At 34.8% G+C, this 72,089-nt stretch overlaps 3 protein-coding genes and 1 non-coding gene across 6 annotated transcripts; 3 read left to right on the forward strand and 1 right to left on the reverse strand.

Moving 5' to 3' along the window:
* The first annotated feature begins 7,779 nt into the window (after positions 1 to 7,779).
* LOC121211849 (small nucleolar RNA R71) lies at positions 7,780 to 7,886 on the forward strand. The gene has a single exon (XR_005907067.1). It is a non-coding gene; the product is annotated as a small nucleolar RNA R71 (small nucleolar RNA).
* A 14,179-nt stretch (positions 7,887 to 22,065) lies between these two features.
* Positions 22,066 to 24,917, forward strand: LOC107891577 (F-box protein At5g51370). The gene is made up of 2 exons (XM_016816425.2): positions 22,066 to 23,327; positions 23,790 to 24,917. Exons 1-2 carry the CDS (start codon positions 22,066 to 22,068, stop codon positions 24,061 to 24,063), a joined length of 1,536 nt encoding a protein of 511 aa, XP_016671914.1. The 3' UTR covers positions 24,064 to 24,917.
* LOC107924016 (CCR4-NOT transcription complex subunit 1) lies at positions 24,807 to 41,723 on the reverse strand. Its single transcript, XM_041082731.1, has 51 exons — positions 41,463 to 41,723; positions 40,532 to 40,829; positions 40,195 to 40,423; positions 39,711 to 40,050; positions 39,520 to 39,633; positions 39,281 to 39,409; positions 39,009 to 39,200; positions 38,714 to 38,908; positions 38,425 to 38,562; positions 38,216 to 38,338; positions 37,865 to 38,118; positions 37,498 to 37,601; positions 37,036 to 37,130; positions 36,678 to 36,914; positions 35,953 to 36,141; positions 35,797 to 35,878; positions 35,621 to 35,688; positions 35,373 to 35,518; positions 35,170 to 35,278; positions 34,939 to 35,085; positions 34,732 to 34,779; positions 34,526 to 34,654; positions 34,163 to 34,402; positions 33,937 to 34,077; positions 33,763 to 33,848; positions 33,569 to 33,674; positions 33,067 to 33,162; positions 32,818 to 32,970; positions 32,228 to 32,401; positions 31,905 to 32,119; positions 31,680 to 31,815; positions 31,473 to 31,598; positions 31,055 to 31,099; positions 30,755 to 30,832; positions 30,540 to 30,656; positions 30,337 to 30,463; positions 30,163 to 30,263; positions 29,947 to 30,084; positions 29,783 to 29,866; positions 28,914 to 29,060; positions 28,685 to 28,816; positions 28,541 to 28,588; positions 28,310 to 28,456; positions 28,175 to 28,236; positions 27,165 to 27,318; positions 26,884 to 27,075; positions 26,701 to 26,805; positions 26,418 to 26,555; positions 26,044 to 26,280; positions 25,847 to 25,948; positions 24,807 to 25,163 (listed from the first exon to the last, which is right to left on the reverse strand). Exons 1-51 carry the CDS (start codon positions 41,559 to 41,561, stop codon positions 25,014 to 25,016), a joined length of 7,242 nt encoding a protein of 2,413 aa, XP_040938665.1. The 5' UTR covers positions 41,562 to 41,723; the 3' UTR covers positions 24,807 to 25,013.
* A 19,506-nt stretch (positions 41,724 to 61,229) lies between these two features.
* LOC107938667 (uncharacterized) lies at positions 61,230 to 62,028 on the forward strand. 3 transcript variants are annotated; one of them, XM_016871898.2, is made up of 2 exons: positions 61,230 to 61,503; positions 61,589 to 62,028. In XM_016871898.2, exons 1-2 carry the CDS (start codon positions 61,406 to 61,408, stop codon positions 61,872 to 61,874), a joined length of 384 nt encoding a protein of 127 aa, XP_016727387.1. In that variant the 5' UTR covers positions 61,230 to 61,405; the 3' UTR covers positions 61,875 to 62,028. The 3 variants fall into 3 exon arrangements, with proteins under 3 accessions (XP_016727387.1, XP_016727393.1, XP_040938666.1); XM_016871904.2 differs by having other exon boundaries at positions 61,237 to 61,503; positions 61,598 to 62,028; XM_041082732.1 differs by having other exon boundaries at positions 61,258 to 61,533; positions 61,598 to 62,028.
* The last annotated feature ends 10,061 nt before the right edge of the window (positions 62,029 to 72,089 follow it).

The following is a 72,089-nucleotide window of genomic DNA, read 5'->3' on the forward strand; positions in this document are numbered from 1 at the left end:
CCCAGAATCAAATTGTATCCTGACCTCTTCTCTTATTTTTACTGCAACATCGGGTCTCATCGTTCAAAGTTTCTGCTGAACAGGCTTGCACTCTTCTCTTATAGGGACTCAATGTACAGCAATATCAGCGCTTAAACCAGGCATGTCTTGATACGACTATGCGAAGACATCTTTGAACTTCTGCAGTTGTTTAACGAGGTCTCACCTTGTTTCCTTGGCTATCCAAGTTCTGATTTTCACTTCTTTTCTTTCTTCCAAAGTCACATTTTCAGTTGTCTCCTTATGAGGTTGAATATGTTTCTCTTCCCGTTCTACCATCTTTAACAAATCCGAAGATATCTCACAATCTTCGTCATCTTCAAAATCCTGAGATCCCTCTAAACACATATCTCGCTCAAAAAGAGATTCTGGTTCGTAAAAATACTGCTCATGATGTTGATATCTAGGGACCTATTATAACACAAAAGAATTATCCAAAGAATGAATCGAAGGGTGGCTTATTTGTATGGCATGTGATCATGTGGTTTCGTGATAGGTTTTAGATATTTATAATTACTCGTTCTTGAACTAACTATTATTGCGATGTAGGCAAGTGTACCTATCGAACAGTAGTATAGTTTTAGCAAGACCGGATTGTCGAACCCAAATGAACTAAAAGTACTAGTAATGACTGTCTTTTTATTATCTAGCCTAAGAATAAAGAGGTTTTGTTTTAATTAACTAATTATCTAAACTAAGAACGCACAGAGAAAAGAATTGGGGAATTACTTTTGGGAAAAATTGATTGCCTTAAGACAATACCTAAGGAAAAATCCTCCTAGACTTTACTTGTTATTCTAGCTCCGAATCGAACGATTTATTCATTCAACTTGTTCCGTAGAGATCCCTAAGTTATGTTATTATCCCTATTCAAGACTAATAACATCTAATCCCTAGATTGATTAACCAAGACTTTTATCTAATTAACACTTTAGGGTTGCATTAACTCGATCTATGGATCCCCTTATTAGGTTTCACCCTAATCTGGCAAAATCTTGTCACCCTATGTCTAGGCGCGCAATCAAATCCGCTTAATAATGGCAAGTGTACTCTTAGGCAGGGTCTATTCCTCCTCTAAATAAGAGCATGTCTTGAATCAGTATCCTGGGATATCAAAACAAGAACTAAGAACACATAATTAAGAACAATTTAAATATTTATCATACGACTCAGAAAATAATAACAAGATTCATCTTAGGTTTCATTCCCCTTAGGTATTTAGGAGTTTTAGTTCATAACTAAATAAGAAAACATCTCAAAAGAATAAAGAATACAAAACATAAAGAAAACCCAAAACTCCTGAAGGGAAATTGAGAAGAGATCTTCAGTCTTGATGATGAATCCGGCTTCTGAGATGGATCAATTGGCTTCCTTGGAGTAATTCCTTACTCCCCCTTCTCCGTCTCTTTTTTCTTCCTCTTCTAGGGTGTACTTATAGGCTTTGGAATACCTAGAAGCCCTCAAAATTAGCCTTTTCTAAATTGGAATCAACTTGGGCTCGACCGGGACAAGCCCGTGGCACACGGCTATATGGTCTGTCCGTGAGGAGGTCCAGGCCGTGTTGATTTCGTACTTTGTCCTATTTTTTTCGTTTTTGGCCCGTTTCTCGTTCCTTTCGCTCTCCTATGCTCTCCTAAGTATAAAACATAAAATTAAAGCATTAGGAGCATCGAATTCACCAATTCTAATGAGAAATCATCCATAAAATGCATTAAACATGGGGTAAAAATATGTATAATTTACGGTTTATCAAATACCCCTACACTTAAGCATTTGCTTGTCCTCAAGCAAAATTCTCAACTCATAATCAAAATAATTTCTTCTCAACTTATAATTTCTATCGATAATATCTCAGAATATTCCATAGGTAATCATACATTGAGAATTCAACTACAAGAACATAAAAGTTTCAAACATTCCAAGTTGAGTATTTAATCATGCAAACATAGGTGTCTCTCCGCATCTAAGTAATTACCTTTGATTCAAATTATCACAGAGTTTTACATCCTTACTAAAGATTCACTCAAATCACTCGAGGTGTTTAAGGACAATAAATGAAGCACTCAATAGTCAATAATGAAAAGTCATTACCATAAGCTTGCATGAAAATCAAATCTCCACCACTATAATTTAAGATGATACATCAATCAAAAGGTCTTTAGAGGGTTGTAGTAAGGCTTGGTTAGGGGGTGTGATCACAAGCTGAAAGAAAGGGTTAGAATCGAAATTGAATTGAAAAATTGCCTAAATAGAAAAAGAGTTAATCCTCACTTGCGTACAATAGAGCTTCTTCTCAGAATATGAAATTACAGATATGTATACATAGTTTTTTTTAAGAACCAGTTAAATAATATAAATTAACTATTAAGAACAAAACATAGCTACACAATCCATTCAACTCAAATCTCGACAAAAATAGGGATTAATTTAGGGGATTTCTACAATAACGGGTTAAAGGTTAATATTAAGGGTAATACAAGAAATGGCTTGTTAGTCTCAAGAGGGTTAATCCTAAGTGCCTTAATCATTTTGACATATCAAATCAAATGGTGTGGTCTCGACATGCATAATCAAGCAAGTTCTAGAATAATAATTCAATACTGACGCACATAAAGCAATAATAAAAGTGAGCATGAAAGAATTAATAAATGCTCAAAAGCCTCAAAAATCTCACAAAAATTATGGCTTTTTTTATTTTTAAACCCGTGAATTCCAATTCAAAGTAATACCTAGACTTAGGGAAACAACCTATAATTTTAAATTCTTAAAAGTCAACTCATCATGCTTGATTCTCTAATGTCTTAAAGTTTAAACAATCAATGCATAAATCCCTATGTTTTAATTCAAGATATATCAATCAAAATCATAAAACAATTAAAATTTATCCTAAATATGATATGAAAGCTTTTCAAGAGAACAAGGTAATCATTTAGGGATTTTTCTGATAATGAAATAAATACCCTCCCACACTTAAGATGTACATTGCCCTCAATGTACAAAGATAGATATTAGAGTATATAAAATTAAGATAGGGAGAGAAGTGAAATTTCCTGTATGATGAATTCCTTGAACTGGAGTTCTGGAGAGGAATCGGTTCGAGAGTGGAGGAGGATACTCCGGCGGTCGTAGAGGTTCATTAGGCCATAAGTCCTGCACCAAAAGGATATTATCTCTAGTGGTAACTATGGTCGTGGGCGAGCAGGACATGACAGTCTTGGAGAACCTTTCCCGGTGGAGTTTTAGTTCCTATGTGACGATGAGCTTAAGGGCTCTATATAACTGTGATAAAATCATGAACTTTTTAGGAATATTAGGAAGGAGAATTACTCATAAAGAAAAACCAAAATTGATAATTAAAAATAAAATTCTAAAATATGCTAAAAAATAAAGATAAAAATAAAAATAAAAGTAGTTTTAATAAAAATTAAAAGAATAAAAATAAATAAATAAATGTTTTTACACATCTTCATAGGTGGGACTGGCGATGAGATGTGCAGGTGCTGACAAATCTGCTGTAGGGTAGCAGTAATGTTGTCAAATCGTTAAAAACAATGCTGCTAGAATCGGGTGAAGCGCTCAGAGATGTCAGCATATGAAGCTGTCGCATGAACTGGACGAGAGGGTGGTGGTGGCTGAGTCGGTGGGTCCTCGTGCTGTGGGGGGACATCATCAGGAATGTCTTCGTAGGCCTCCTCCTCAGTAGATTGGGCGAGACGATACTGAGGAGGGTAGGTTCCTTGGTGCCTCTCGATCATCCTCTTGCTAAGCATACTCGAGATGCCTTGTGGAGACAACTGGCCGATGAGGGTGAGGGATGATTCTTGGGCCGCGGTGTTGAGGAGCCCGAAGTGTCGCGCCAGTTGAGTCACGTAGGGGCCAATGGAGATAACCCCCTTCCGATGCCACTCAGTCTGGTGCTGAATCCCAAGGGCGATGAAATAGGCAAGGTCGATGACGTACCCTTGTGACATGCACCATAAGAAGTAGGCATCGTGGGTGTTGATGACGCCAGTGCTCTCTCGCCTCCCTGTAATCGTGTGAGCTAAAATAGCGTGTAAGTACCTCAGGGATGGTGGGAGAACTGATGCCTTGGAGCGACTAGGATTGTAGGAGGCCGTGCTAGGGGCCAAAGTGTGCCAACACTTCGAGGGAGAGAAATGTATGTGGCGACTAAGAGCATGTAGTTCATTCTCCTCCTTGAACTCCACCGTATATAAGCCTAGTGCCGCACTGAACTCTGGGAAGCTTAGCTGGCGGACTAACCCCCTAGTCGAAACTGCACCGTGCCGGGATCATCGTAGTTCATCATTACGGTCTGAAGATGGAACGTTGAGCATAATTCCATCGTGATCTCAAGGTATATTGGTTCGATGATCCCAAAAAATAGCTCCCAAGGGTCGGTGGTTAAGAGCGCTCGAATCGCATCAGCCATCTGAACTTGTTCTACGGAAGCCTAGTCGATGCAACGGCCCGCAATTAAGGGTTGGGCCCGAAGTATCTAGAAAAGTTCTTCCTGAGGCCCTTGAGGAAACTGTAAAAGAGGGTGACGAATTTCTGTGGTTAGACTTGCAGAAGAGAACGCTCCCTTCCTCTTCTTTGAAGCAGGTACGGCGGTTTTCTTTCCTCTTGAAGACGACATTGTACACCTGCAAGTGGAAACATCAATTCGTCTTTTGATGAGTGGACAATTTATAATATATAAAAGGAATGCGACTAAATTCGAAAAGGAAAATGCATAACTATATTCAGCTACAATTACTAAATTCAATTAAAACAATAAGTTCAATGACCCATTTCTTTGTGGCATGAGCATGGTAATATACGTAAAAATGGCAAGAAATGGAATGCAAAATACTATATGAATGAAAAGAGATGTCAACAAAATATGCATGATTATTTCAACTATCCTAGCCATGAATATTCACTTCTAACTAATTGAATGAAGTGTAGGAATCATGTAATGAGTAAGATTTTAAACATGAGAAAGATGATAACTTGTTTGATAAATGAAATTTATGTGATTATCAATATCGATATAACATAAAAAATATAGATTAATATGATAAATAGCATTATAAATCAATATAATAAAAGAAAAATGAGTTAACAAACGCTAAGGGAAAAGATTTTTCGTCGAGAATGGAGTTGTAGGCAACGCACGGGCGTGGCAGGGAGGCCATGTGGAGTTGCAGCGGCTAGGTTTAGGGTTTTTGAATGGGGAAGAAAATGAATAGTGCAGGGTATTTATAGATTTTAGGCCACACAGCCAGGGCACATGCTCGTGTCCCCCAATTTCATCCCGTGTGATTCGCGAATTTCAAATTTGGGCGCGTCTGACATTTAGTACACGCCCATGTTCCTCGGGCATGTGGGTTCACACAGCCGTGTCGCACGACCGTGTCTAGCTTTGTTCGCTTCTCACACGCCCGTGTGTGCAAGCCCCACGCCCGTGTTAATTTAACAGGTTCGACCACGAGTGTTCTGCACAGGCGTGTCGAACGCCGGTTCTATTTTAACAGGTCTATCCATGGTTCTTCCACACGGGCGTGTCGCACGCCCGTGTTGTTTTGGCAGGTTCCACCACGGCCATATTGCACTGCCGTGGTGTTTTATCGTAGGTCGTGTTGGGGAAATCCTTTCCCTATTTTCACACGGCCTTAAGCAAGCCCGTGTGCTTGGCCGTGTCTCTGTGAAAACACCTGTATTTAAGATTTCTATTAGTAAGTTAGGATTTAAATACCAAAATTTAAAGAAATTAATATTGTTAGTGCTCGGGTTGCCTCCCGAGAAGCGCTTATTTATAATCTAAGCTTGACTTACCTCTCTAGTGAATGGTCATGGTGGTTTGAGGAGTTTATACTCCTCATTCCTGCTATCAATCTCATCAAAATAAGGTTTTAATCGGGTGTTGTTTACCTTAAAAGTGCCGAACTTGGGATGACTCACCTCTATCGTACCGAATGGAAAAATACTGAGTACCGTAAGAGGGATTTCCTCATTCGGTGTAGTAGTGACAATGTGGGGATCTGCGGCATCTAATAAGACCTTATCGCCAACCTTAAATTGATTTGGAGAGGTATCAGGCTCGTTTTAGCGTAGTTTCTATTTGTCGGGTGTTATTAGTTTGTGTGTCTGCCATTCATCGAGTTCCTCGATTTGTAGTCTTCAATCTTCATGAACAGGTCCTCTACTATTGCTTGAGAATGACTCGTGTGCTTCTTTCAGATTCATTTTCTTCAAAGTAGGTTGCACTATATTGTTAGTTTTAGTAGAATGGTTGAAATGATCACCTTCAATTCCTGATGTGTTGCCAGAATTACGAACTTGAAGGGTGATTGTTTCGTCTCCCACCCGGATTGTGAGTTCACCTGTGCCAACATTAATGATGGTTTTAGCAGTTGCTAAAAAGGGTCTTCTTAGAATTAAGGGAGGATTGCTATCCTCTTCTATGTCTAGAACAATAAAGTCAATGGGAAATATAAATTTATCGATTTTAACTAGCACATCTTCAATAATACCTCCAGGGAATCTTATAGTTTTATCTGCTAATTGAATGTTCATCCTAGTCTGTTTGGGTTTCCCGAGACCTAGTTGCATAAACATTTTGTGTAAGGCATGACATTGATACTAGCCCCTAGATCAGCTAATGCATGATTAACACCTAAACTACCGATTAAGCAAGGAATAGTAAAGTTCCCTGGGTCTTTTAGTTTGTTGGGTAGTTTATTTTGGAGAATGGCCGATCAAACTGCGTTCAGCTCCACATGCGACGTCTTGTCCAACTTCCTCTTATTTGCTAAAAGCTCTTTTAAAAATTTCATTGCATTTGGCATCTGCGATATAGCTTCAATAAACGATAAGTTAATATGTAATTTTTTTAAGAGTTTAAGGAATTTACCGAATTGTTCATCTGAGCGGTCTTTTCTTGTCGCGTTGGGGTATGGCACACGAGGTTTATATTCGACAGTCACTGGTTTGTTTGTATTTTGATCTACCTCACCTTGACTTTGCTTACCATAGTTTCTTGCCTCGGTTCTGGTTCAGGCTCAACGACTCTTTTGTCATCTTGAATATTAATTGCGTTGAGTTGTTCCCTTGGGCTACGTTAGGTATTACTTGGCAAACTACCCTGTGGTTGTTTGGAGATTAGTTTGGAAAGTTGGCCTATCTGAGTTTCAAGGCTTTAGATCGACGCTTGTTGATTTTTAAGTGCTGTCCCGGTGTTCTGAAAATGGGTTTCTGACATTGATATAAACTTTGAGAGGATGTTGTTGGTAGCCCCATGAGAAATTGGGGTGGTTCCTCCAACTTGCATTATAAGTGTTACTATATGGATTGTTTTGAGGTCGAGAATTATTACCCATGTAGTTTAATTGCTTGTTATCCATGCTATGGCCATAAGGTTGGTATTTTGAATGGTTTGTTCCACCGCTATTTGCTTCGCACTGCATTACTAGGTGAACCTATGAAGAACTAAGAAAACCATCAATCTTTTTATTCAAGAGTTCGACCTGATTAGAGAGCATGGTGACCGAATTGACGTTATAAACGCCGACTATTTTTGTTGGCTTTGTCCTCATGACTTGCCACTGATATTTATTCAGTGACATCTCCTCTATAAACTCATAGGCATCTTCCGGTATTTTATTGTTAATGGTTCCGCCCACTGCTGCATCAACCATTTGCCGAGTCGAAGGATTCAGACCATTGTTAAATGTTTGTACTTGGAGCCAAAGTGGTAACCCATGGTGAGGGTACCTTCTCAGTAAGCCCTTGTATCTCTCTCATGCATCGTAGAGGGTTTTTAAATCCATCTGCACAAAAGAAGAGATATCATTACGTAATTTAGCCGTTTTAGCCGGTGAAAAATATTTTAGTAAAAATTTTTCAGTCATTTGTTCCCAAGTAGTAATTAACCCTCGTGGTAACGAGTTCAATCACTGTTTAGCTTTGTTCCTCAATGAAAAGGGAAACAACCGAAAAAGTATGGCATCATCAGAAACGTCATTAATTTTAAATGTATCGAATAGTTCTAAGAAGTTGGCTAAATGAGCGTTGGGATCCTCATCCTGCAAACCATCAAACTAAACAAATTGTTGTATCATTTGAATATTATTAGGTTTTAATTGAAAAGAATTTGTAGCTACAGTAGGTCTAACTATACTTGATTCAGTTCCTGTTAAAGAAGGTTTAGCATAATCATACATAGTGCGTGGAGCAGGATTTTGATTAACCGCAATTGTAGGAGGTAGCTGATTGCCTTGGTTTTCAGCTATCTTTTCGGTTAGGGGTTGAGTGTCGTCTTCTTGCTCATTCTTCGTGTATCTTAAGCTTCGCCTTATTTCTCTTTGATTTCTGCGAACTGTACGATCATTTTCTTCGTCAAAAAGTAATGGTCCCGACGGGTTTCTTCTAGTCATAAACAAAAAAAACCTTCCAAGAGAAGGAAAAAGTAAATAAGTAAATAATAATAATAATATAAAATTAAGTTGTAAGAAAAATAAATGGCTAAAGTAATTAAAATTGAGCGTTCCTAATATCTTAGTTCTCCGGCAACGGCGCCAAAAACTTGATCGCGTGGTTTCGTGATAGGTTTTAAATATTTATAATTACTCGTTCTTGAACTAACTATTATCGCGATGTAGGCAAGTGTACCTATCGAACAGTAGTATAGTTTTAGCAAGACCGGATTGTCGAACCCAAAGGAACTAAAAGTACTAGTAATGACTGTCTTTTTATTATCTAGCCTAAGAATAAAGAGGTTTTGTTGTAATTAACTAATTATCTAAACTAAGAATGCACAGAGAAAAGAATTGGGGAATTTGCTTTTGGGAAAAATCGATTGACTTAAGACAATACCTAAGGAAAAATCCACCTAGACTTTACTTGTTATTCTGGCTCCGAGTCGGACGATTTATTCTTTCAACTTGTTCCGTAGAGATCCCTAAGTTATGTTATTATCCCTATTCAAGACTAATAACGTCTAATCCCTAGATTGATTAACCGAGACTTTTCTCTAATTAACACTCTAGGGTTACATTAACTCGATCTATGGATCCCCTTATTAGGTTTCACCCTAATCATGTAAAATCTTGTCACCCTATGTCTAGGCGCGCAATCAACTTCGCTTAATTATGGTAAATGTACTCTTAGATAAGAGCATGTCTTGAATCAGTATCCTGGGATATCAAAACAAGAATTAAGAACACATAATTAAGAACAAGTTAAATATTTATCATACGACTCAGAAAATAATAACAAGATTCATCTTAGGTTTCATTCCCCTTAGGTATTTAGGGGTTTTAGTTCATAACTAAATAAGAAAACATCTCAGAAGAATAAAGAATACAAAACATAAAGAAAACCCAAAACTTTTGAAGGGAAATTGAGGAGGGATCTTCAGTCTTGATGATGAATCCGGCTTCTGAGATGGATCAATCAGCTTTTTCGGAGTAATTCCTTACTCCCCATTCTCTGTCTCTCTTTTCTTCCTCTTCTAGGGTGTATTTATAGACTTCAGGCCGTGTTGATTTCGTACTTTGGCCCATTTTCTCCATTTTTGGCTCGTTTCTCGTTCTTTTCGCTCTCCTATGCTCTCATAAGTATAAAACATGAAATTAAAGCATTAGGAGCATTGAATTCACCAATTCTAATGAAAAATCATCCATAAAATGCATTAAACATGGGGTAAAAATATGTATAATTTACGGTTTATCAGCATGATTATAAATGTAATGAGAATATGAAATAATATTTGCCCAGAATGAGACACAAAAATGCATTTCTTATTAAATAAAGATGTTTGAACATGAGTCTATTTCACAAAAGATTCTTATTGTTTCTAGGGTTAAAACAAGTGAGTTCTGAACATTACTCTATATTAGCCCTAAGAACTACAGGAATTTCTTCCAGAGTACAATTGTTTAGAACACTGCCAAGCTCATAAGGGTGAATGCTTGATAAGTCTCTTTCCATCACTTCCTCCTCAAATAGGGCATTGATGCTCAAATTGCCCATCAAATCTTCAGCTGTCTCTTCTCTTGTCATCTCTAATTCTAGATGAATAATTCCTTCTGACACGAATGTATTGGATATGTGGGGAAAGGTCATTGACTCCCACTTGACCTCTATCCCACTCAAACGTGCCCTTCGTCTATCATGTTTCCTCTCTAACTCTTCCTTTCTTTGTCTAGCGTCTGGCCTATATCCCAAACTGAAGCGATCCTGCTTTCCAGCTAAACCCGGCACTTCAACCCGTCCGTGGAAGTATTTTCTAAGTCTCCTTCCAGGCAATGCCCCTTTTCCTACCATCAGTAGTAAGCTCATCCTCGTAGCTTTGGATATTTTCGGCATTGGGATCTTGCCTTCTTCGATAATGAAAGTCGCATTGACAAATTCTAATGACCGAAAGGAACACTCAATTGCTTCATCATCATTCTCGATGTACGACGTTGACAAATTCCAATGACCGAAAGGAACACTCAATTACTTCATCATCATTCTCGATGTACGGCTCGTCACTAGTAACAGAGGCGATAATGTCCTCCTCTGCATTTATGGTTATCAGCAGACCCTCTGTTACCAACTTTAACTTCTGGTGCAATGATGATGGTACCACTCCCACTGAGTGAATCCAAGGCCTTCCCAGTAAACAATTATAAGAGGGCTTGATGTCCATCACGAAAAAGTCTACCTCGTACGTGTCGGGTCTGATCAGAAGGGGGATCTCAATTCTACCCATTACTTTCCTCTCAGTGCCACCGAACGCTCTCACTATGTTTTGGCATGCCTTAATATGAGAACTATCTATAGGTAACCTGCTCAATATGGGTAATGGCAAGACATTCAGTGTCGACCCATTGTCAATCAATACCCCCGGTAGTGTATACCATTTGCACCGGGTGGTGATGTGTAGAGCCTTGGTAGACCCCATGCCACTTGGCAGTATCTCATCATCGCTGAAAGAAATGAAGTTATTGGCACTTATATTGCTGACAAGACAGTCTAGCTTGTTCACTGAAATGTCTTCAGCGGCATAAGTTTCATTCAACACCTTCATCAACGCATTACGGTGTACCTCTGAATTTTGGAACAAAGCTAGTACCGAGGTGCGTGCTGGCTGCTTGTGCAACTGTTCCACAACACTATACTCACTGTGCTTCAGGAACTTCAGAAATTCTTTTACTTCATCCGCGGTTACCGGTTCATTAACCAATGGTTTTGTCCTCTCTTCCCCCTGCTCAAACATCAAAGATTTCCCTTTTACAGGCTTGGCTTTTGTATCTGGCATGCTGACCAGCGTCCCTTCTCCTAATGACGTCACATTACAGTTACAATTCTAAGGCACTCATTTGTTATCCTTGTAAGGAAAAGCCACGGGTTTCTGAATCACCACTCTTGGCGTCGCTCTCGCTCTAGCTTCATCGACTTTCAATCGTGAAATAATCACCACTGGGTGATTGACCTCACAGACCCTCTTTATTAGCCCCTCCTCCGAGGCGTACACATCTTCCTCCTCAGTAAACTCAAAGAACTCCAGCCCTTATTATCCATTAGACCCTGCACCAGGGCTCTGAATTCATCACATGTTTCAATCTCATGGTCCTCCTCTCCGTGGAACTCACAATAGTTCCCTGCTTCTTGCGATTTGCTCCCAAAGTCTTGTATAATTAAACCTCTCTCTACCATCTTATTCAAAACCTCCCTCATTGGGGTTTTCACTTTTGCCACATCCAACTTAACTCTCCTTCCCACATTCTCGACTACCGCGTTTACCCCATTAATAGTATGATTGGGTAACGGGTTTCCCGCACTAGGTGTATTATCGAACTTCACAACACCCATGTTAATAAGCCATTCGACTACTCTTTTAAAGGAAGTGCAGTTCTCTATCGAGTGTCCCGCGATGCCCGCATGATATTCACATGGGGCACTTGCATCATACTACTTAGGGTACGGGGGTTGTAACGGTTTTAAGTAGAACAGGGATACAATGTGCGCATCGAATAGACTTTTGTACAACTCCTGGTATGTTATTAGAATTGGAGTGAACCGGAGCTTCTCCGTGCTTTGTTTCGTACTGAGCTCCTATTTTTTCGAAGCTTGCTGGCCTGTAACTGTCGTTTTTGGCTGATTAACTGTGATTAGTTTTACATGACCCATGCTCACATTTCCGACCTCACTTTCTCTCTTTTTCAGGGCTGACCTCCTGGCGCTCTCCCCATCCTCTATTTTTCCTCACCTTATCGCATTCTCTATCATTTCACCGGACATCATTATGTTCGTGAAACTCTTTGTTGTGCCTCCCAGCATGTGTTTAATAAAAGGTGCCTTCAAAGTATTAATGAAAAACATGGTTGTCTCCTTTTCCAAAAGCGACGGTTGAACTTGCGTAACGACTTCCCTCCACTTCTGAGCATACTGCCTGAAACTCTCATTTGACTTCTTCTCCATGTTCTGTAATGTAATCCGATCAGGCGCTATGTCCGTCACATGGCCATACTGCTTCATCAAGGCCTGTGCTAAGTCCCACCACGATTTAATTTGGATGCGACCCAACTGATTGTACCATTTAACCGCAGCTTCACTCAGACTATCTTGGAAATAGTGAACTAACAACTGATCATTATTGACATGACCAATCATCCTCCGACAGAACATCGTGATGTGGGCCTTAGGGCAGCTGGTTTCGATGTATTTCTCAAACTCTGGCATTTTGAACTTCGGAAGGAGCACTAGATCTGGAACCAAACTCAACTCTTTAGCATCCATACTACATTGATAATCTGTGCTTTCCACCGCATTGAATTTCTCCTCCAGCCATTTGTATCGGACTTCCAGTTACTTTGGGAGTTCTCCTTTTGCCTTCCCCACATCTGTCATCTCGTTAAAGTCGGGGACCGAAGGATTTACCCGATCGTCCTCGAGTTTAGAACACGAGCCCGTCAGGAAATTCATCAGTGCCGAAGTACCAGCCTGATACTGAGGTTTGATATTGACAGACACCCTTTGTGGTGGTACTGGGGTATTCACTGGGGTAAAACCTGAAGGGTAAGTAAGGATCTCGCTATCGCCATCTGGGTTGACCATGGGGCTCTTTCCTTTTCCTGGCCCTCCGAGCAACAACTGAGTTAGCTGATTCATCATGTCCTTCTGAGATTCTTGCATCTGATCTTTCATATCCTGCTGAATCTTGGCCAGTTGCTCTTGCATCTGTGCTTGCAGTCGCTCCTACATTTCTTTCTGCATTTGTTCCAGTTTTTCCAGCTTTTGATCCATAATTTTGGTCTTTTTCCTCGTGTAGTATTGATGTTCCAGGGTAACTATAATACAATTACTTTTAATTAGGGTTCCTTTGTGAAGTTTAATGCACATGATGCAATGTAATGCGAATGCATAAGATGTATGCAAGACTAAAGAGACATCGATTTTGATTCAATTTCAATTAGAAAACTTTATTAGAAAACAAAAATCTTTACATAAAATAGATCATATATACGGCTTGGCCTTAATGCTCAAAGTTTTAATTCTCTTAAGGAGACAAGCCAGGTCACGACCCCGGTCTGACTCTAACTCATATTTCACACTTAACACATCAGCTTGAACCGCTAAGGTCTGTAAATGATCGGCCACTTCTCGAATCTGAGCCACGGCTTCGCCCATTATATGATCTCTATCCCCGACCTGGTCCTGCGATCGACAGAACTGTTCCTTCCACTGCTCATTATTCATCTCAAGGAATTCATTTCGAAGTTCACAGTTCTGTAATGTAGACTCAAGTTCTTCTACCCTTCCTTTCAAATCCTTGATCCTACTGAGGCTTGCCCCTAGCTCAATGTCAAAGTTACGACCACGACTCTGATGCAACGCCCTTTCTAACTCTGCTACCCAAGCTGCTAATCTCTGCTTCTCATCTTGGCCTTCAACCAGACTCTTCTTTAAGGCATTTTCACGTGCTTGAGCATCATGGTACCTCTTCTCCTACTGATCAGCTTTAGCCTTTCCTTCTTAAACTTCTTGTCGCCATTACTCCGACGTCTTCCCTAATCCCGCTGTTATCATCGACATGTGTAGTTTTTTGTAATCAGTCTTCAAACTATCCAAGTCCTCTTCGGCCTTCCTCTTTCCTTTTCTTAACTTCTCGGCCTCAAGTTTCTGAACATCGACATCTAACCTCAAAAGCATCTTTTCCTCCAATTATTCTATCTTTTTCCCTAACTCTAAATTCCTCTTTTCAAAGTCCTGTTTTATGATTTCTAACTCGGAGGGGACTACTTGCAGGTATTCTTGCATCGGTCGAGTGCCTTCTTACCTTGGTCTGGGGATATTATCATTAACTCTCCTATTCCGCCAACTGTCATATTCGGGGGTCGCCATTGGTCCTACAGTAACTCTTTTCACTCGACGAATCTGGCTCCAAGCACTAGAAATATCCTTAATCTTTTTTCTTGTAGTTAACTCCCCTATACGTGAATTCAGATTAAGCTAGCCCATGCTACTGTCTCGATCTGTATTGCCTTAGTACGAGCAAATGAGCATATCCCACGGCTCCCAAAATTCCAGGTAGAGGTACCCAATCAAAACTTCCACACAGATAGAGGATCTCATGGGAACCAACCAAGGAGCTCTCCACTCAACATCCTCCTCTTGGAGACTTCAAAGGAGTGCGATCCAATTTTTCTCCGATATGTCATCCCTCCTGGGCGTACCCTTATCTCCGTTAACGGGAAGTAATCCTCGGAAAAAACCCGATAAGAAACTTTATCCACCTTTCAGAAATGACTATGAAACCAAGCTAACAATAACTGCGCGCACCCTACAAATCTGCCTTCTCCAGCTCTCTTGCATGCATTCAAATATCTAAATGTATCTGCCAAGATTGCCGGAATAGGTGTGACTCCTTTTTCAAGTCGGTCGAAGAGATCCGAGACTGCCTCATCTACATACCCTAATGCCCTAAGGAAAATTATTAAACCCTAGATGCTCAAAGCAAAAACGTCAACTCTCTTCTTCGTATCAGGGTGCGCTAGGATCAACTCCCTCAAACTTCTCCATGGGATGCACTTATACTCCCCCTTTTGCTTGACCCTTGCCGTAATCCACTGCTCACTCATCCCAATAACGTTCGTCAATTTCTTTACTAAAGGCAAGGCATTAGCAACCTTAGAATAAGCTCTATCAACCTGTACCTTCGGATAGTGAAGTAGGGCTGTATATTCCTCTATGGTAGGTACCAAATCTACATTCCCAAAGGTAAAACAACTATAGGCAGGATTCCAATACTGAGCGAGAGCCTGGAATAAGTGTTCGTCTACCTTGATGTCAAGTAAGTAAGACAAATCCCAATAACTAACTATAGGACAACCGCTTGGTCTCTTCATCCCACCGGTCTCATATCTCCTTTAATTCTTGAAGATCATTTTGCGTCACACTAATGCGGGTGTGCTCACACAATTCTGATGTATACCGCTCGGCAAGATTGTCCCTTTTTTCTAATTGCATTTTCTCTGACCATATACGGATAGCCGCATTATCTTCTACTTTATCAAGAAATTCGTTCTCCATGACAAGCTCCCTAAATTAGTAATCGAACGTGAATCGATACCTATTTTGAATGAAATGACATGCAATTATGGCCAAAATAAAACACAACAAGTCAGTATAATATACCAAATATAATAGTCAAAGTAAATGAAAAAAATAAACAAGCACCAATTTGGGTGATTGCTAGGGTTTGGAGTAATTCTACCTAGGGTTGGGCTCTTAAGGCTCATTATATGCAGTTTGGTTCTAAAGAAAAGGGTACCTAAACCAGCAGATTCATCGATCCTCACCTATTATAGGCTCATATGGATCGAGTTTCGGTTCAGAGGAATATATTTCCCTATGGCTGTACGGAGGTGAAAACCTCACGAAAACATAGGTACGGATGTATCCCGAAAGCGATCCACTATCCTGCACGGAGGTGAAAACCTCACGAAGGAAATAGTTTCTCACTCCAACTTAAAATGTGCGACCACAACGGTCATGCAAGATGATGCAAGGGGATATAAAAACTCAAAATACAAAACATGAATAAAATGATGATCCATAAAACTAATGAAATGCAATCAAAGGATCGCATGTTAAAAAATCAAACTTTTAATTTTCGACAAAAGGACAGAAAATAATCAATTTTACGGCTTGACTCTCTTATTTTTCCCAGTAGAGTTGTCAAGCTGTCGAAACCATTTTTATCTTGAAAAATGGGGATCGACTTTAAAACGAAAATGGAGTGGCCACCAATCCTTTTTGTTTAGGTGTGTTCGGGTCACCTTGTGATTGATCATTTTAATAAAGTATTTCTATTTATTAAAACAACATTTTTGGTCTACGAAAAACTATAAAACGGATTCAGAAGTCAGTTACGCGCAAGGAAGGATTAGTACCCTCGCAACGCCCAAAATTGGCACTGTATTGATCAATTAAAGAACTTAATTCAAAATACTTAATAGCATGGCGATACATTTATACAAAACTTCTACCCCGGGCACACGCAATGGAGCCGTAGACAGTCAAGTGAAATCCAATCCACGAAATAATTTGATCTATGGACAGCATCGTTGTGGTAAAGGTCGTAATGCCTGAGGAATCATTACCGCAAGGCATAGAGGGGGATGTTGAAGCTTTGAAAAAGATTTTAAAATACAATTCCTTTAAAACGTTTGGATAACTTGAATTGGATATTGAGATTCTTTCGCTTAGAAGGAATAAAATATTACGTCCAACACGATTAGATACAATATTTCGAACCCTCGACACAAGATCATCTCAGGATTTCCAAAACACATGCACTTAAAACTTTTAAAAAGGATATTTGACTATTCGGCCCAAAAGGTAAATCGAAATCCAGCACGATTGGGCACGATTTATCGAATTTCCAAATACGAAACATTGCCTCATTTTAATTTGAGAAGACATGGATGAATTTCAAAAGGATATTCTGTATTTTAGTCGAATGGAAAATCGAAGCCCAGCACGATTAGGCACGACCTCCCAAACCCCCCAAACACAAGATATTGTCTAGTTTTAATTTAAGAAAACATAGACAAAATTTCACAAGGATATTTTGTATTCTAGTTGATTGAGAAATCGAAACCCAGCACGATTGGGCACGGTCTCTCAAACTCCCCAAATACGAAATATTGCCTCGTTTTAGCTTTTTAAAGAAATATGAATTTGGGTAAAAGGGTACAATCTATGTAACATTTAAAATCGAAAATTGGTTAAAACGCGAAAGTAGTCGTACTTGGCGATTAATAATAATGCAAATAAAATAATAATGAATAACATCAACTTGCAAGTATACGAAGACATAAATAAATAAATAAACAAATACATTAATAGATAACAATGAGAACAAAACACAATCAAATTGCCATAGGTAAAATAATAAAGGAATCATAAATGAGATAGCAAAAAAAAAAATTAGTGAAAAGTTTAATTTAAAACAGGGATGAGCACATAACATAGAAATAGGGAAACTTTGAATAAAATGTTTTTTTCAAAAAAAAGAAAAATGAGAATAGCAAAAATAATGATGATGATAATAATACTATAACAGAAATAATAATAATAATAATAATAATAATAAAGGTAAAAATAATAATTATAGAAAATAATCGTAATAGTAAAAATAATACTGATAGTAATAAAATAATAGAGGTTGAGATAATAATACTAATAGGAAATAATAGTAATAATAATTTTTTTTAAAAATGGAAGTAAAGTAACAAATTAACAAATAATAAAATAGAAATGATATAAAAGCGAAAAATGAAAAATGAAACATGCCTACTAAATTAATCAAAAATATGCGTTTGATATAAAAATAAAAATAAATAAACAAATAAATATAATACTGAACAAAGTATAAAATTTTAGAAATAGCATAAAAATAAAATAAGGAAAAGGTTAAATTGAAAACTGAACAGAATTGAAGGGGAAAAATCAAAATAAAGCAAGGCCACGGGCCTAAATTGTAACATGCGCAAAAAGGAGAGGGGCTTGATTGGAAATTATTCCCCTTCTCCAAACTCAGCGTATCAGGCACTGGCAAAAAAAATGGTTTTAAGGTTTAAATTAAAACGAAATGAAAGTTTGTGGCAAAAATCAAAGGTAAGGAAAATGAAAATAGGACCCATAAGAATCAACCTCAAAAGCGAAAGGACTGAGGGCGCAAATAGACCCTCAGTCCAAAAACACGTGGATCCTAGGCTACCATGGGTCGGGTTTTCAGGTCAGAGGCCAAAACGACGTCGTTTTGGCCTCCAAAGCTAATCACCAAAACGGCACTGTATAGGGGCCTTATAAAAGTCAAATTTTTGCAAAAAAAACTCATTTTCCTTTTCAAAAACCAAAAAAAAAACTAAACCTTTCCTAAAAACTCTCTCAAGCCTTCCCTTTAGGCCGAACTCCAGCCATGGCTTTGGCCGTTGGGCCACCGCACGCGCCGCCATCTGTTGTCGTCGGCGCTGCCGCACACGATGGTGACGAAGGTAAAACATTTTCCCTTTTTAATTTTATAAAATATATGGTAAATACAAATAAAACAATAGTAGTAAAAAAATAGAAAAACAAAAAAAATAGTCAAAAGTATATATAAAAAAAACTTTGTATTCTGATTTCTATTGATCTATTGCTTTTGTGTATTCTTTTGTGTCCAATATATTCGTCCCAAAAAAAAAAGGTCCCTTTACAATTGATTTTCTAAGGCTTTTATAGCCTTTTTACAATTGTTTATTCCATTGCAGGTTACGTTGTGGACGTGGGCTCTGACGTGGAGGTGCGTGTGGTGCGGTATTAGAAGTTCGAGTGGCGTGGGACGCGGAGGCCGTTGGAGGAGCGGCGGCTGTTGCAAGCACTAGGGGCTAGGGTTTCTTAGGTGGCAAAAAGTTTTAAGGTTTTGGGCCCTTTTGGGCTAGGTTTTATTTGGGTTATTTGGGGTTTGGGTCTAGTTATGTTTGGGCTTCCATTTTTTGTATCTTGGGCTATTGGAACTTTTATTTTTGTTTATTTGTTTATGGGTTTTGGACCTGGGCTAAAATTGGGCCTTACACATAGTATAATGGTAAAAGTGATCATCAAAATGACAAGTCTTATGGATGTGAATTAAAGAATCTAGACCTCGTATTGCATAAGTAGATGCATTGCTTGTATGAGGACATGTTAATGTTATGAATATATCTTAATAAGGAGTGTTTAATCACTAAAATGATGCCATGATTTGTGGTTTTAATATGTATAAGGTTGTAAGGGTTTATGGGTAACATGAAGGCTTGAAAAATAGCCCAAGTGTTGACTACACGGGCTGAGACATGGTCGTGTGTCTCAACCGTGTGAGGGACACGGTCTGGAGACACAGGCATGTGGTTTGACCCCGTGTGATTCAATTTGCATGCTGACGTCAAAAACAGAGAGTTACATGGCTTGAAGACACAAGCGTGTCAAAGGCACACGGACGTGTCCCTATGTCCACACGGGCGTGTGACCCTGTTTCATGGGGAAATTTTCTAAGTTTTCTTGAAACTTCTCAAGTTCTCGATTTAGTCCTGAATCAATCCCGATGTATATTTTGGGCTTCGTAGACCCAAATAAGGGATGACATGCATGTGTTTGAAAAGTTTTGAATTAAAAGAAATTTTATGGCCTGGTTTTTTCATGTACGTGTACGTTTAAGTCCGGTAATGCCTAGTACCTTGTCTCGGCATTGGACATGGGTAAAGGGTGTTACAAAATTCATAGGTCAAATAATAATAAAATAATCTAGACTAATCAGAGTTTGATTGAAACAAATAAATAGAGTTTAATTGAAAAATTATTTCTCAAATTTGACTAAAATAGGAGTCATACTCAACAGGTGTGAATCTACTTGTTAATGAAAAATTTTTTGAGAGTCATTTTTTTATTACCTACAAATGCAATGGAAAGTGTTTCGGATGAAAAAAAAATTAAAGTGTAAAATTGAATTATAAATTTAAGGTCAAAATATAATTTTATCATTTATTAATATTTTTTTTTAAAATCTAGATATAATTTTATCATTTTCGAAAGAAGGTTCTTACTTGCTACCCTTAGTATAGCCCCTTATATGAAATTGTTAGGCAACCAATAGGTAACTTAATCATCTAGATGGAGATCTCTGCCCAATAATTTCCTCAAAGTAGGATAAAAGTTCATCAACCTTGTAAATGAAAGATCTAATCATAAGACAACACATAAATAAAAGATCTAATCATAATATTACGTTTTATACACAACACGTAAATTCATCAACAACACTTACATAGACAATACATTCTCCAATCGCATTCAACACCTTTCATGATTGTACAAACATCTCTGAGGATAAAAAGAAAAAGAAAAGAGAAAGGAATATTGAATGGAAGTTGTATGGGCTGGTAAAGTTGAAAAAAGGTCCACAATGGGCTTTGTCTTAGGCCCATAAACTTCATTAATAATCAATATAGTTGCCCACATTCGATTAAGTTAAATTGCTTTTAGTTGTCTTGCACTATTGGACCTACAAAACCATATATTATATCTTTACAAAATCCATATAATTTCTCAATTTATTTTATTTTATTATTATTAAAAAGTAAATAAATAAATATTGTATATTATTATCAATGCAAAAAGACATGAACGTATTATCTACTTATTTATAGGTTAAGAATGAGTTATTGATAGTTTTAAACATTATATAAAAAAATTATTAAAATAATAAATAAATACACAAGTTTTTTTTTTAATTTAAGAAACAAAGATGACATGTTACACATAAAGGCATAGCAATGATTACTAAATTTTGATTTAACACAAAAACAAAGAAACCAATGATTCGATGCTTCTTTTTCCAAAAATAAAATAACATTAAAGTTATTTTAAGGTTAATATATTATTTAATATTTAAATTTAATATTTTTATTTAAATTTAGTTTTAATATTTAAAATAAGAATATTTGAGGTTTTTCAATTTGATACATGAACTTTTTATCCTGATTAACTACTTGTATTTTTTTATTTACTAAATATTCAGTTATCTACAATTTAGGGTACTAAATTAAACATTAAAGTCAATATCAAATACAAAATTGAGATAATAAAAAAATTTTAAATATTAAATTAAATAATATTTAATTCATGTACTAAATGATATATGCTTAGGTTAGGTTGAATATTTTCTTTTTTGCCATTAATGACTATTTTTTGTATTTTTTAAATTCAATCTTTTCTTTCCTTGAAAAAAAGCTCATAGACTTTCTTCTTCTTCTTTTTTAAATGATTGCTTATTTTAAAACTCAAACAATAATTAATCTCTAATAAATTGATAAAATAATATTTTAAAATAATAAATTGAGAAAAAAAAAAGACTGTCAAAAAGAAAAAAAAAGTTGAAACAAAATCTTATCCAACAATATAAAGTGAAAGCTGCTAATTGTAAGAAACATATGTCAAAGAGACGATCTTTGAAGCTTCTATAAATCACACCGACAATAATATTACCATTAAAGAAACATAATTTATTTTTAAATTTAGATTATCAAAATTTTAATTAATTTAATTTTTTTTTAAAAATTTAACTCTCAATCTCCATATTTTTTTATCAATTTGACAGTTGTTATTTTATAGATTAATTTGAAAATATTGACGAAAATATTAATAATGTTGTTATGTATGATATAGTATTATTTGTCTCATATATGTACTAAAAAAATTAAAAAATTATAAAAATACTTAAAAAAATATAAAATATACATAAATTATCATATTTAAAATTTTAATGTTTTAATTAATATTTCTATTAAAAAGAGATTTGTGTGGAGTTTTTTGAAAATTATGAGAAAGGAGTAAAAAATTAAAAATTACTTCACAATAAGACAATGTTAAGACAAAGGAGATTAAACTAATTAACTGCTAATAAGACAAATTACTTGTTTTATACTTTTTGGGTTTTATAAAGACAACAAAAATCAGAACTTTACGAAAATGTCACAATCACCGGAATCACCAAAATCCCCAAATACAAACCCTAACCCTAATTCAGACCAGGATTATTTAAACTTGGAACCACCCCCATCGCTAAAATCCAAGTGGAAGCCTAAAGCTTTAAGCTTACCAGACATTTGGGTCAAAGAACAAGCTTTAAAGCATGTTATTTACAATATGCAGCAACAGTTCAGCCGAACGCCGTCAAGTTCGCCGCCGTCGGAGCCTGATGTAACGTCGTTTCAGTCATTTCCTTTAGACCCAATTGAACCGGACTACAGTTCTCTCCTCTCCGACGTCGTACTACTCGGAATATTCTCGAAGCTTCCTGTTTCACAGCATGTTTCAAATTCCTTGGTCTGCAAGCGTTGGTTGTACCTTACCGGCCGGTTAGTTCAATCCCTTAAGGTTAAAGATTGGTCCTTTATTTCATCGGGTCGGGTTTTTAATCGGTTCCCTAATTTGACCGATTTAGACCTCGTTGGTTCTTGTATTCAGATGCCAAAAGATTCCGGCGTGTTAGTGACCCATAAAACGGTGTCGGTTTATGTGGATACTAGTTCTACCTTTGCCGGATTTCTCGGAAAAACGGCACTTCTGCCGTTGAATGTGATTGATACAGGGCTTGCAATGGTAGCCGAAAAGTACCCGAATTTACGCCGATTAGTAGTGATTGGAGCAAGTGAAGAGGGGTTAAGGCAAATTGCGGTACGGTGTTATACTTTGCAAGAACTTGAGCTACATTGTTGTGGTGATTTAGCTTTGAAAGGTATTTCCGGGATTAAAAACTTACAAGTGATGAAATTGATTGGTTCAGTTAATGGGTTTTACTATTCGACCGTATCGGATATCGGGTTAACGTTATTAGCTCAAGGCTGTAAAAGGCTAGTAAAGCTTGAACTTTGTGGATGTGAAGGGAGCTATGATGGGGTTAAAGCAATTGGACAATGCTGTCAAATGCTTGAAGAATTAAGCTTTTATGATCATAGGATGGATGGTGGATGGTTAGCCGGGCTTTCATACTGCTCGAATTTGAAGACTTTGAAGCTCAAGTCTTGTAAAAGTACCGATACGAGTCCGGGAGCAGACGAGCATTTGGGGACTTGTTTGACACTCGAAGAGTTGCATTTGCAACAGTGTCACATCCGGGATAAGCAAAGTGTTAAAGCTTTGTTTTTGGTTTGCGAGAATGTTCGAGCTATTGATTTTCGGAATTGTTGGGGTTTGGATGATGATGTGTTTAGTCTTGCAAGTATTTGTAGGTATGAAGCTCTTAGTTTTTTCCATAAGCATTATATATATACTCGAAATCGCATATATATTCTACTAGGTGCCAAAGTCCTAATACTGCATTTATGTAGCGTTAATTCAGCATGTATGTTGTTAAGAAATTGGTGATCTTATTCGAGAATGGCGTAAGTGTTAACCGAGTTATGAGGTATCGAATTGTTTAACGACCAGTCTTATTATTGCAATTACATGGTAGAAAACTTAGGCAGTGACGGTTGATTTGATCTTAAATTTTCTGGCAAGTTGAGTAGTTGAAGAAGGGGATATATGTTCATGGTGTGCCTTTAAAACATATGTTCCGACACAAGTACGTGTCAAACAAAGAATGTCATTGGCCTTACAGAGTCTATTATTATACCTATGTCTGATTATGCGTTGAACACAAGTAGCTTTGCTTCGATTTCTAACTTGCGATTTTCAGCGTCTTTTGATAGGAGAGTGAAGGTTCTTTCTGTGGAAGGATGCTCGTTGTTGACGATAAAAGGTCTAGAATCCGTACTACTTTCTTGGAAAGAGCTTCAACAATTAAGAGTAATGTCATGTAATAACATTAAGGATACGGAAGTGACACCGGAACTTGCAACCTTGTTTTCAATGCTTAAAGAGTTGAAATGGAGACCGGATTCCCAATCTCTGCTATTGTCAAATCTGGTAGGGACCGGAATGGGAAAGAAAGGTGGTAGATTCTTCCAGAGGTCTAAGGATTGATGTTTCATCTTTACTTCATTATTTTAATTTGTATTAACTTTGTCTGACTCCAAACGTCAAGTAACGGAGAAAACATTTGACTTTGTTGTTATTGTATTTTAGTGGAGTTGTACCATTACATTATTGTAGATTCATTGACAATTAGTGATCCAACTTTTTAGCTGATGTAGACATAAAAGGGAAATCATTATATACACTTTTTACAGTTTTTTTTTTTTTTTGTAATTGGGATTTGGGACCTCTCTTCTTTTCCATTTCATTTCCTCATTTATTTAGGTTGAATTTTATAAATGATTATCGTATTAGACTTCAGATTTTTATTTTTATTTTTACTTTTTGAGTTAAATAAAACTATTTAACGAATTGAGACTGTGTACTTACCTCCCATCTAACTAACCATCAATTGACGAGATATTTGAATGTCAAATAAACACCTAATATTGTGATGCCAAGAACGGAGATGACTTGTGAAATCTGATTTCTTCTTGTTTCTTAATATCCGATCATGGCCTTAGGGACAAAAAATTAAACAACCAAATAACAGTTGTAAGTAGAGAATTAACGGTTTCAAATAAATAATTATAACTGTAACTTTTATTTAACATACATTCAATAAATATTTTAAAAACCTTTTTTTATTATTGGACTTATCATTGTTTGTACACTTTTATATCTGTTCGTCTATTATTTATGAACAATTATATGATGAAAAATCATCAAACACGAAATGAACCCAAACAAACTTAAAAATAAATGAACAAAATCTATTCATTCAAACTAGGTTCATTTACAACCCTCTAATAAACTTCAGAAAGTTTTTTTTTTTTTTTTGTTTACAGGATACTAAGTTCAAACAACAATAAGACATGATATACAGATGTAATAACAATGGAGAATTTTTCTTCCCTATTACATGACATGACATGACATAAACAATAAAAATAGAACCTTTAATGTGCAGTTTCAGATACCCAACCAGAAACCATACCCTCATCCACAGGTTTGAGACCTCCACATGATCTTGCAACCGATTCAAACAGTTTCTCAATCTCAGGTGCACACCTTATGAATGAACGATTCCAAAAATTGTATCTTGGATTCTGAATTACAATAAATATAAGCATTAGCAAAATTTTGAAATTGAGTTTTTTAGCTTTCCTTCAGCCCTAATGTTTATACAAAATATTAAAGTCGTAATATTTTGTTTGATTCGTGTTTACACAAAACATTATGAGATTTGTAATAATTTATGTAATTAGATCATTATAATAAATTGTATAACTGAGTTCACGTTTTACGTAATTGTGCAATAACACAACATTACAAAAGTTGTAATAATTTATGTAATTAGATAAAGTTTTATATAGTTGGAACTAATGGAAAACTTATATTAGAAAGCTCACGGTAGATCTTCATACTAGGAGTCGGATTTCATTTTTACCCTTCTACTCAAAAAATGGGAAAAATAGTTCAAGCATGTTTAGATCAAAGAGCAAATTGATCTTTTGTTAAAAATTCCATCCATCTCTACTGAAAACTGGTCGTTGTATGACAACATAAGGTACATGTGATGTGTAACTGTCTGGTTCATGTCAACTTTTAATAGTAGAAATATATTTTTAACAAAAAAAGACCATTTTACTCTTTGATCTAACTTACAATGACTAAATTACTCATTTTTTGAGTAAGAAGGGCAAAATACAATCTGACTCCTAGCACAAGGGCATCCATGGTATTTATACCGAAAGATGATTCATACAAGAAAAGGTCCAAATAATTTTACCTTTATGAGCTCAATGAAGGTAATGAGGAGACCCCATGGATGTGGTTTATTAACAATTAGCCGTTCCAACAGAACTCTTGTAATTTGCTCTTGGATAATTTCCTGTACAAAACAGATGTTTATTCACAACAAATTTCAAAATGAGAAGTGGGGGAGATACATCATAATGTAATACAACCAAAACAAAAAAATTTCACCTGATTTGCTTCAGCAAATGAGTATAGCAAGATGAAGGAGAAGTAATGTGTATGGCTGTTTGGATATCGCAATTGGTTAGCAATTGCATTAAGGAAAAGATAACGCCCCTCCGTATCAAGGTCCCCTATTAGACTCTGGAAGATATCCAAGGCAGCACTAACCAAGAACACAGACATCGGAACAGTGTTTGCTGTTGCCTGTGCATGAGGTACCCTTGACTGCAGTTGTTGGATGGCCTAATTGCAATTTGCCACAAGAATCAAATAAATGCCAGATGATATATTTTCAATCATTCTAATTTTTTCCCCATAATCTTAAAAAACTAAAAAAGGTGAATCTGAACACCAGAGAAGTAGAAGAAACTGTAGAATACCTGCATTCCAACGTAAAGCACCAGTGAGTTGATTAACGGTACATTATAACGGGTGCCAGCAGATGCTGCCTCACTTGGTGAAAGGAGCAGTCTTTGTTTCAATTCAGTTAGAAACGAAGATCCTCCTTGTGGCCTTGTCTGCAAATAATTTAAGAGGATTACATTAACGGATCGCTGACAAGAATACTGAATTTCCAGAGAGAAGTAATACGGAGAAACTCCAATTCCAACATCTGAAAATGTTAGATAGAGAGTAGATTTAAGCAAATAATGATTTGAATACCTTGAGATACTCATCTACATCAGCCTTCATCTGTTTTGCTTTAAGAGCAGCATCAACCTCGGATAAGATGCGAGGTGATTCTCTGATTTCTGGAAGCAAATCAATCTGCAGAACAAATTATTGAAGAATTAATTTTCATGAATAAACAATCTGAGAAAAAGGACTAATAAGATAAATTGACACCTTTAAGTTGGGAGTAGATGGATCTGGTAGCCTCATGTTGCGTGGAAAAGCACTAAGGATGATATTTCGCATTTGTATGCAGCTCGGGGGAATCACATCACAGAAGGTAAAATGATAATCACACAGGAACTCCGGAAAGTCATGAAGCAGAACCAGCAGCACCCTTAGTGTGCCTTTATACAGAAAATGAACCTATAGAAATGGTACAAGAGAGAATAAGTTTGAGCAGCAAAATTCGTATTGGAACAAATAATAAAATCAGTCTTTAGACAGAGAGAAACCGGAACTCCAAGCTCAGCATTCCTCAAAAACGGCTCCAGGAACTGAAGCAAGTCCACCAGCAAACGTTGGATATAGGGCCAACCCTTCTGAGAATTCCCAGTGAGCAATTTTGGCATGAAAGTCCTATGACTGACAAGCTCTAGCCATGCAAAGCTATAAAAGCACAAAGCAATGACCATAAGTGAAGGACTAATGATTAGTATCTTCAATGATTGTAAATATGCCAGCCAAATATTGATGCTCAACAAGTAAATGCTTTTCTAACTTAATCTTACCGAATGCAATGTTCTCAAGATAACCTTCATTCAAATGCTCCATAAAACATTAATAAAAAGCAGCGTTACAGTATTAGACAGTGACAGACCAGTCATGCACATTTGCTGGAGCAGCTATTTTACACTCCAAAACATAGCTACCAGATAATTTTAACCCAAAACATCCATTTATCATAAACCACAGCATAAGGTAAGCCAATTCATTCCAAGCACCACCACCCACCCACCCCCCCAGTTCAGGACTTAAATCAAAATAATACTACTATCCAAAATAAATAAATACTTCACAAGGAAACTTTACTTGAGACTGAAAATTACATAACACGTGATGCTTTCCAAGAGACCACATTCTAAAATTTTAAACAATTGCTCAAGCTCAAGTCAAACCATTCTAGGTTCAGCTCATTGCAGTTCAGGCCTTCTTGAATTGGGATCAGTTGAAGTTCAAACTACTTCAGTCAAGTTTGGTCCGACAAACTTTAACATTCAACATGTAAATTCATTTTTATATATATTATCCTACATAAATACATATACTCGTATGAAATAAAACTAAGCAATTGGTCTATTTGAAAAAGGAAGACTAATATTAGCCATTTTAGGTTTGGGCTCGACTTTTTAGGTCAAATTGGATTTGAACGAGTTTTGAGTTTGGGTTTTTTAAAGCATGTGTTTAGGTGCGGGCTCATTTTGCCACCTTTACATCTATTGAAAACTTAGCTGACAATTCTTACCAGAAGGAAGGAACTTTAAGGGGCTGGAGAACATGAAATGTGTTGGCGAAGGCCGTCAAAATCTGCAATAAGCTCAACAAGAATTAGCAATTTGATGGCCAAGACCTCAGCTAAGTATATGCAAATAAATCATACCTGAAAATTTGCACCATCAGTGACAGGGTCCAAGGAACCAAGATCTAACAGCCAGTTGATAAATAATCTGAAATATGGTCTCGGATTAAAAGATGCTTTCTTATCCTCGGCATCTTTTTGTATAAACCTCACAGTCACGGTCAAAATCTGTTAAGCCACCATAAATACAGTTAAAACACTCTTGGAAAACAAGAATGAACCAGATAGAAATAGAAGATAAATAACAGTCACCTTGGACATAAGAAAGAGTTTACTTGATCCCTGTTCCACTGGGCAATACTAGAGTAGTTGCCAAAAAAGGAAAAAAAATGTTAAAAGCATTTGCAAGGTTAGATTTACAAATATTAACATAATGAACAAAGGAAATAAAGAAACCTTGAGGATTGCTAGCACAAGTTTTGCATAAATATCAATGGCAAGGAAAGAAAGAGTCTGCGCCTGTTGAGGTGATTGCAATGCCCCAGAACTCATTACCTCAGAAGATAGGCAATGTGCAACAGATAGTTCCTAACATGAAGGAATAACAAAATGAGTTCAGTCTTCTTAGTTACTCTGGTGAATTTAAATGAGACAACAAAGAGAAAGTGGGAGGGAGGAGTCTCACCGTGATAATACGGAAAAAGCGTTCTGTCATATCATCCCCTTTGAGCAGTCCATTTTGATACAATTGTAGGATGTAATGATTACAAGGTCCATCATTTGCACCAGGAAGCTCACAAATCTGATACCATTCTGCAAACAACATGGAGACCTACGAAATTTTTTAAAACAAAATTAACACATAAGAATTACATACCATCCTCACTTTTCCTAATCATGCAGGAGAAACGAAAGGTGGAAGAGATGGTGGGCACAGAAAAAAGGAGTGAGACAGGGAGAAAAGACACAGAGAATAGTGCAGGCTCAGAAGGAATACATGCATCAGCACTTCAACAAGGTGGTGAATAAGCAGATTTGCATGTCGAATCAAGATGAGGAGAAAAAAAAGCCGAATAAATAGGCACATATGCAACAGGAAGCAAGGAGTTGTGTAAAGCACAAATGAATGTATCCCATTAAAAAAATTTAATATCTATAGAATCAAAGATGATGATTACTGCAATTGTGATACATTATCAGACCATATTTTGAGTTAGAATAATACATATTCGCTACTGTGGCAAAACATGGGCCAAAGTTTGCTTTCTTTTGTTTTGAGATGGTTAGTCTAGGAAAAAAGATACAACAGACTACTACTCTGCAGAGAATCCAATTATATGAGCTTTTTAATAGGCTTTTTCGTTCAAAGATACGACAACTCTAGGTTTATAGTTGTGACACCGGTTTGTAGAATACCCTTAACGTCCTTGATCCTCCTAAACTTTTCAATCCAACTGATATGATATTTTTCTCCATAGTAGATTGGTAGCAAAATCAATAACATGCACAAAGTATTCTACCAATGACTTCTTGGAACTTAAAACAAATAGTCACCTGCTCCTTGAAGCCTGCAGGATCTGGTTCTAGAGCCTCCATACTACTGTTATCTTCCCTGTTAGCTGGTGCGTGGTTAGGTCCCTGCTTCAAAAGAAAGATTTCAGGCCAGAATCCATTATTAAAAAAAAAACGAGAAAGCGATAAAACGATGAGTCAGTGACCTTTTTGTCTCTAGATTGTTTGGCCTTATCCTCCTTTGCAACAGTGGCACTGGATAATGCAGCCATACTAGCAGATGGATTTCTGATCATCTCAATCAACTGTTGCAATGATTCAGGAGCTCCAGGTTTTAAAGCAACCTGCATGTTAACAACAAAATCAAGGGAATAAGTTAAAGAAGAAGAAGATGAAGACAAGAAAGGGAGGGAGAGACCAACCTTTGCCAGAGCATCAACAAGATTATGGAGTTCTGAGATGACTCTGGATTCATCAGAGACCAAAGTTTGAAGAAGGGACACCGCAAATTCCGTTGCAGCTTCTGAAATTTAATTTGGTTAGCTGATTTACCGTATGCATGATTAACTGTAAAAGTGAAATTTATATATACATACTATTCCTTCCCCCATCAATATATTTTGCCATATGAACATTGTACTCTGCAAGGTTCAGCAATTCACTTCGAATAAGGCCAACAGTGATATCTTTGTTGAACTTCCGCTCATCTTCTGAATATATCACCTGTAAGAGAAGAATGACCAATCACCAGAGATGAAGAAGATAGTTCCAGGCATAGAGAATGTGGAACAGAGCATACCCAACTAGTAAGCTCCTTAACAGCGAGCTTGCAAACATCTCGCACAGCAGCTAGAATAGCAAGGTGAGCACTAACATGAAGACTGTTTGATGCATTCTCATATAAGCCTTTGAAAACCTGTATAAATATTATGAAACAGAATCAAGGATGAGAATGATTTCAGAACAATAGAAAAAACAACAAATAAAAGCTTAGCACCACAATTGTTAGAACACCTTTTGAGCCACAGCCAGTGCAGCCTCGTCCCGACTAACACATCTGAGTATGATTTCAGGTACCTCAGAGATCACTCCCTAAAATAGGAAAATGCCAAAAGATAAATAATAAATCTTTGTTCAAAAAATTTAACAAAACAAAAAAGAAATTTTGTTCCTAGAAAAAATATGCCAAGGAGCATAATGGAAGCGTAAGAAACAAATTCATCAAGGGCAGGTACATAATAGGATATCCATAGCACTGGTAGAAAATAATATAGTCTTTAGCAGCAGTACATAAAAGTAGAAGGTCAAGAATACCTGAATGTCAACTTCTCTACCATCACTTGTCACCAAATTTTCCAACTGAAAACATTTGACAAAGAGTGAAAACATGTTCTCGCAAGATTTCAGTGTTTAAAAGATAACAAGTCAAACTAAGGTAGTAAGAGGAATCACAACTCTATAACTGAGGGATCTCCTCCCTAACTCCCTAGTGAGAAACTACATCTCCTGTTGATAATATCACGCATCTAACAACAATTGAGTAGTGTGAAAAGGTATATAAATAAAGGGTGCAGAAAATTATGAAGTGGCATCTACTACACCATGACATATACATCCCTCTTCTTCTGGTCAGACACTAGACTCACACTGATCTGGAAAAATTCTCAGAAACACCAATAGACAACAGATTAAATAGGGAAAAGAGGAAAGAAGAACAGGAGTTATATTCAACCTTCTGAGCAACAATCTGATATTTATCCAATGCATCCCTTGTGCTCAATGAAGTGTCTGAGATGCTACTTCCTAGACGCTCAGTAGCAGCAGGTGAAGGTAACGACTGTGATGTAGGTCCAAATTCCTACATACAAGTTTGCAACACGTGTCAGTAAAAAGGCACGAGTCTACCAGTGCAAAAGTTCATCCATATAACATTTCTCACTTTTACAGCATCAGTTGTTTCAACTGAAAGTAACTCGGGAGCTGAAGTTGTTGAAGGGAATGAAGCATTCAGGGGATCATTTTCGGTAGTCTGCTGTGTAAGACCAGTTCCTGAGCCAATATGAATCGAGGGAACACTGAAACAAAAAAGAATTTCAGATATACCAGCAAGGAAGGAAACCAGGAGGCAAAAAAATCAAAGAGAGTCGCATTTAAAATATAACACCTCAATAGGGATGCTGATGTAGTTTCAACCGCCTCAGAAGCAATATCTACTTGTCCCAAGTTTCCTGGGCCAGATGTGTAACCAGGGGTAACTTGCCCAGATGTAGAACCAAATGTGCCAGTTAGATCAGTATCACCAGGTGAAGTTGAAGGACCGACAGACATAGTATGCGTGGTCTGGCCAGATTGATTTTGCCAAGGAAGCCGAACAAAGTCCTAAAAGATAAAAACAGGAAAAACAAAAAGGGTAAGTAGCTTACTCTCAGTGCCCTGGTTTCTCAAAACCAAAGCAATCTTTGTGCAAAAAGTTAAACATATGACTACCTCATAAACTCGCTGCTGAGACACAGTCAAGTGACCTGGTTTAGGTCGAAGAGCCTCAGGCACCACACCCATAGAACCTTGTCCATACATGCTTGGATCAAAAAATGCAGGATCCCTATGCTTTCTTCTTAAAGCAAGTTGATTAGCTATTTCTCCATCAATGGTTTGTATTGCCTATATAATTCAAGGGGGAAAAGGATATAAGTTAGAACTAGGAAGCATAGAAGATTAGTCAAACCATTCACTACATGCTTTCTCCAAAGCCCGTCTTAATGCAAAAGAACACCTCCACTCAGGCAAAAACTCCAATATGAACATGCGTTACTGAGAAGAAGGAAGCCTTGAAACCCAAATCTAAATGTAATAGTACATCAGAGGATGTCCAATTTTAAGTCTTGCATAAGAATCATTTTTTTGGTAATTAGAATCACTAAAGCATCGTACTTATGACCTATATCCATGAGGTTTATAAAGAACAAAAAAACAAACTTAAGATCCAATCCATGAAAACCAGATCAAGCCTATCTGTAACACTTTGCTCAATGAACATATATGCACAAAATACTCTAGGGTAAAAGGAAAAAACAGGCCTTATCAGTAGCAGCTTGTTCGATGACCGCACAGCCAAGATCAAGGTTATCATTTGTAACAAGCTGAACAGCTTGTTCAAGAAGATCACTCCCAACATTCAACCCCTGAAGTGAACTTCTCAGCTGACTTGATATAGAGCCACGTAGAGGTTCCTAGAACACCACAAAGTGAGATTAAAACCATAAGATGAAATTGAGAAGGAATGGAATATAGAAACAGTAACTCAAAAAGTTGATGGGAGATAAAACCTTGCATGTTACATGTGCCAGACTTCCAGCCAAACTTGCTACCATCAGGTGTGCTGCATTATAAATCCGTGTCTCATCTGATTCCATAGCATAATCCTAAATTGTAATGAATTAAAGTGATATTAGACCAAGAATATTGATTGGATATCTTATTCAAAAAGGTGGTTGTAACCATTCCAAGATGATTCCCAGATGTTTTCAGGAAGATACCTATGTTTCCCGATAAATAGTAGGGGATGATACTAAACCGTATGAACAGAAACTTGAAAGAAAAAGCTATCTAACCATTCTGAGAAGAATCATAAGCTATAAAGAAACGAACAGGAGAATCAAAATTGAACTCTAATAGGAACAATACTAGAAAATACAGAAAAGTAGTAACAAAGAAACAGTTAGTAAGGAGAAAAAACAACTGGTAAGTCCAACTATTGCCCAAACAAAATGAACTGAATCAAGTTAAAATTAGTTGGATCTAAAGCAGTATTGAGAAGCTTTTTCAGACCTTTAAAACAAGCTCCTTGGTTGTTTGAGTTGCTATGGAAACACTGCGCTGAACAATACCAGCTACAATCTCTTTAATAGCTCTGTCCATTGCAATTGGAACCACCCTGCAACACATTATATACAGAGTTGAACACCAGATGCACCAAGCAATGTGTACAAGAGGCAGGAAACAATACTGTAATGGCATCGAACCTCTGAAAATGCAAGTGCAAGCCTAGAGCACTTAGTTTCTGATTGATAATAACATGAGTTCCGATGTTTGGTATTGGCGTCGAAAGCTGCAAAGAAGACAAGGACCAACAATCTGAATAAATAAAAAGTTTATAATTCTTGGAACCTTGAAGAATGTAAACAAAAATGACAAACCTGACTAACAGAAAAAGGCGATTGTGAAGGAGTGGCTTGAAATAGCCCTTGTGCAGAAGGAAGCTGATCAGACAAGCCTAAAGCTGCTAGTTTTTCATCCTCCACCAACGCACCAGAAGAAAGACGCAAGGGACCAGCATACTAGAACAGCTCCAAGAAATAACATATTAAAACACACTTAATGAACTGCTACTAGCATCGGAAAACAATTGATAAAAATGCAAACCTGAGATAGCAAATGTGTGTGGCCACCAGGATTAGGTGGACTGGCAACCTCGAGAGGTATGTCAACATGATTAAGTGGAGAAATTATTCCTGTTTTAGCTTCGGGAACCATCTGGGGTTGAGATGCTCCAAAATCTTTATTAGAAAAATCAGGATTCCCTTCAAGTTCTCTTTTACGATCCTTGAGGAGAGAAGTCGGTGTTATGTCCTTCATATCCACACCAAGGTTCTTGAATAGAACCTAAATCACCAAAAACAGCACAATGACAGATACATTAAAAGTTTCCAAGCTTCTGTGAGGCAAGCTACAATAATGAGAAAAAAGCCTTGCCCTCACATGCATGCTTAAAACATATCCAAATACCTCTATGTCAAACTTGAGATTCATTTTCAAGTTTGGCATTGAATAAATCTCAGCTAGTAATGCCAAAATGCCCATGGTCCATGGATTAGGAGGTTGATATGCCAGACTGCTTTGGCATGGCTCAAGAATCTGCAAAATGTAACAGATTTGTGAATTCAACTTAAGCTTGGCAGAAGGAAACAAGTTTATTATAGAAATAATCATACCTTTGAAGTAAATGGGATAACTGCAATCATCAATCCCTTCTCATATGCCTGGAAACAGCAAAAATGAGGAAAGAGAACCAAAAAAGGAAAAAGTGGAAGATGAACTCAAAGTAACTGATGAACCAAGACTAGATTAGATAGTCTTTGATGGACAAATAAATGAGTGATGTGTCAGGGTAAATAATCAACTAAATAAGAAACAAATACCTCTATAATCAGAGATTTGGGATCTATTTCACGAGCTCTCAAAACTTGATTCCGGCCAATTGTTAACTTTCCAAGCCAACTACCCAAATTTTTTAGCAATGACCGCTCTTCAGAGCTTGATTTTATAAGCTCAGATCCCAACAAGACCTAAAACATTATATGGGTTAAACAATTTAGTCTTCAATTTGGTCAAATTAATATGCATGGCAATTTCACTTAAGCAACAGAAACCTTGCAGTTCTCATATGTAGCTTGGATAATCTCCTTATTCAAAGCCTTTGAGTTAACTTTGTCAAGGAACTTCAAATACAAATCATGAAAATTTGGTTCAATGCTAGCTCTACAATAAAAAACATGATTTAGTTTAATGGTACAGAAAAATGAAAACACTATTGAAAGTTGAAAGGTGTAAAAGAAGACCATCAAAGTTCAACCTTTTCATAACCATGTACTGGGCAAACCAGGGATAATACTGCTCCGTCAATATTTCAGTGAACTCTTTCCCTTTGGCTTCAATATTTGCAACTGAAATATTATTGATTATGAATGATATCTTGTCCTGGATCTCAGATGTCGGAGCCTGCAAATATAAAAGAATGAGATAAAATGAATGCGTTCCAAAGTAAGGTGACAGTTTCAAAAAAGCAAAATTTGCAAAATTCAATTAAGGTTCATTAAATACCTCTATGGGTGTCTCTCTTCTCTCAGCAGCAGCAACTAGCGTTTCAATGTTCAGAGCAGAGCCAAATCCTATGTTTACAAGGGAAAAAAGATTCTTGTGTAAGCTTGTAAAGATGTTAAAGTTTTATGGAAAACTTTAAATAAAACAACCCCAATGAAGCTATGGAAAAACATTACTAGTAGAAGTGACTCCACGAGAAGGACGAACAAAACCGGGGGATGAAGACAGCATAGATGCACTAGTTACTGCATTTTGCGGCTGCAATTTTAGTAATAATATTAGTTCCAGAGAAGAAAATTCCCCATGCATCACAAAGAAGTCACCAGACATACTTTCTGAATGCTAGAAGCATCACTCAGAGAAGCAACTGAAGGCTGCCCTACAGAAGGTAGAAGTGGTTTCACATCATTCGATGATGCAGCAGAGGCTTTGTTACGATCATCAAGAGAACTATCATGTCTTGGAAGCTGCAGTGAAGATGAAAGTTGTGGCCCAGATTGAATGATGCTAGAGCTATTCAACTGCAATGATGACCCAGAATATTACAAAACAAGATAACTATAACTCAGATTGCCTAACTCCTATATATATATATATATACACACACAGAAATCCAGAATAACTCTATAGCTGGAAAACCAAAACATGATTTTGATCTGATCACCAGCAAAGTACAGATTATCTATCTCTTATGATTCTCCAGCCATATGGATTGTACTTTTCTTTTGTTTTTATTTTGATGGCACCAAATCAGAAGCATGTATTTTGATTTTGACATTTATAGGCAAGGATATAAAGAGAAAGATCATTGATGCAGGCTTCAAAGAAGAAAGGATAACTTGTTTAACAGCTCAACTCCTGAATGACGCCATCATAATATCATATCACTCTTATCATAATCAACTAAACTCTTAGCTGGAAACCAAATTGGTTATCATTCATGTGCATCAAAACATGGTTACATTTATATATTTGGGCCAAGTTAATATTTATTTCGTGACAATAAATTCATAAACTTCTATTATATCATACAAGACAAACTAAAAACAGGATTTACCTCCCCGTTTCCCGGGGACACCTGAGAGGAAACTTGGTGATGAACAGAAGGGTTGTTGCTCCCAGTTGACTCCAAATGCCCTGATGAAATCCTTGCAAGAGCTCGTTCAATAAAAGCAACAAGCTCCGAGTGAGTGGCACGCAGGTGAGAAATCTGTAAAATATGGTTGCAATACTGCGGCCACTCAATCAGACGATCCACGAACTGCTCCAAGGCTTTAGTTCCAAACAAAAACATCTGTACACGCAGATAGGTCAGCATTTCATAGTACCTCCAATTGAAGAATTCCTTTACACATTTTTGCGCAAACCCAACAATGAGAAAGATGAAAAGACTATTGCTAAGAAATGACACTAACTTTTGAATCTGCAGGTTTACGCAATGCATCTAGAACACCACGCAAGGCAATTCCAAGGGTGAGATGAGTTACAAGTTGCTGCTTGATAACAGAGCCTGAAAAATGTCCAAAAGCATAACGCAAGTTTAAAAAGAAAGAGGGTGTCTCAAATGGGTGATTGATAAAAGGGCCTGAAAATCATCCATAGCCATGACATAACAAATAAAATGACGAGCTCATCCTAGACAACTAAAGTTCTAAAAAGACAGTAAACATGACCCAACAAATTAATAGTATTGCATATGCTACACATATTTTTTAACAAATTTATCCAGATTGATCATTATAGAATTAGAAAAGTACAACAGCAGTGTAACTCAAGTGGACACAAAGTCCTACACATATGTAATAAATAGCTACACTATCAGCCTTAATACTAGGATACAATTTGATATACTAGAAGTATATGGTATAACAACTCACCAAAGAGAACTGCGGCGATCTTGAGCTGTCTTTCAGGATACTTATGAAAAAATCGGTATTCTTCAAACAAATTCGCAATCATGCACTCAAATATCGATTGCTCCCTGCCAGAATTAAATAGCCCATCAAACTGTCATGTCTCAAACATGAAATTTCGAGTAAAATTCAAGTTTAAAATGATGAAATATCTAATAGAAGATATATCATGTGAAGAAAAAAGATCAAGCTCCTCCTATGAAATATTTTAAAAAAATCAACCAGATACATGGAAATTCAAACAGTTACATAACCGATTAAGAATATCCATATCAAGCATATTTGAACAACGGAAGGAAAATCTAAGAATGGTACTGAAGCGACAAAATACCTTTTCACAGAAGATTCCTTGAACCGTGCAAGCATTTGAACCATTGCATCAATGGTCAACTGACCAGAAAACATTTGATGGAAGTAAGAATTTGCTTCTGCCTCAATTTCATCTCCATATCCATCAGAGGGGGAAGAAACTGTTGTCCCACCATTTTGCAGCTTTGAAGTAGAATCCATAATTGTCGCATGCAACCTTTCCATTTCCTCAAGAAGCTGAGTAGAGGTTATGGAGCCACTATTAGCTTTAAGGATCTGCACAGGAAACATACAAAGGGAAAGCAGTTAGTGTCCAGATTAAAACATATTAAATGTTTGGATCACAAGAATAACCAGCTACTAGCAGCAGAACCTTGAAAAAAGTGGTACTAGCTTCCAAATAAAGATTTAAAACAGCAGTAGTATGATGGAAGGGTTTGGCAGAAAACTCTTGTGATCCACCAAATTGTATCTCCTTCAAGAACTTTAGGCACTCCTGAAAATTGGACCATGCATGTTAGCTAAAACATTCTTTTGACCAAATTAACTTCAGTAAAATAGGATACTGGAGGACTCTATTACCTCAAAGAAAACATCTTTATACATATTCAGATTACTACTCAACCACTTCTCAAAATCTATAACCTCATTCCTGGAAGCAAGGACTGCTAATCTGATGGCAGAAGGAAAAGGCATCATCTCCAACACTGATGATAGAATCTGCAACAATAACAAAAAGAGAAATTACTGAAATAGAAAACAGATATAACATGCAAATAGATCCTGAAGCAACTTTTTTTTCTAATCAATAAAATACAAAATCACAATCTAATGCAAAAGGAAAGAAACATCAAAGAAAATCCAAACTTACATTTAATTCTTGACAGATATCCAAAATTCTAATCATGCTGTCAGGCTCAGTATTCTGTACTTCTACAAATCCACGTAAGACAACTTTTGGGTTCACATGCCAAAGTTGAAGTATTGTACCAGCACCCACAGCATTTTTAATTATCATTAGAAAAACTGAAGAAGTCACATCATGCTGCAGGAGATTATAAGCCGTCTGCAAACAATAGATGCAAATTTATTACCCCCAAAAGTTAAATATGCAAAAAAGAAACATCATACGGCATTATCACATATGTTATATGGTGAACATGTACATTAACATGAGCCATCCCAATAAGCAGGATTTCAGGGCAGTGTTTTAAGGGATAATCGAGCATTGATCGAACAAAACTGGCGTGACCTCTTTCAGCTAGTTGACACAGCACATCTAAGAGGTCCAGACACAACCAGGCATGATTTCCATTTCCAATCTGAAGCTTATGTCCATGCACTGCCTCCGCGTAGGCCTGCAAGATCGATTATTATTCTTACAGCAATACTGTGACAAGAAGAAGAGAAGGAAAGACTAAATTTGCATAGCTCTTACCAGCTGCCTCACTGAATGGGCAAAGGTAAATACTTCTGGCGGTGCTGCTACAGCATATTTTAGAAAAGATAGCTGACCTTCAATATTCTTCCACACGGACCCACAGACAGCATGGAGAGGGAAGGGTTCCTGCACAAGGTCCACAGAAAAATTACACAGATGAAAAATAATGATTAAACAAAACTAAAGAAAAAGAACAAGGAACCAACTTCAGACACGTTAAATGAAATCAATAATACCTGGCACGAATGTTGATACACAGACATGAAGAAAGTGAATGCCGTCTCATTAGGAATGTAGAACCCCTCGTGATCCAGGTGTTCAATAACTTGAACCCAGTTGGTATTGGGTGCCTACAAATATAAAGAAAATAGATTTAATTTAGAATGAAAAAGACAACATGAAAGCAAAAAAAAATAGTATAACTTACGAGTTGCTTTATAGTTTTTATAAGAACATCAACATTCCATGAGCTCAATGGAGGCAAATCCAATGAATTCCCGCAACCAAGGGCCAGGCTAAATGTTGAAAATGCAATTTGGTTGTCCTCAAGACCAACATAGGTGCGGGTAATTGCACCAAGTATCCTAGATATAGTCACCTCAGTCAGAGGTAAATAAAGAGATAAAATCTCTTTGCAATGTGCAGCATCAGTGGTGCATCCATAACCTAGTTCCTTAATGATATCCCCCATGCTCATTTCCTTCTCCATTTCTGCTAAAAGAGCATCAAAATCATTCTCCTCAGATTCATCGAAGAAATCTATATTCCTGCAGAGAGAAGAAAGGGAATAAAAAATGAGTTATCACAACATGATGAAATTTTAAAAAAAAATAAACAGAACAACACAATAAAAAAGCTCTCAAGATTAACTGCTTGTTCAAATGAGAAACGGAGCCTGAAGAAATTAGCACCTTAAGAAATTAGCCTCGCGCAATTCATCTGAAAGTATTGGAGTTAAAACAAACTGTGCAACATCTTTGGCTTGAACTAGAGATAACATCTGCATAAAGGAATCTACGTGCCTGGAAAAAGCACTGGACCACTGGAGGAACATAACCATATTCTGAATTTGCATGGAAGAATCAGGACAGGCAGGATTAGACTGCAATTCCTCAATCTGAGCCATACAAAAATTCTTACCTAGAAAGGTGCAAAAGCTTCAATTTCATCATTCTGATCAACCATGTCAAAAAAAGAAAACAAAAATAAATCAAGAGTACATCCATTTAAGAAAACAACGCAACTTACTACACATTCTTGTCTCTGGATTTTCAGAATCAGATAAAGCAAGACCAACAGCAATTTTTTCAGACAGAGATAACTCCAGTGTTTTTGAGAAATTCTCCAGGAAATTCTCGCTGATATCCATACTTCTTAGGGACTGACAGAAGACAGTACAAAAGTTTGGCTTGTCCATAGCATGTCTAAAAATTGAGGCTACAACTTGTTCAGATTGCAAATTCTTTGAATCTGTTTTGTGAGAACTCAAGCAATCCAAACAGGTTTGCAGCACCAGAGTGTTTCCTTCGATTCCATATTCAATGAACTATCAAGAATCAACAGGCCAAATGTTATCCAGAATATTGCATTAAATAGAAAAGAATCACATAACAGCCCCCATTTCAACCAGCTAGATATCACTTTTCACACCCCACCATAAGAGCATATAGCTCTTCGTAAATTCACACTTCATTTCTAGATAAGCTGCGCAACTAGAAACTAGCTAACATGACTTGCTAGCCTAAGAGTACATCTTCTAGCTCATAAACTTTTAAATCTAAATTTACTTGTGAAACTCCGAATCAATTTACAAAATTATTAGCTACAAATTATATTGGCAACAGTCTAGGGATTTTTCTTCAAGAAAATCAACAGAAATCCTAACATCCAATACATTTCAGTAATACATATATATATGGATTCTTATGGCTCAAACAGCACCAAGCTAACTAATTGAGTAAAAAAAAGAGTTACAACGTGATCAAGCGAATTCTAGGGTTTTCTTTAAGTAACTCAATCTAATTCTATTAAATAAATACATTAAATCTAACGTCAAGTTTTGCATAATTCTAGGGTTTTCTTTAAGTGACCATACGAATCAATACAAATGTAACCTAAAAAACCATCGAATTGGCATTCGTAAGGAAAATTAGATAGCGAAAGACCAAAAATAAAAAACCTGGCAGAGTTCTCGAAAAACAGAATCAGCGTTGGCTTCGGTCAAGGACTGCAGCAAGAACCGAACGTGGCTTGAGAGTGTGGAGGAAAGCTCGAGCATGGTGAGTGAAGATAGATCGCGAGTGTTTTTCGATGGTAAAAGCTAGTGAGAAGATAAAAGGGGAATGGATTAGGGAAATGATAGGCTTTGAAGATTGGGGATATTGAGAGAACCGTCGAGAAAAAAAAAGGTGAGCGCTGAACTTCTGAGAGAGTGTGTGTGTGTACGAAGAGTACAAATGATTTTGTGCAAAGTGACATGCGGGTCACGATTCTACAAGAAACTTTAAGAAACTAACAAATTTAGTCCCTGAACTTTGTTAACGTTTCTCGATTGGATCTATGTACTTTTTTTTTGGACATATTCTCCTTGAACGTAGAAACCTTTTTCACTTTGGTCCTATCCCGATGTTCAATGTGAGTATGCACCAGCATAAGTCCAATTGTGAGGATTAAGGCCTATCCTGCATTACTTAAAAAAAGTACATCTTATTTCAAAAGTATTTTTAAAAAATGAGTTGTGCTAAATAAGTTATTTTTTGTTAAAATTTTTAGTTTTTTCTCTTCTAAAAGTATTTTTAGTGTTTAATTACTTTTTCACCCCTCAAATAACATAATACTTTTCCTTTTTTTTGTGCTTAATTACAAATGTGTTAAAATCATTAATTAAAAATAAAAAATATTTTTTAAAATACTAATTACAAATATTTAATGGTTATATTTAAATATTTAAAATATAGTTTATATATTCTAAATAAATTTTATAAATAATTAATATTTATTGCTTAAAAATTTTAAAATTTATATTTCATATATTAAAATATTAACAAGTTATAATATTTTTTATATTTTTACTAGAATATAATAATATTAACTAATTTAAATATTATTTAAATGCATATTTGTTACTTGATAATAATATGTCTAAAATGGACATTTTATTTCTCAAAAAATACTTTTTGATAGCAATGCTAAACACTCAATTTTAAAATCAAACTTTTCAAAAACACTTCTCAAAAGTACCTTTTCATAGCACTTTTCAAAAACATTGCCCAACTAACCTTAAGGGGATCCTAAGTCCCAATCAAAGCAACTCACAAGTAAAGCGATGGCCTCAAATATACTAAGCGAATTAAACTGCTACATGATACTTTGTTATTACGCTACTTCATTGTATACTTTATTTTTAAAATTATATACAAAATCTAAAAATTACAAAGTAATTATAAAAAAGCAAATGATTTTTAAAAAATAAGGTGATTATGTGCACAATATCTGAGTACCACATTATCGTACATTGTCAAAATTCAAGTTTAAAGATTAAATTGAAAAAAACTATCAAATTCTAACACTAATGCTAACCAAAAAAATTTTGTAGACCATTATAAAAAAATTACTAAATTTAAGGACTAAATATTACTTTCTATGAAGCAATGAAGCTTTTTAAAATGTTAGATGAAGCAATAAAGTAACATTTAGCCGCTCAACTAAACATTTTTTACTCATTGGTCCTTAAACTATTTTTCATCCATATTAGTCTTAGAATTTTGCAGTTTTTTTTTTCAATTTGATCCACAAATTTGAATTCTATTAAAATATGATGACGTTGTACTATGAAATTGTGACACATCATCACTTGAAATTATTTTTTAAAATTCTTTACAATTTTTTTGGTATTTTTTAGATTTCATTTAAATTTCTTAAAAGTTTTATGTTAAGACTTAGCATAATCTCATAATATCACGATATCACACTTTAACGAACTACAAACTCACAGGTTAAATTGAGAAAAATTACCAGAATCAAAGATCAAATGTTGCAATGAAGTAATGAAGCAAGCAGTGAGTGGGCTTTTAGTCAAGCCTGCTGCGCCCAAAACACTATCTTCCCAATAGCTTTAGGGTCCGTCTTTGATTGCCATGAATGTGCGGCTTAGGCCCATTTCTCCTGCTTCTGCCTTCGGCCTTGGGCAGTGCCCATTGAGATTTTCACACTAGGGATCCTCATTTTGATAGCAAAACTTGTACTATAGATTTTGAATTGATTTATTCCGAAATTAGAAGAAAAAGATTTTAAAAAGGATGTGAAGTGGGACAAGATAGAATATTTTTTTGAATAATAGATATAAAGTAGATATGATAATTTATAGACAATTTTGGTAGGTTATAATAATAATTAATGTGCATGAATTTACAAAGCGCATAATTAGAATCTGGGTCGGACCCAAGCTTTCGTTCAATTAAATCTAGTGAGTCCCATAGTTATCTATTGTGATTCACACCATCACATGTAATGGCAGGTGGATGGGGGACCTTATGTGCATTGAAATATATTTTTCATATTGAAACATTGGTGATTAAGATAGGACCACCAAAAGAAGCAAGCTTATAATTATTGCAAAATGGTACATCAAGGTGGCTCTCTCCAGGGTCCATAATAATGGTGTTTTGGGGTCTAGTTATGTATCCCCAAAGTGTATGGAATAAAACCCCCCGAAATTACAGTAGGCAATGCAATGCAATGCAATAGGGTGTGTGAAAAGGAGGGGGGAAATGGCATACTAGAAGGGGATTTTATGTGGGGTTGCCTTGCTTTTCAGCCTTGTGATATTGGAGCCCAATAGATGTGATGTTCGACTTTGACATTAATGCATATCCACCCTTGGTTTTCATTTTCACAAGTTTTGTTGTCTAATTATGTTAAGTGGGCTTCCGATCCATTCTACTTTAAAACGCGACTTCTTTTTATTTATATATATTTTGCTTGGATAGACAGATAAAACTAGAAGTTTATTTTTGGGGTGCCAGAGATTAATTTTGCTTGGATAGACAGAGATAAAAGTAGAAGTTTATTTTCGGTTCAAATTAAATTATAAAATTTGAAAGAGATCAAAGTACAATTTCATCATTATATATATTTGTTATTTTAGAATTTAAAGGAATTAAACTGGAAATTTTTTATCTTTGGGGCCAAAGTGTATTTTTTTATTAAATTAATTTATAATTTTAAAATCTTCAAAGGACTAAAATAATAATTTATCCTTTGAGAGGCTAGGGTGTTGCATGCCCCTTTTGGCGTCGTCTTTATGGACCAGGGTGGTATTCAAATAAAACTCTCACCTATTTTTAAAATGCAACTTCCTTCTCCACAACATAGTAAGATATAAACTTGGATACAATTTAGGTGCAAGCTTTCTAATTTAGGGTTACTTGCATCATACGTTTGTAAAATTATGGTTTAGATTCTAAATTGGTTTCCAAACTCTGAGACTTAATTTGGATGTCAAATGTTTGCTCAAATTTGGCTTACTACCTGAATAATTTGGATCAGATTAGTCCTATTATTCAACTTGGAACCCTAATAAGTTGCATAGGGATGGGATCACATTAGTATTTCTATTATTAACTAGATCAATTTAGTTCATATACTATTAAAAATAATAAAATAAGTCCAAATTATAATAAAGTTAACATTTTCTATACAAAAATGTCTTAAAAAGTTATTTTTTTAGTAGGAGTTCAATTCCAAACAAAAGATTTCATTTATATAATCATAAAAACTTTAAAAAAATTAACTCTACTAAGCAGCAAATGATATTTTTTTAAAAAATAAATGTTACTTCTATTTCAATTTGATCTTATTTGATTCTTTTAATAGTACACAGATTTCTATTTCAATTTGATCTTATTTGATTCTTTTAATAGTACACAGATTAATTTGATCAGGTCCTTATTATAGTGGGACGTCTAAAGCACAATGACCTTGAATTGGCCTTGTATTACATAAAATCGAATGCCGTAAATTTGATTGAAATGGCATTTGAAAAATAGGTGATAAATTACATATCGAAACAGCCAAAAAAATTTCAATTTCATCCCTCATATACTTCACATTGCATTATAAAATATAAATAGTTGAGTTTTGTACTTTATTCATATGCTTTAACTTTTGTCCACACACACATTGCATGAAGATGACATTTTACCCAATTCATTTGTTCATATATATAATGTATAGTTGATTTCAACCTTTTTTCCTATATTAATTCATATCATTAATTTTTCTTCATGTAAACACAATTAAGGGTCCTTGAATTGAGTTTTGAGGGGTTTAGTAAAATTTTCAAATATTTTAGAAGTTTAATGAGAATTTAAAAAAAAATTGAGAGTCTAATTGAAAATTTTAAAGTTTTTATGAGATTAATGAGAATTTTCAAACGTTTTAATGAGCTTAATTAAAATTTTAAAAAAAATTAAAAGGTATAACAAGAATTTTTTTTAAATTTGAGGAGCTCTAATTAAACTTTTCTACATACTTCAAGAGAGATAATATTTTCCAAAATTTTTGAGAGACTTAATTAAAATTTTCTAAAAAATTCAAAAGAAAAATGTGTGATCAATTCATGAATGATGATAACCCAAAAAAGTCGTGTAAAAGATAAGAGATTAGGCCTAGAAATCAATTGGATTCTCACGTGATTGTGACGTGGTATGTGGATATGCATATATACATATATGCTTACATCATAAAGTTTTATTTAATTTTTATTTTCCATAAAATTCTTCTACGTTTCAAGAACCATAACAACATTGTTATTTAATTCTTTATAAATGTTGAAAACTATTTTCACATTGTTTGTACATGATGTAAATTCATACATTGTCAGTAAATCGTATTAAAACATATCATTAATGCATAAAGATATTAAAATAGGACACCTAATAACAAATTATAAAACCAAACAAAAATAATCCGTGAGGATATGAGCAAAAGAAATCACCCTAATTTGTTTGGCTAAACCCTAAGAATTCCAAGAATGGGTATCCTTTTAAGAGCGACAAAGTAATAAAAAAAATCTTGAATTGAATTGAATTGAATTCATCAAGTAGTCCTATTAGTGTTGAGTTGCTTGTCATTGTATGTTAAGTTGCAAATAAAGTAACATATTAAAAAGAAAAGTTAACAATAAATACATGTAAGAACTGATTACTCAGTTTGAAACCATTTTCAACGTCTACGAGACCTTACCTGAAGAGTAATTCACTATTGTCGAAACCATTTTTTTTGAAAAAAAACGGGATTGACTTTTTGAAAACAAAGTGTGGAGTCGCCGCCAATCTCTTGTTTTGGTGTGATTGGATCACCTTAATAAAATATTTTATTCCATTTAAATCGATTTTGACCTACGAAATTTGAAAAAACGGGTTCGAGAGCCGGTTACGTACAAGGAAGGATTAGCACCCCCGCTACGCCCAAAATTGGTACCGAATTGATTAAATAATGTCCTTATGTCTAAAAACAAGAAATATTTTGAACTACGGTTTCTTTTAAAACACTTGAATGACTCAAATTGGATGTCAAGATTCGCTTGTTTCAAAGGAATACAGTATCACATCCAACACGTTAGGACACGATCCTTTAAACCCTCGAAACTGCGATCAGTTCTGATTTCTAAAAGCACATACACTTGAAAATCACAAAAGGATGTTCGCTTATTTGGTCCAATGAAAAAAATCGAAACCCAGCACGGTAAGGCACGATTTCTCGAATTTCTAAACATTGAACATTGCCTTGTTTTAGAATTTAGAAAATACGAATGAAATTTCAAAAGAATATTTGACTATTTTGGACCAACGGAAAATCAAAACCCAGCACGATAGGGCAAGATTCCTCGAGTTCCTAAACATCAATCATTACCTTTGTTTTAGTAAATTTTCAAATAAACAATTGTAGAACTAGCTCAAAATGCATTGATTTGACTTGAAATAAAATAGAATAATTAATTTTAAAGAGTTGGAGATTGTAAAGCGACATTTATAAACCAAAAGGGAAAAAACAAAAACATGGGATAATATGCATGCATAAAATACGATGATGGATGAATGAAGATAATATAACCTATTTTTTTAACTAACAAAATAAACAATTAAATATAACCCAAATTTCAATCATGTATGGAGAATAATTGATATAACAATACAAAAACGAAAATAATATGCCACAATAATATACATAGCCTAATATAACATAATCAATACAAGATATACAAAACAAAATAAAAATTAAAAAAAAAACAATATGGTATAAAACAAGTTCAAAATAATGATAAATACGTAATATATAATATTTGAATTGATTAATTTAAAAAAAACTAGAGATATATATGTAATCATTTAAATAAGTGTTATAGAATGAATATTTTTAAATCAAATAATATATAAGGTGTTAAAGACATTTGTTAAAATATATATAATAAAGGCAAATTTAGATAATATGTAAAATATGGAATAATAGTAAAATTCATAATAAGACATAATCCTTTGGAATAAACTATACGCCTAGTGGATTTTTAAAACATATATATATATAGATAAATTTAGAAATAATTATATGTAAAAAAAAAGGGATTAAATATGTACATAAGATTAAATTGATTTTATTATATATGTACAAACATACATAAAACATTTGAACGAAATATTATATAAATAATTAAAATAATATGATGTAAAAATGAACTTCAAAATAATAATTTTTATAAAACAAAATAAAATTACTAAAAATGTTTAACACACATCTAAAGAAAACCAAAGGGATTTTAAAATTACAATGAACAAAAGACTCAATTGAAATAATGCATGTACAAGTATATATAAAATATTTAAACGAGATATTGCACAAAATGTTAACATAATATGACAAAAAAACTTCAAAATAATTGTACAAATAAAAACAAAGCAAAAACATTAAAGTGAATCCACACATAAAAATATCAAATGAATCTTAAAATAGTAAGTTATATCAAATAGGAAACTAAATTAAAACTGAATCAAACTAAGAGGGCTAATTTATAAATAAAATAAACTATTGGGATTAAAATAGGGACCCATGCGCAATGCGCGTGAATTCACAGGGACCAATGCTGGAAATACCCCCGATCCTGAAACTCTGCGTTGAAATGCGGACTAAAATGAAAATAGGCGCCCATTACAAGACTGAATTAAAAAAATGAAATAAAACAAATGACCCAAAATTGAACAATCATGCGAATGGGGAGGACCTAGCGCTAAATTATCCCTCCCCGCAGAAACACGTGAATCCCAGGGGTAAAGGAAACAGATCGGGTTGAGCAGGCCTACACGGCACCGTTTCAAGGCTATAGATACATGCCTTAAACGACAGCGTATTACGTCACTAATTAAAAGAGGGCAAAGCCTCTAAAAACTTCAATATTTCGACCGAAACAATGAGGAAAGGGAACCCTAAAGATTTTACGCCGCTCAGCCATTATTTCATCACTACGAACGATGAATGATGATCTCCGATGACGCCCCTTTTTCCCTTGTTCAGAATCTAGCACTACAGTTTGCCAATTTCAGCCTTGAAATCGTCTCAAACTTCAATGCCGATGAAGATGATAGATTCCAGTGGCTTGTACACGAAAGTAAGTCTTCGTTTTGATTTTATTATGCTAAGAAATCACATGCAAAATCAAGAAAGATGAATCAAATTTGAAAGAGAGAAAAGTATGAGGCACCCGAAATCACCTTTCGCTAATTTGATTGTCTTTTCTTTTTAGTATTTATAGTTTAGTGTGTGTAACCCCTTACAAAAATCAAATCCCTTGGCTTTATAGCCGAAAGGAAAAATCAAATAAGAAATACAATTTTTTTATTTTTTCTGTATTTGCTGTTGTCCTCTTGTGTTTGGTGTGAAGGTACGGTGAGCATGGCGCGCGTACAGAGGCTGTGCGCTGGCGTACGGAGGTGTGATGGAGGCCGTACATGGGGGAGCGACGCGAGGCAGATAAAGGTTAGGGTTTTGGCTAAATTTATTTTAATTTTTGGGTCGTTTGGGCCTTAGGGTTAGTTTTGTTTCGGGCTTATTTTATTTGGAAGATTTGGGCTGGTGTAACAAAGGGACTTGGACTATTAAAAAATTTGGTTTCTAGTTTATGTTTGTACGGGCCCCGAGTAGATTTGGGCCTATACAACTATGAATCAACAGTGCAAGTAGTGATTTAAGTTCAACTCACTCATCAAGTTGCAATTGCATTCATATAATTCGACCTATATCACTCTCCTACCAATACTTTCTTTTTCAAACTTTGTTACAAACTAAATATGAAAACAATTTATTTACAATGAAATTGAACCTAATGCAAGTTCCTTTGATGAATAACTAAGCACTCTCACTAAATCACACATAATACTCATAACAATCCTTCAATATATATGCTTTACTATATTGGTAATCTTCTAGCTAATGTAATCTAATTACACCACTAAAATTGCACCCGAATATCCCTCTGATAAATAATGAAACTAAAAAGAGAAATCGAGTACTTGAACTTCTATAGATACTGTTAGGCCATATCAAAAGAATGGGTGAATTTCTATTTTAAAACTTTTAAAACTTTTAAAACTTTCTAAATGATGAGGAAAGCTTGCATAATTGATTTTATAATGGTTTGGTCCCAATGCCCTACCTCCACTACCTTAGTATACCTCAAACAAGGATTCTCCAATTTATTATGAGAACTAATACCTTTCAAGACGAAGGTATAATCTTTATAATACTATATTTTTCTTAACGCCTAAATAGAACCTATCCCCTTAATTTTTATGGCTAAATTAGAACATTTTTTAGTTTTTGTGCTTACAAAGTTAAGCTCTCAAAGAAATGAAATGAGAGTGATAAAAAATGTTACAATATGAACTTTTAGACTATGTACAAGGGAAAAATGAAAAAATAAAGAATTTGAAGTTTTTCTCTTAATTTTGATGCTTGGATATCTGTCTTTTAAGTCTTTAATTGTTTTTTACTTGTATTTATACCCTTTAACTGTTTTTAGATGTTTGTTGTCGTTGCAACATACAATTTGCATACTTATTGCAGTATACAGATACCGTGTTCTTGTTGGAAAAAATCTGGTTTGAAAAAATCTAATTTAAAAACGATTTTTTTACACAATGAAAAATTAAAATTTTGATAGCTGACCCAATTTGTAATATTTATAGCAATAAACCCTAACCAAATTCATATATTTGTTTTTGGCCTACTGGATGTAAGTTGTTCTTAGCTTTTAACCCAACAATCTTCTCCACTATTCTCTTACCATGAACTACTTCGAGTGTAGGCTCGAACAAATTGAATTGAAATATAGAACTATAAAAAGTTTTCTCTCCTTTTTTTGAGGTGAAAACGAAAATTTTCTCTTCTTAACAGAAATCGGTAGAATTGTTATTTTGAAAAAATATATCTAACAATTAAGAATAAATTCTCTCAATTTTTCGGCAAAGTAACAATTTCTCAAAGTTATGTAAATAGCTCTGTAACACCCCTATACTTGGTTTGACCTAAGGAACCTAATATATGGATATTAAATTTGGTGTCAAAGTGATTTTGGCTAATCACTAATATATTTGAACATTAAAAAAAATAAAGTTTTCATAATTTATATTTTAGTCCCTACTACTTGGAACACATTTGATCTTCCTAAATGCATGTCATTCTATTCAATATTTTGAAACATACCCTCTTGGCACTTGGAGATGTGATGAGATGGATGCTCACAACCTCAATTACAACTTTTCAAAATCACTGTACCTAATCTGTACATAGAAAACAAAACCGTATGATGAGTAAAACTCAATGGTATTTCTATAATCCGAATATTTAAAGACAAGATAATATAATAGATAATTAAATTATAAATGTAACGCCCCGAATTTTAGGCCTAGAAGTTTTGGGTTTTGAGTGTAGGGATAGTAGGAAGGTTGCACACATAAGTTAAGTTATGCAGTTTAGTGGCAGAATAGGCCTGCTGGTCTAGTGGTTGTGAGTGTGTTGGTTTGTCTCAGGGTTCTAAGTTCGAGTCCTTGTGTGGGCGTTTTAAAAAACATTTTAGTTATTTCTGATTTCAGTTAAAATAATTATTTTATTTATTTGTCTTTAGTGTTATTATTAATTATTTTTATTTTTATTTGCTTTTACTTGGCACGTTATTTGTTGTTATGTTTCTTCTTCATTTTTGTTATTGTGTTCTTTTTTTTTGCTTTTTAGAATCGGCGGTGTTGTGGGGTCGAAAGACCTTGATTTTCTGCTCCTCTGTCATCTTCTTCGTCATTGAAACAGGTGTGGGACTCAACTCTGACTAATCTACTTATCTTTTGTTTTTTTACAAGTGTTGTTTTGGCTTTTCGGGAAAATGCTTTGATTCTCTAGTTTCAGAGCTTTGAAGGATGAAAGGAAGTACGATACTTAGTTTTCTGATGTGGTTTCGATAGTACCAAAGTTGGGGGACGGTTTGGTGGCCAAAGTGGTGTTTTCGGGGTTATTCTGTGGTGGTTTCATGGCTTCCCTGACAGCCATACGGGCGTGTGCTGTGGCACACGGCCGTGTAAATTTGGAAAATTAGGGTTTCGGCTAATTTTGGTACCACACAGCCGTGTAGCTGTCTTGGGGATATTTGTCAGAAATCACACGGCCGTGTCCCTTGGTCCACACGGGCGTGTGAGTTTGGGAATTAGGGATTCCATACGGGCGTGTGTTTTGGAACACACGGCCGTGTCTGGTGGCCACCCGAACGTGTGAGACCTTCACACGGCCGTGTCTACTCTACACTTGAGCTTAGTGAAATACGACAGTGTTTTACACGGCCTGATCACACGGCCGTGCCTCTGCACCACACGAGCGTGTGCCTTTGTCACACGGTCGTGTGCTACCCTTCACATAGGCGTTTGGACCCCCACACGGCTTGGATTTCTCCACACGGCCATAGCACACGGGCGTGTGGCCCTATCTCACCAAACTTTGGGTTTTAGGTCAAATGCAAGTGCAAATGCGACTCTGTGTGTTCCAACCCCCGAATAAGCCTTACTGGGGGTAAATATGACTTTGATTTGGGCTTGATATGTGCGCATTTATAAATTTTGTTAGATAAGTTAATACTGGATTCGAGATACGAAGGTACACATGTTTGATTCTATAACTGATTGACCGGATGTGTGTGTCTCTTTTTGATTGACTATCTGAATTTGTATTCTGAATTGTGTACATCTGACTATATACATACATACATATGCATAAATCTTTTTGGGTGGGATGTTGAAAAGAAGGGAGATTTACGATTTGGCAGTTTTTCTGCATTCTGAAAGCCCTTAATAATACCCAGAAGGTCATGGGCGATCCCAATACCCTGAGGGTCGTGGACATTACTGGTAACGGTATAGCAGTTTACCGTCTTGCACTGTATACTGCACGTATACAGTTATACTGCACATTTGTATCGCGGTCTTCCGTATGGCACCGTACAGCTTACTGATAGCCCTAATACCCAGAGGGTCGTGGGCGGTCCCAATTCCCTGAGGGTCGAGGATAATATTGATGATCATCATTGCCGGGCAACCCGGGATGACGTTCTGTGGAATATAAAGTTGGATAGGCTTTTTGAGGTCCTACTCGGAGTGCAGAGATAGGTGGGTTGATTAAATCCCCACAAGATGTGTTGGGTTGGACGGAGATGGTGTGTTGGTTGGATGGGTGGGTTATTTTATAATTCATTTACACTCATATTCGTCTGTGTGATTCTGTGACTGCAATATCTATTTGATTGTCTGACTGAATTATTTGACTATCTGATTGACTGAGAAGTATAATTGTACTATTTGACTAAAAGGCACTCGTGTCTAAAGAAACCTTATGGGATTGGCTAAGGCCCAACCGATTCTGATTCTGGAAAAAAAGGCTTAGGCCAGTTTGTGACTTCTGAGAATTTCTGATATTGTGTCTAACAAAGCCATATGACTGTAAAGTTACATATGGTCTGTTTTGTTATAATCGCTCTGTAAGTGTGTTCTGCTACTGAACTATTTTCAGGTTTACTGTATCTATTTCTGTTTCGGTAGCTAGTTAGTTTGATCTCGCATTAAGCTCGTATACCTTACCCCCTCTTTTGTTTCCCCTTTCAGGTATATTTCGGGATTTTGGATACTGGACTCGGTATACAGAGGACTCAGACAGTTTTGAGGCTAATAAGTTATTAGTTTGTGGTTTCAAACTTTTATTGGTTATTCAGTTTTGAATATAAGGTTTTTAACACTGTGGTATAATTCTATTTTACGGTTTAATCATTTTATTATTCTGGTTTTTTTAATACCCGATATTAATTATTTCAGGAATCGAATTAAGAATGACTAGTTTTGTAAGATTTTCTCACGATCACTTCGGTGGTTAGTGTAGCATTCCGAATTCGGTCTAGACTTCTAGGCCGGGTTTGGGGTGTTACAATAAAGACATATTAATGTCTAGTATCATAACTATCATTTTTCATTTATTAAACAATATCCTAATTCACACAATTGTTATATAAATGATTATTCACATATCAAACCATATTTAGTCATACAATGGCATTAGTCATGCAATACTCAATTCATGAATACATCATTTCATACCATACTCAAATCATGAGTATATAATTCATATATTCCATGTATTGCCAACATATTTCACATTCTATTTTCAATTCACTTTATACTTCCATTCATACAATGTCATTTCAATATCAATTATAGAACTTTATTATTTATTTACCCCTATTAACACGACTCAGACTTGGACAGATACACGGATCCAACCAACACACCAGTTTGGCACCTAGTGCCTCATCGGATAATTTGAAGTAGTAAATTGACACCCAGTGTCTCATTGAATAAATCCGAAGTAGTAAATTGACACCTAGTGTCTCATCGGTTAAACCGAAGTAAGTTGGAACCCAGTGCCTCATTGACTAGAAGTCAAAGAAATCCCTGAACTCTTCCAATCCTATGGCATGCCATCTATATCCGACTCAGCCCGATACAATTAATAGGGTTTCAATTCACTTTCCAAATGCAACAAATATCCAATATTCAAATTTCACATTAATTTTCATTTTAATTCAAATAATCAATATATTCATAATATATATATATAAATTCAATCCATTCAATCAACTTTTAAATCAATTCAATGTCAAAGTGTCGAATACTCACCTCAACATTTACAATATGTATTAAATAAAAAATACAACAATTAATAACTAGTTTCGGATTATAGAAATACAAACTAGAAATTTCAAGCTATTCGATGTCGACTTTATCTTTCCCCTTTTTAGTCGAGGATTTTGGTACGACGTTAGCTATGGAATTAAAACAATTAAAATTCATCAATATAATACAATTCAATTTCATATTGAATATTTCAATTTTTGACTCAATATTTGCCTAATTTTTAATTTAGTCCCTAAATCTAGACTAACTTTCTTTCTTTACAATTAATCTTATATTTTTATACAAATTTCACTTAAAACTAAATTTAACTCCCTATTTTCACTTAAATCCCTAAATTTTAAAATTTTCACAATTTAGTCCCTAGTACTCAAAATTTACAATTTATTCTACAATTTAATTCTTTTTCATTCCTAACTTAAAATTTCTATCAATTTAGTCCCTGATACTAAAATTATTCAACATTAACAACATTTAAAAACTCAAAAATTACTAAAATTTCAACATAGATTGGATAATATTTAACACCCGTATTCCAAAAACATAAAAATTACAAGAAAAATGGACTATATTGACTAACCAATTGAACTTGAAAACTTTGAAACCCTAGTCTTGTCTTTCTCTTTTTTTTTCTTTCTTTTCTTTCTTTCATTTCTGTTTCATTTTGTTTCTTTCTTTCTTTATTCATTTACTTATTTGTTTTGTTTTATTATATTTACTTTATTATTAGTATATTATATATATTTACTTAAATATTAAGTAACATATTATAATATATATTTTAACTTAAAATTTTATAATAATTTCACCTTTATACCACCTGATTTATAAAATATGGTAAATTCTTCTTTAGTCCTTTTAATTTTTTCTTTAATCTATAATTCAACTTTCACCATTTATGCAATTTAGTCCTTATACCTAATTACTCTTAATTCATACAAATTCACCTAACTAAAACCTAATTAACTACACAACTAACTTTGTAAATATTTATTAGTTTGATTTACGGTAACAGAGTCTTGGAAATGCACTTTCCGACACCTGTGACTATTGGGTCGTTACAAGCTTTACCAGTGCCATCTATTTATAAGAAGAAAAGGTAGAACTGCTGTTGAATTGTAAAGGTTTATTTCAAATAGAAAAACTTCCTAGTCTAACTAGGCGAGAGAGAGAGAGGGGCTAATAAGGTGTGCTTCCCCTCATATGTATTATGATGGGAATTCGAGCCTCTCATTGTATTTGACCCAATTAGATGTGCTTTTTGGACTTTTAAGCCAATACTTTATAATTTAATCCAACCCAATACATATTTTTCTATCTTCCAAAATAAACTTTAATATTCTATATTAAACAATTTCCTCATCCCTATTTTAACTCTAGTAAAATTTTGACGATTTTACCCATGGTAAATTTTTGAGAAAATATGTTTAATATTTCACAACTTAACATGTTCACTGTGACTGAATGATTTATTTTCATTTTCGGGTTTTAAAATGGCTCAAAAACATAAACTTATTCTTCTGATCATTTTTAAGTAATCCATATAGAATTGCAAATGAATTCCATTTATCCATTTAGGAAAAAAACATAACCATTCATTTTCATTCGATTCGTTTCTATTCAAACATGCAATTCATTTTTGGTTTCAACGAGCTAGCAGAAGGACCGATTGGACATATGTAATTGCGGCTCAAGTGATTTAAAATTAAATTCTGACTTTTTGCTTATTAATTATAAACTCGGTTAGTCATGAAGTCGTTCTACTATAGTATCGTGACTGAGCTCTCCTTAACGACATACCATTATGAAAGTAACTACTCAGTGCTTGTCCAATGATCTTGTCATAAGTGTTTACCCTCGTAGTATATCATTAATCTCTTTGGGATAATATTTGTTCTCCCAATATGATTTTATTTTGTCTCATGGTAACCATTACATCTTCCTTCATGAAATTCAATCACTATCAAATAGTGATCAAGTCATTCATCACAAAGACGGATGGCTCGTGGTCACGTTTACTTTCATCAACTATGTGATGCCAATGAGAGGAAATTATTTACCCATGTTTTGGGCTATGAATTCCACTATTATGAATGGTGTTACATACTATATAAGTCGTACACCCAATTCAGTTTTTTATCTATTTGAACTCAAGCTTTTACTTACATCAAAGTGTACAAGTCACACATATATAGTCTGTCATCCACTCATGATTTAGGTATGCCACACTATGAATGTCACAAGTGAATAAATCCATAAACGAGTTCAAGATTTATTTTGCTTGGGTCCTGTCCGATATACTGTCAGTCCAGTCAGTTACATCTATGTCTCTATCTTCTAGGAGTCATCTGCTCCGATGCCCAAGATAATACATTTCTCCAATTGGACTTGATAGATGGCATATTAGTCTTTCAATCAGTTTGCTCATTTTCAACATTAGACTACGGTCATATTTAGGTTCGTCTACTAATACAAACTGTATTTTCGCATTACGATTCTACCACGTAATACCGTTTAGAATTATTTAAACATTAGACAACCAATGAGCAACATTTGCTTCCATTTTGCTTTATGTGCAAAAACCATTTGAGGACAATTTTATACAAAATATATTAATTTAATTAATGGATCTATTTTATTAACCAACTTGTTCAAAAAAAATTACAAGTGTATATTGATGAAAATACTACACTTAAGGCCCCAAATCCAACAGTACCAATACATGGCCTTATATAATAGTACATTTCTTTAGAAATATAATCATTGACAGGCAAATGTATCGGAAGAAAAAGGTTATGTATTCGATACAACTAGAGGTGCTTTGATATCTCTAAGTTATGTTTTGATACAATTCTTCAAAAAAGTTTAAGGGGCATATTGACTTTATTGTTGCGATATAACTCCAGGGTATGGACCAAGACAACCTAATATGTAGCAGTACAACCAGGTATGTTTCAATGATGCTCTCCTCTATTTCACAAATTTGCTCCAAACTTAGTTAAAAATGTTTATAAATATTTTTAATGACTTGAAATGGCTTTAAAACATTTTGTAAAATTTTACAAGTTATTTTGACACTTTGTTTTTGCATTTTGCCCCTTAAAAATAGCTTAAGAATTTTTGAAGTGATTTTTACAAATTTAATAAAGAGAATCTTGAAATTTATTTTGTTATATCTGAACATTTGAAAATCAAAGCTAATAGATACCATATCTCTTCAAACATGATAAGTTTGATCACACCAAAATGTTTAAAAAGTATCATTGTTTGATCAAATATATTACTCAATCATCATCGTGTATATAGGTGCTAAGAAATCTTCAAAAAGATATAAGGAAATAAAACCAGCCAACATATGAGGATATTGTTTGTTTCTCATTTTAGATGTGAATTGAAATTTAAATATCCTTCTCATCTTAATGGTTTTGGATTTTTGAACTGTTAGACAGGAATTATCATCGATATTTTTGTTAGTTTGTAATTCAGTTTAACTCTAAGTTTATTGATTTAAAAATTAAATCATTGTATATATTGACATAAATATTACTAGATTATAACACATATACAATGTGGTTGAAAATTTTATGAAATAAATTTATTAAAAATTGATATAGAAACTAACCATGGCTTTAGTTGAAATGATAAAGTTAAGTTAGTGAAGATTATGATATCTTTGATTCAAACACCATGATTTCAATTATGTGTGTATATTTTTCTCGATTTATAAAATATAAAAAGACTCAAATATCCTCAAAATAATATTTTTTGCTTTATAACATAAATGAGCTTTAATGGTTTTACAATTGAATTAGAATTCAATTGATAGATAATACCAACACAATCAAACTCTTAATAATAATATAGATATTAAAAATCTTAATTTAATTATAAAGGTTTTATTTTACCTATAGCCCGAAGTAGATGCATTCTTACCATAAGTTAACTACAAATCAAAATCTATTAATATTTTTCCTTTTTTCTTTCTTATAAGTTTTGCGCAAGCTAATAAAGTTAAATTCTATTATTAAATCTTGTATTTTATAAAAAGAATATATATAGCCCCTATACTTTAATTTGATCAATTTTAGCCCCTTTACTTTTCAAATTAGTCCACTTTAGTCCCTATACTTTTAGAGTTTTGAATCTTTAATGTGACCCAAACTGTAGCAGTTAAATCCATTTAGTTAAATTCAATTTCTAGTCTCATACTATGTGTATAGTTGTAGCTTTGGTCTATATTTTCTAATTGGATCATTTTCAGTTTCTATACTTCTAGAATTTTGGAATTCCAGTCTTAACGCAAACAACAACTGTTAATCTATTAATTGGATTTTTAATGAGTAAATGTGGAAATAACAAGCTAATATAGCATTACACATATATTAATATGTATAACACATCATATTTCAAAAATAACAAAACTTAACTTAACGAGTTTAATAGATTTCGTTTGGTGATGACTAGAATTTTAAAACAAGAAAAGAACAAAGACTAAAATAACCAAATTAAAATATAGGGATTGAATCTACAACTTTTTTAAAGTATAGGTATTAATAGTATAAATTAACCAACCAAGAATGGTTTCTATTTCTCACAACAAGTGGACAAATGAAGTGGATGATTACTTGGCTACGCCATTGAAAAAAAAAAGTGATCCAAGATGTAAATGCTAAAGCATTGATGATCTGAAAACCCAGCCTACCAAATGACGAGAAGAACTAGAACTATAAATCTTGGAATTAATAATGCATTTGAAAATTATCAAAATAATTAATCCATACAACCGCATGTTTTGACATCTCTTAAAAGCCAAGTACACAAGTTATCATATGATGGAACTTCATATTTTATATTATATTCATTATTTATTTATTTTTAGTATACTATGTTATATGTAGATTGAATCTTAGTTCAATTGATATGAGTATTATTGTTAATGTAGGAGGATGAGGGTTCGAGTAATTACTGTATAAAAAAAATGTCTTGAAAAATATTGTTTTTCAGTTGCATTTTAATTCCAAACAAAATATTTCGTTTGCAAAATTATATTAACTCCATTAAATTATAAATGCTAACTCTATTTCAATTTAGCCGTTTTAATAGTACAATGAGTAGAAAGACTAATTTGATCTCTCTGATAATTCACCTATGTATATGCATTATACCAAATATATTATTGAAGAGAACCCTAAACACGTTTGAATGTAGAAAACCAAGTAATTTAAAATTTTCAATGATAACAATATATATAGGCAAAGATAGAAAAATCGTTTAGGAGAATCGAGATAAAATTATAAAATTTTGAAGGAACAATATTAAAAAGGCGATTCTCCCATCTATTTAAGGGGACGAAAGTCCTCTTTGGTTATGCCCTTATTGTTATTATAGAATATTAGGTGAACATTTCCTATTTTTTTAAAATCAAAATAATTTATAAATATAAATATAATACAATCACAAGTATATATTTGAACGAATAAAATATAAAATTAAACTAATATTAAATATGAAAAGAGTACAAATCAAAATAATTAAAATTAAAATTGATCCATCAAATTTATTTTTGAATAATTTCATTATAGGTTTTGATCATATTTGTTCTTTTTGTCATAATGTCTAGAATTACCTCTCTCTCCAACCCATAAATAAGAGGATAATGCGCTTCAGTGCACTCAAATTCACGTCTTCCTACATTGACAACAATACCCATATTAATAGAGTAAAGACTCAATAGATCCACCCATAAAAATTTGAATGTAAAGCTTATGTTAGCAATAATTAAGTATGGAGATCAGTGAATATTTATTATTTTTCCTTTTAATTATTAAGGAACAAAACTATTCAAATGAAATTAAGCCGAAAGCAAAGTGCAGCTTAGGACAACACTGTCATTTTTGGACATCAATTTTGAAGGTTCACATCTCTCTAATTGAAGCAACCTGTGGTCTACCTATGATTATATATATATAATGTTATAATTAATAAAATGGTTAACTTTCTATTTTCCCCCCAAATTTCTTAATTTGATTTCGGCACTTCATTATCAAATTTTTTGCTTTACCTTATTCACACATGCTTACAATTTGATTCCCGTGTTCTAAACATTATAACTAAGCATTTAATATCTAAACTAATGACTAGGCTGACAGAAGATTTAATTGATACAATACTACTACTTTGAAAACTCAATTAGAAAATTTTGATAAAAGTACTATGGAGGCCCTTGTACTAGGAGTCAAATTACATTTTGCTCCCATTTATTCAAAAAATGAGCAAATTAGTCCATGTACGCTAGATCAAATAGTAAATTAGTCCTTCTATTAAAATTTTCATCAATTTCTATTGTTAAAAACTAGTCTCTATACATTGGCATGGCGCACGTGTACCTATCTTACTATTCCGTCAGCTATACCAATTTTTACTAGTAGAAGTGCATGGAATTTTTAACAGAAAAGACATTAGTTTACTCTTTGATCTAATGTACATGGACTAATTTACCCATTTTTATGTAAAGGGGGCAAAATACAATCGAATTCCAATTAAAGGGGCCTTCATGATACTTTTACTAAAAAAGTTAAAGTTTAAGGACCAATTTAAAATATGGATAATAGTTTGAGGATGTTTTTTAAATTAGCCCTTTTCCTTTATGTTATATAAGTAAAGAAAAAAAAATGTAAGGGATTCGGATCGGGATTTATACGCCGACTCTGAAAACCATTACTATTTACTTATAATTTTGTACACTAAAGATAGATATTATATATATATATGATTATCTCCTTTTATTGGCCTTTCTCCTCTCTTCAATTCCATAAAATATTCATCATCTTTTAAATCTCTAATTTATTGAACAATGGTAGATCGTCAAACTGTTTGCTGCATGTGCGGCGACGTTGGTTTCTTCGATAAACTCTTACGCTGCAACAAGTGCCGCTACCGCTTTCAACATTCGTATGCCCTTTCATCGTTTCATCATCATATGTATGTATATATATATTTCGTTTTATTCTTATATTTTATGGGTTGATTTTATTAGGTATTGCAGTAATTACTACAGTGAGTTCGCTGAGCCGATTGAACTGTGTGATTGGTGTCGAAGCGAAGAAAGAAACTCAAAGCATGGAAGCTCTTCGAAGAAATCACCATTGATGAACAGAAACGAAACCGGAATCGTAAATCGATCTGAGTATTCGGGTGATAAAATCAAGCAACACAACGATGATCATCAACATGAACATCATCATAGAGGGAAGAACAGTGGGACACCTTCTCCTAGGCCTACGACTCGCAGGTACAAGCTTCTTAAGGATGTCATGTGTTAAAAGAACCAAATGTTTATAAAGTTTTCATTCGATGTTTTTGCTTTTGAACATGGACGCCGCCGAAAGGGGCGGCGCGGTGGAGGCCATGGCCCCTTGGCTTTGTGATAATCCAATATTATATGGGTATGATAAAATTACGCTTGTTTAATTTCTATTGATGATCAAATTCAATGCTCCCTTAACAAGTTTTTTTTTTTTTAAAGTCGTTCTCTTTTATAATCAAAGTGTATGAGAGACATTGATTGTCTTGCTAGGGTTTTGTATGGTTACAACTCATAAAACAAAGGGTTATTGATCATTAGCAGGAGGTGTTTCATTTTCACCTTCATTTGCTTTTAAGTGTGGAGGAGAATAGAATATTTGCAGTTGGAAGATCTATCAACAAGTCGGTATTGTCTTCGATGAGGACTTTATCTTCTAACCTTGTAGACAGCCTTAGTGTTTAACCTAACTTGAAGAGACATCTGGTTCAATAGAGAGCAAGTGTCTCGTTGGATTGGATTGTGCAAGGCGTAAAACCTCCTACAAAGTAAATGTGGATATTTACACTTGGTAGGGTTTGAACCCATGTGTATTCAAAGTATCGTCTATTGGTAGTCAACAAACCCCTCAATGGATCGATATTGTCCCTTATCAAGGTTGTCTCTTGATTTTGCGAAGAGTCTAAATGTTTATGGCTGCCTAAAAAGGTTGTAGGTTCAACAGAACATAAAGCACATTTTTGTTGAGAGGAAGTCAACTTCTTCCAAAGAAATATTTAAAGTATTTTATCACTTAACTCTATAAAAAGATCGAGTGCTTGAGGCTATGGAAAGAAAACTATATGCATGACAAACCACCACCTTCTAATAAAATATGAACATTTGCAAAACCGATATTAACCGAAAACTTAGAACCCGAAGTCTTCTGCGGCTCTACTCGTGATTCATCATTCATCTAAGTAATCAGCCTTTGATATTTCTTACATGCTTCCTGTCTTGGTCATAGCTATGATAAATTTCATCAAAGTACACAAAGCTGGTAAGTTCCTTCCACTGTATCTATTTTGGCCATTTATGACAAACCAACAAAACCCTTTCTTGAAGTGACAATGAAGCCATGCCCTTTACCTTAAATGGCCTTTTCTTTTTTTCCCTTACCCTTTTGTTGATGTTACCCATGGATGATAGGTTACTCAATGATTTCGTTACCAAATATCTCATTCTTTCTGTCGTTTTTTTTCTTCTAAATATCTTCTACTTTCTCCTTCATGTGAACTTGATCTCAATAAGGGAATTAGTATAAATAAGTAAACTATTGATGGAGTTTACCAAAGTTGTGGAAATAGTCTTATTTTTATGTGATAAATATTAGTCCATGTACTTTTCGATTAGATCAATTTTAGTCGTGATCCAAACAGTAATAATTAAATCCATTTGGTTAAATTCAATTACTAGTCTCATATTATGAGTACAATTGTAGATTTACTCTATATTATTCTATTGATATTTTACTTCCCTATACATTTTGAACTAATCTATTAACTGGATTTTAGTAAGTAATGTGTATAAATAACAAGCTGATATCGCATACATATATGATAATATATATGTTTGCCATAACAAATTTAAGAAATAACATAATTTAATGAATTCATCGATTATCATTTGATGAGGAGTGAAATTTTAAAAATTTAAAAAAGTACAAAGACTAAAAATGATCTATTAAATCTATAACTTTCATAAAATGTAAGGACGGATAGCATAATTTAACCTATATCAAACATAAATCTTTTCACATGGTTGCTGCTTCTTTTAAGATCTTTACACATTATCAAGCATCTTAAAACATATCATTATCTTTTCTTTTTTCATTAAGTTTGTTCTTAGAATTGCATGTGAGAACGGATATCGAATTCAGTTTAATTTTTATTTTATGTCTTGGAAAGATTTCGAGGATCTGATTTTGTACTTTCCATCATATGTTGTTGTTTCTACTTTCTATATTTTCATTCACGTGTTCATAATTAAATAAAACACATATAATTATGCTTAGTTGGAGTGAGATATTAGTTAGATGAGTTTATACAAGTATATAATATGTAAAAATATAGTATATTTTAATATATTATACAACTTGTTGGTAGGTCAACTCCTTTAAGAGAAGTTTTTGAAGTGTTGTTCATCCGGCAATCGACCGATGCCTCGATAAATAAAGCTATTGTCCTTAGCCTTCGGGGAAATTTGTGTATGGTTTATGTAGGGGAGCGCCTAAGTTGGGAGATACCTGCAAAACTTGAGGAAAATATTAGCATTGTACACAAGAATAATTAAAGAGCTACCTGAACGTGGGGTTACCCAAACCATGAACCGAGGCTAATTGCTCACTTACCGCAACCCAAGGCTTAGAGACGAAAAGTATACAAGTACATAAAATGAGAGTCGTATATTTATGCTTAGCGTTTGGGCTGATAGTTGTTTGGCTGGTCATGCTTGTTGTTCCAATAGGGTCGGAAGCGTGTAAATTATTGTACTAAAAAATCACACAAAGTTCAATTCCCAGGGAAGAGAGGTGGATCACAAGGATCTCTTAAATACCAAGTCTTTCCTTAGTCAGAATATTCCTTCTAACGTAATTTAATAGCACAATTAAATACTACTATTATACCCTCAAATATTGAAAGAAAATAGGACAAAAAGAACATAAGAGTTTTAACGAGGTTCGGTAAATTATACCTACGTCCTCGGGCACTAACACCAGATGATAACTTTACTATCTCCAAAATATTACAAACAAATAGAATTCCTTAAGAATTCTCAAATGGGAGAAGAGAGAAAACTAAGAGAGAAAGATTGGTTGGGATGGTGTAAATGAGAAATGGTTAGGCCTATTTATAGTTGAGGTTCAGGGACTAACTTGCAAATGGCCTAAAAAATTAGGGACCAAAATTGCAATTATCCCATTCAACTTTAAACAACTTGCCTACCATTTTTTTCTTTCGGTGCCACTTGCACCTCCTATTTTTTTGACTTTTCAACACCCCTTTTAATTTGTCTTTTCAACAATCTCCACCTTGAAGATTTGATTAGGATAATCACATCTTCACATACTTCCTTCAACTCCCCAAATTCGATAAAGCTATCTTTTGTAGTGCCTCCAAATGCGCTCTCGAGCGCCATACACCTAAAGGTGCTCAAATTCTCAGGATGTTAATCAAGTTCAAACAATGATTAAACTTGATTGTTGTTACCACCTTGGTCATCATATCTCCGGGATTATCTGCTGTCGGAATCTTCTGAAGTAGAATTTTTCCTTTTTCAAAGACTTCCCGCACAAAGTGATATCTTACGTCGATATGCTTGGTTCTTGAATGATAGACTTGATTTTTCGCTAAATGAATAGCGCTCTGACTGTCACAATATAAACTTATGTGACTTTGAACAACTCCTATGTCTTTCAACAATCCATTAAGCCAAATAGCCTCCTTAACAGCTTCTGTAACTGCCATATATTCTACCTCTGTAGTAGACACAGCTACTATAGACTGTAAGGTAGACTTCCAACTCACTGGGGCTTTCGCAAGAGTAAACAGATACCCCGTAGTTGAACGACGTTTATCTAAATCACCAGCAAAGTCGGAATCAACATATCCAATTACAAACTGACCAAGTGCTTCATCCTGTTCAAAATTAAACCAACATCTACGGTTTTTCGAAGATACCGTAGAATCCATTTCACAGCTTGCCAATGTCCTTTTCCAGGATCATGCATATACCTGCTCACAACTCCAACAGCTTGTGAAATGTCAGGCCTCGTACACACCATCGCATACATCAAACTCCCAACTGCATTAGCATATGGGACTTTCGCCATATATTCTCTTTCATCTTCAGTCTTCGGAGATAATTGAGAACTAAGTTTCAAATGAGAAGCAAGTGGGGTACTTACATGTTTTGTGTTTTCATTTACACCAAAACATTGTAATACCTTTTTCAGATATTACTTCTGATTTAAACAGAGCTTGCATCTCGGTCTATCTCTACTTATCTCCATGCCGAGAATCTTCTTGGCCTCACCTAGATCTTTCATCTCGAACTCTTGATTCAACTGAGCCTTCAGCTTATCTATCTCATTTTGGATATTCGAAGCGATTAACATATCATCAACATACAATAGTAGATAAATGAAAGATCCGTCATGCAGCTTCTGCAAATATATACAATTGTCATATTTGCTTCTTGTGTACTTCTGCCTTCTCATAAAGCTATCAAATCGCTTGTACCACTGCCTCGGGGATTGCTTCAATCCATATAGCGATTTGTTCAGCTTACAAACCCAATTTCTACCACCAGCATCTGTGTATCCTTCGGGCTGAGTCATATAAATCTCCTCTTCTAACTCACCATGCAAGAAAGCCGTCTTAACATCAAGTTGAGCTAGTTCCAAATTCAACTGTGCTACCAAGGCCAACAAAATTCTAATGGAGGAATGCTTCACAACAGGGGAAAATACATCATTGTAGTCAATTCCCTCCTTCTGAGCGTAGCCTTTAGCTACCAATCTTGCCTTGTAGCGAATATCCTTCTTGCTATGAGATCCATCTTTCTTTGCGAATACCCACTTGCATCCGATTGCCCTTTTACCTTTCGGTAATTGCGCCAATTCCCAAGTATTGTTCTTCAGGAGAGACTGTATTTCTTCATCCATGGCGCTTTTCCATTTATCACTTTCTAAGCTTTGCATTGCTTCTTGATAAGTGATAGGAATATCATCAACAACGGAAAGGGCGTAGGCCACCATATCAGTAAATCGAGTAGGTTTACGAATTTCTCTCCGTGGCCTTACAACTGCAACTGGTTCTGGTGTACTTAGTGGTTCTTGGGTCAGAACCTCTTCAACCTCTAATTCCTCCATTGTGGCTGGAGAATTAGACTTATTAACTGGGCAAATCCCCATCTGCTCAAACTCTACCTGTTTTGGAGTACACTCCACCTGCTGTGGAGTATTGCTCGTCTGAATATCTTTATCTGCTACCTTTTTCAATGTGGCAGATTCATCAAAGGTAACATCTCTACTACAGATCATTTTCTTTGTGCTTAAGCACCAAAGACGAAATCCCTTCACTCCAGAAGTGATTCCCATAAAGAGAGCTTTCTTTGCCCTCGGATCTAACTTTAACTCCTTCACATGGTAATATGCAGTGGATCCAAACACATGTAAGGAATCATAATCTGTAGCCGGTTTTCCAGACCATACCTCTATAGGAGTTTTTCTTTCTAATGCAGATGATGGCAAACGATTAATAAGATGGCCAGCGTATGTCACAGCCTCAACCCAAAATTGCTTGCCCAACCCAGTATTGGACAACATACATCGAACTTTCTCCAGCAATGTTCGATTCATACGCTCTGCCAATCCATTTTGCTGTGGTGTATCCCTAACTGTGAAGTGTCGAACAATACCATACTCTTGGCACACATTGAAGAACGTATCACTTTTATATTCCCCTCCATTGTCCGTCCTAAGCCGCTTGATTTTCTTGCCAGTCTGGTTTTCGATCATAGTTTTCCATTTAAGAAAAACTCTAAGCACTTCATCCTTAGTTCTCATGGTATACACCCAAACTCTTCTGGAAAAGTCATCAACAAAAGTAACAAAGTAGTGTTTTCCTCCCAATGAAGGTGTCTTGGAAGGCCCCCACACATCTGAGTGAACATATTCCAAAATACCTTTTGTATTATGGATAGCAGTACCGAATTTCACTCTCTTTTGCTTTCCCAGAACACAATGCTCGCAAAATTTTAATTTGCAAGCCTTTGTACCTTTCAACAATCCTTGCTTTGCCAGAATTTGCAAGGATTTTTCGCTGGCATGTCCCAACTTCATATGCCACAACTGCATTGAGTCCAATTCTTTGTTACCGGAAGCTGTAGCGACTGCTCCAATAACTGTACTACCTTGGTAGTAATACAAGTTATTTTTCCTGATGCCCTTCAATATCACAAGTGCGCCAGATGTCACTTTCAAAATCCCATCTCTCATAGTAACAACTGAACCATTGGATTCTAAGGCTCCCAATGAGATGAGATTTTTCTTCAAACTGGGCACGTACCGAACATCAGTCAGAACTCTGGTTGATCCATCTTGATTCTTTAATTGGATTGAACCTATCCCAACAGTTTTACAGGCATTGTCATTGCCCATATAAACAACTCCTCCATTTAGTTCTACTAAATCAGAGAACCACTCCCGGTTAGGGGACATATGATAGGTACAACCCGAATCCAATATCCACTCATCTGAATGGAACGACGATGATGATGCAACCAGTGATAGTTCAGAGTCACTAGTATCATGCTTAGCAACACAAGCATCTACAGCAGCTTTTCCCTTACTCTTCAGCTTTGGACAATTTTTCTTCCAGTGGCCTTTCTCATGACAAAAAGCACATTCATCTTTCCCGAGTCTGGACTTTGACTTTGATCTCCCCTTTTAAGTTTTCTTCCGAGTGTATGAACGACCTCGGACTACTAAAGCTTTTGTATCTCTGATTGAGTTTTTCTGTTTGTCCTTCTTTCTCTGTTCATAACTGTATAAGGCCGCACAGACTTCGCTCAGAGATATATCACTCCTGCCATGAAGTAGAGTAGTTTCGAGGAACTCAAACTCCTCAGGAAGTGACCCCAACAGCATCAAAGCCAAATCTTCATCTTTGAATGTCTCATCCATATTCAGCAAATCAGTGACTAACTGATTAAATTTGGTGATGTGATCATTCATTGTGGTACTTGGGACGTATGTGAAGCGAAACAGTCTTTTCTTCAAGTGGAGCTTATTTTGACTGTTTTTCTTCAAAAATTTTCTTCAAGTGCCACCCACAACTTATTTGCAGAAGTCTCCTTTGAAAAAGCATACCTCTGCTCTCGAGAAAGGCATGATCGAATTGTGCCACATGCCAACCGATTGATCGCCTTCCAATCTTTCTCCTGTACATCACCTGGTTTCTCTTCATCAATGGCAATGTCTAGACCCTGCTGAAAAAGGGATCTAAAACCTCACTTTGCCACATACCAAAATGGCCCGTGCCATCAAAGATCTCCACGGCCAATCTTGCATTTGCAATTGTCGGTCTTGTCCACATGGACGATGTTGAAGCTCCTACACCGACCGTTTTCTCCATAATCTTTCAATATACCTAAGGAAATCTTTTCTGATGTGGAAGATCAGTTTAAACTGCAACCACAGAGCATACTACGATTAACCTTCGGCTCTGATACCACTTGTTGTTCCAATAGGGTCGGAAGCGTGTAAATTATTGTACTAAAAAATCACACAAAGTTCAATTCCCAGGGAAGAGAGGTGGATCACAAGGATCTCTTAAATACCAAGTCTTTCCTTAGTCAGAATATTCCTTCTAACGTAATTTAATAGCACAATTAAATACTACTATTATACCCTCAAATATTGAAAGAAAAATAGGACAAAAAGAACATAAGAGTTTTAACGAGGTTCGGTAAATTATACCTACGTCCTCGGGCACTAACACCAGATGATAACTTTACTATCTCCAAAATATTACAAACAAATAGAATTCCTTAAGAATTCTCAAATGGGAGAAGAGAGAAAACTAAGAGAGAAAGATTGGTTGGGATGGTGTAAATGAGAAATGGTTAAGCCTATTTATACTTGAGGTTCAGGGACTAACTTGCAAATGGCCTAAAAATTAGGGACCAAAATTGCAATTATCCCATTCAACTTTAAACAACTTGCTTACCATTTTTTTCTTTCGGTGCCACTTGCACCTCCCATTTTTTTTGACTTTTCAACACCCCTTTTAATTTGTCTTTTCAACAATGCTGGCAGGGGCTTATTTAAAGGAGCAGACAAATTAGCCAAATGGATTAATTGCTATTTTAGTACTTTTAATTTAATTCTTTTTAGCTTATTTTAGATAAAAAATTTATTTTTAATATAAAACTTTTAGCTTTAACCCCTCTAAAATTGTTTATTTTTATCTCGACCCTATCACATAATTTCTAACTTTAGCCCTGTATTTTGGTGTGCTAGTTTCCTTGATCAACTTAGGCTAATTTGTTGACCTTGCAATTTCGATTGCTTTGGATCTCTCCTGATAAAGTTTTAGGATCTTAATAGCTACTGGCCATGTCTAATCTTTGAACTATACCTGAAGATATCCCAAATTGTTTTACTTTTAATGTAAATATGAAAAAAAATCAAATTTTAATAAGGGAAACTTAAACCTAAAAAATTTCAAATTTAAAAAAAAAAAGCACAACTCAACAAAATTCAAACAAAAAAAATCTGAACACAAAATAATCCGAACAAATCTGAACGACCCAATTTCCCTACTATATTTATAAGTATGCTATAATAGAAATTAAATCATGGGCCATCAAGTTTCTCATGTATGATTGAGCCTTTTCCCATTAAGCAATCTGGGTTTCAAGTATTGGTCCAAAATGACTAACTTAAGTTAATATCCACACCAAGAAGTGCCATTTTCTTGGATCAAAAAGTGAAGACCAAGAAATCATGCCCATGGATGTTCATCATCACTTGTGGGATATGCCTTTTGAGCTATTTCATAAAAAAGTAGTAATAATGTGATAGGTCTATATTAGGCTATTTTATTAATAAATAAATAAATGAGTATTTGTATATTAGATTCAATAATAAATTGGTCATCTCTGTTAAAAATTTTATCCGATTATATTATTAAAAATTAGTGTGGCAGTAAAAATAATCAGACATTAACACGAAAATTATATTATGCGTACATTATACTAATAATATAAGAATTAATTTTTAACAATAAAAATAAATGAATTTTTTAAAGAAAATATCTATTTAATTTTTGATGTAATGTATAGAAACTAAATTTCATTTTTAACTTAACCAAATCAATACAACGGCCTACCCTGAACCTAGGCATGGATGCTTTTACCATATTTGATGAAACTTTCGACAGATGCGCCACTAAATACAGCACTATGGAGTAAGGGGGGGGGGACCCTGTAAGGTGAAACTTCAAAAACTGATCACCCAATTAATCCCCCACCACAATGAAGCAGTTGACCACATTAAACATGGCTCATTAAAAGTCTTTTAAAGATAACAAACTTCAATAAATTAAAGTGACCCTTTGTGTTGAAATATAATATTAGAAAAAGAAAAGTGGTAAAATAATTGAGGCATTTTTCCCATTGAGTAAGTGAAGGTTGAGGTGATGGTTTTAAAGAGATGGGTCCATATGATATATACTCAAATCCAGTTGTAGAAAAATTAAATCACAGGACAGATTTTCTTTTATGAAAGACAGTGAAAAAGGCCCCCCTCCCCTTCAGCTTTGATTGAAAAAATGATAAATCTATTGCTTGACGGGCCACTCTTTTCCTCGCCTTTTATTGCAACTATCTTTAATTCTAAATGCATCCCTTTTTTCTGATGAAGTTTTAATTCAATTTGGTATTATTATTAATAAAAAAATTTGAATTGAGTGTTTTGGAGTACGTTACTTTCTTATTTATTAGTTGAAAATGAATTATAAATAATTATAAGTATTATATAAAAAATATAATTAAAATTAATAATGAAATTATTTAAAAAATAAAAATAAATACATCCCGTTTTAACTTCCTTTGTTCAATGAGCTATATTCATTTAGTTTTCTAATTATTATAATATATCACTTTCTTTCTTCCTTAGTTCTTACTTTGAAATGAAAGGTTTCCTTTAGAGGGTTCTTTTGAAAAAAGTTTTTGAAGTATTATTTGTTGAGCAATTGACTAAAAATTTAACAATGTTAAGGTACTGTCTTTGTGTTTGGGAATTTTGTCTCCCACCTCTGCAAGCACTTGTGTATGATTCACATATGAGCAGTACATTAATTGATAGAAATACAACTTATGAGGCTCAAAAGAAAGGTATCAATATAATACCCAATAGTTAATTATGTAAATAACCAAACAAACAGGGAGACTCAAACCAAAGTAAGGCTTATTAACCACTTACCTCCACATATGGCACCACTTGAGCTACTCATGAGATCAATACCTTACATAGGTAGTTGTCTAAACATGACATGACTAAAGATAAGAACCTCAAGTTTTGCTCAAGTTCAATTAAATTTGTAATTAGTAAATCCAAACTTGTTTAGGCTTGCTTAAAATATTTTAAAAAATATATAATTTATTATTTATTTATTATATATCTCTA

Source organism: Gossypium hirsutum, chromosome A12 (assembly GCF_007990345.1).
Source record: "Gossypium hirsutum isolate 1008001.06 chromosome A12, Gossypium_hirsutum_v2.1, whole genome shotgun sequence".
Classification (NCBI taxonomy): Eukaryota; Viridiplantae; Streptophyta; class Magnoliopsida; order Malvales; family Malvaceae; genus Gossypium; species Gossypium hirsutum.

What these genes read in the sequence shown, in the direction of transcription:
- LOC107938667 (XM_041082732.1), top strand. Translation starts at nt 61,406, where the DNA reads ATGGTAGATCGTCAAACTGTTTGCTGCATGTGCGGCGACGTTGGTTTC. An exon ending in TCATCGTTTCATCATCATAT is followed by an intron (nt 61,534 to 61,597) that starts GTATGTATATAT and finishes TAGGTATTGCAG; the next exon opens with TAATTACTACAGTGAGTTCG.
- LOC107891577 (XM_016816425.2), top strand. Translation starts at nt 22,066, where the DNA reads ATGTCACAATCACCGGAATCACCAAAATCCCCAAATACAAACCCTAAC. An exon ending in AGTCTTGCAAGTATTTGTAG is followed by an intron (nt 23,328 to 23,789) that starts GTATGAAGCTCT and finishes GTCTTTTGATAG; the next exon opens with GAGAGTGAAGGTTCTTTCTG.
- LOC107924016 (XM_041082731.1), bottom strand. Translation starts at nt 41,561, where the DNA reads ATGCTCGAGCTTTCCTCCACACTCTCAAGCCACGTTCGGTTCTTGCTG. An exon ending in CATCTACTCCCAACTTAAAG is followed by an intron (nt 26,806 to 26,883) that starts GTGTCAATTTAT and finishes TTTGTTCTGCAG; the next exon opens with ATTGATTTGCTTCCAGAAAT. An exon ending in TGCTTTACGTTGGAATGCAG is followed by an intron (nt 26,281 to 26,417) that starts GTATTCTACAGT and finishes AATTGCAATTAG; the next exon opens with GCCATCCAACAACTGCAGTC.